This window comes from Lolium perenne, chromosome 7 (assembly GCF_019359855.2).
Source record: "Lolium perenne isolate Kyuss_39 chromosome 7, Kyuss_2.0, whole genome shotgun sequence".
In the NCBI taxonomy this organism is placed as follows: domain Eukaryota; kingdom Viridiplantae; phylum Streptophyta; class Magnoliopsida; order Poales; family Poaceae; genus Lolium; species Lolium perenne.
In genome coordinates, this window is record NC_067250.2 from 67,027,456 (window position 1) to 67,099,544 (window position 72,089).

Below are 72,089 nucleotides of genomic sequence, written 5' to 3' on the forward strand. Positions count from 1 at the left end.
TGTAGTGGGAGCAAATTCAACAAAGTAGCTATCATTATTATTCTCATCATCAAATATAGGAGGCATATTGTAATCATAATCAAATTTATCCTCCATAACAGGCGGTACTAAAAGACTACTATTATTATAATCATCATAAATAGGAGGCAAAGTATCATCAAAGTAAATTTTCTCCTCAATGCTTGGGGGACTAAAAAGATCATGCTCATCAGAACCAGCTTCCCCAAGCTTAGAACTTTCTATATCATTAGCAACAATGGTATTCAAAGTGTTCATACTAATATGTTCCATGGGTTTTTTAATTTTCGCATCAAACCATCCATGTCTTAAATCAGGAAATAGAATAAGAAGCTCACTGTTGTCCATTTTGCCAAACTAGTGTAAACAAGAAACAAAAAGATGCAATTGCAGGATCTAAAGGAAATAGCTTCGAGCGCACACACAACGGCAACAGAAAAGTACTTTACCTGGGACCGGAGTATGAGTGCCTTTTACCTTTCCTCCCCGGCAATGGCGCCAGAAAATAGCTTGATGTCTACGGGTGCTTCTATTCTTGTAGACAGTGTTGGGCCTCCAAGAGCAGAGGTTTGTAGAACAGCAGCAAGTTTCCCTTAAGTGGATCACCCAAGGTTTATCGAACTCAGGGAGGAAGAGGTCAAAGATATCCCTCTCATGCAACCCTGCAACCACAAAGCAAGAAGTCTCTTGTGTCCCCAACACACCTAATAGGTGCACTAGTTCGGCGAAGAGATAGTGAAATACAAGTGGTATGAATGAATATGAGCAGTAGTACGGCACCAGAAAAGTGCTTGCTGGCGTGCAGTTGATGGTAGTAATATTGCAGGAAGTAAAGATGCAGTAAAACAGTAAACAAGCAGCGATAGCAGTATTTAGGAACAAGGCCTAGGGATCATACTTTCACTAGTGGACACTCTCAACATTGATCACATAACAGAATAAATAAATAGATGCTAGACTCTACACCCTCTTGTTGGATGATGAACACCACTAACTGTGTAGGATTACACGAACCCTCAATGCCGGAGTTAACAAGCTCCACAATATTCAATGTTCATATTTAAATAACCTTAGAGTGCATAACAGATCAACATAACCAAACCAAGTACTAACATAGCATGCACACTGTCACCTTCACACTACGAAAGGAGGAATATATCACATCAATACCATCATAGCAATAGTTAACTTCATAATCTACAAGAGATCACAATCATAGCCTACACCAAGTACTACACGATGCACACACTGTCACCATTACACCGTGCAGGAGGAATAAACTACTTTAATAACATCACTAGAGTAGCACACAGATAAATTGTGATACAAAACACATTGCAATCATAAAGGGATATAAATAAGCACTTCACTATGCCATTCATAACAGTGAATAAGTATTCTGTGAAATATAGCCTAAGAGACCCACACGGTGCACACACTGTCACCTTTACACACGTGGGACAAGGAGTCTCCGGAGATCACATAAGTAAAACCCACTTGACTAGCATAATGACATCTAGATTATAAGCATCATCATATGAATCTCAATCATGTAGGGCAGCTCATGAGATTATTGTATTGAAGCACATAGGAGAGAGATTAACCACATAGCTACCGGTACAGCCCCGAGCCTCGATGGAGAACTACTCCCTCCTCATGGGAGACAGCAGCGTTGATGAAGATGGCGGTGGTGTCGATGGAGAAGCCTTCCGGGGCACTTCCCCGTCCCGGCGGCGTGCCGGAACAGAGACTCCTGTCCCCCAGATCTTGGCTTCGCGATGGCGGCGGCTCTGGAAGGTTTCTCGTACCGTGGCTTTTCCGTATCGAGGTTTTAGGTCAGGGACCTTTATATAGGCGAAGAGGCGGAGTCGGAGGGTCGACGAGGCGGTGTCACAGTAGGGCGGCGCGGCCCACACCCTGGCCGCGCCAGCCTGGTGTGTGGTGGGCCTGTGGCCCCCCTCTGGCGACTCTCGGGTGTTCTGGAAGCTTCATGCAATCCTAAGACTCTGGGCGTTGATTTCGTCCGATTCCGAGAATATTTCCTTACTAGAATTTCTGAAACCAAAAACGGCAGAAAACAGCAACTGGCCCTTCGGCATCTCGTCAATAGGTTAGTTCCGGAAAACGCATAAATATGACATAAAGTATGCATAAAACATGTAGATATCATCAATAATGTGGCATGGAACATAAGAAATTATCGATACGTCGGAGACGTATCAACCTCCTTCTACTTGCGCTCTCTTGCTAAACCCGTTGAACTTTGGCTACGCTTTGATTGCTCCTTTGCTTTTCTTGTGCTATTGATAGGGCTTTTGACAAGTGAAGGGACATTCAAGCGTTGGTGTCATCTACCTCCTCTACACGTTCACAAAGACTCATCGTCGAGGACGACTCTTTTTCAAGTGGGGGGAGATGATGCAGCCCGACCTACGGTCTTCGCTTCATCATGTGCATCAACGACAAAAACCACACTCAAGGCCGAGGTCGCCATGGAGGAAGAAAGAGACGCGCAAGGAAGGCCGGCACTGCTGCTCAGGATGACCGGCACCGCCGCCCAGGTGCCGGCACTGCCGCCCATCTCCACCGGCACTATCGCCCTACTACTATGCCTGAGGACGACGATACTTATGCCCCACGGGTGCCGGCACGGCCGCCCCACTACAAAGCATCAAATCTGAACCCTTTATCCCTTTGTATGCCTAAACTGCCCCTCCTTAGTGGCTCCCTATATATAGGCTCCCACCTCCCCTTCATTAGGGTAGACATAACTTGAGTGAGAACTTGGCTTATGCCTCCACCATCCCTTTGGGATTAGGGAAACCCCCTCCTCTCTTAGACACAAATCTATGAGTTGTATCAAGGCACTACTTATATGATTTATCTTTCGCACTTGTGATTCTACCGCGGTCTCTCACACGTGTGACTCCATAGATCGTATATCGGTCTTTCTCTCGGGGATTCTACGTGTCTCTCCTTGAGGGATTCTATCGTGATAGTGGTTCGGGCTATCGAGAGTAAACCGGAATTGTATCGGGTTGGAGTGTGTTTTCGTGTGTTCATCGTGTTCATCGCCGTGTTCTTCGTGTTCTTCCTCTCCCCCGCCTTTCCCTCGGTCAATTCGTGAGATCGGGCAACCCACGTGGCCTTAGGCCCCATCAGTGGTGGTTGGGGACATCAAAACGCTAGCCGCGTCCTTGTCTTCGGTGACTTTTGTCATGTTAGCCGCCATCCGTCGTCGTAATAATTCAGCACATTGTTTAGCTCGTAGAGCTGAAAGCTTTGGTAGTATTTTCTTCCGTGGTTTGGTCCCGGAGTTTATCCGCGAGAAACTTTGTATTGACATTATTTGATCCATGAAGTGCTGAATTCTCAAAAAAAAAAAAAGTGAGAGTTGCCTCTTAAGAGATAATGAAGAATACTGCTGGTCATTCGTTTAACTTTTCCGAAACATGCCGTTCTAGCATGTTTCTCTTGCTCCGCGAGGATCCTTGCCGAACGGACAATAAAAATCTGAAAAACTTGCTACATGACAAGTAAATAAAAATAAATAAATAATGTGATGAATTCTGCAACTAGACTGGAAATGGACATAGGAACAATTAGAATTTTACCTCTGTAATATGTTAGATTCTGCATTTTTTTAAATAATAAAGTGCCCTTTATCGAGAAAATGAATTCTGCAACTAAACCGAGAATGGACATAAGAACAATTTGAATTTCCGTAATATGCTTGGCTGAATATATACTATTTAGACGTGCCTCATTTAATTGGGATATTACAACGTGTGCAAGGCAAGTACAAAAAGATGAGTGTGATTGACCCGGCAAATACTGCAAAATCAGGGATTTCAAATGTGAAGACGTACACAGTATGGAAAGAAGAAACAAATCAACCCAATCATCTGAACCTCCATTTCGAAATATAAGGTTTTTTTGGAACACTAATAAATGTGTATTGCTCCAATCACTCCTCCACCTTCCCATGCAGCAGCTGACCGTTGCGACTCAATCTTTTTCACCGTGATCGTGCTGAGGGAAATCCGGGCTCCACTCCGCCCGTCATGGCCACCTTCCTCCTCTTAAACCCCTCCTCCTCCGCCCCGATCACACACACGCCTCCTCTCTTCCAAGTTCAAACCCTTACGATCGACGAACGAGCAATGGTGCCGGCGCGAGCCTCCTCGTCCCGCAAGCCGAAGCCCCCGAAGAGGTTCGCAGACGAGGCGCTTGCCGTCGTGATCAGGCGCCCGCGCGGCAAGGCCGCGTCGGCGTCCGGCAAGAAGACGACCAAGGCGAATGCTGTGCGCAAGGCGAGGAGGATCACGGCGCCTACCAGTAGGAAGAAGAAGAACGCGGCGGCGGCGGCGGAGGACGACGACGATCAGTGCGCCGACGAGCCAGACCAGGACACGCTCGCGGAAGACGAGGCGGAGGAGCTCGCCGCCCTCCTCGCGGACGAGGAACCAGGCCAGCGTAAGCGGAGGAATAGGGTGGCGCCGCAGCGCGCCGCCGAGGCCTGGGAGGAAGGCGACCCCGAGTTCGTCGGGGACCCCGTCCCCTCTGACGAGGCGCGGGCCGCGTTTCCCGAGCGCTACATGCCGGTCGCCGCCGCGGCAGCCAAGAGGTACGTACGGTGTCGCGCGCCCATGCATATCATCTATTCTACTCCCGAGTACGTCCATCTCCCGTACGTCTTTGCGTGGAAATCTTGCGCTGAATGTTGCTGTGCAGGAAGGGCAAGGAGGAGGAGGAGGAGGAGATCAAGGCGAGGCGCCATTACAGTGCAGCCAAGGTGGAAGAGATCGTGTACAGCATCGGTGATGATGTCTACGTAACGGTAAATGCACCGGCCTCTGGTTGTCAACATGCCTTAATTACTTGCCGCTGTCAAACCTGTGATCATCTGTTTGTTATTTGCATGTTTGTTTTCATTGCTCACTGGAATATGTTATTGATGCTGTCAGATCCTGGCCATATCTTAGACATTTAGACATTTACTTGGCCATATCTAGCTAGTTTTCTCTACAGATTGAATTCGATCCCACCCCTGTCTGGGTTGCACAATCGCTTTTCTAGTACCAAAATTGGATCCATGTGACACCCCTCATTGTAAACATGGTTGCTCATTTCCAGTAGATGTTTGCAGTTATACTTGCTGCTACAGAATGACTTCTGAATGTTATTTAAGCCTCCATGGTATTATTACTCCGTCTCTACACCTCATGTTATTCAGATCCGATTCTAATGTGATGTTAACTGAACCATAATTGTAATCCTCTGTTTGGGCACCTGATTTTATTGCCATTATGCTTCCTGCTTCTGGAAATGGTTATTAATTGTGCCTCAACCATATAAAATTCTAGTTCGCTGTACAAGATTTTTTTTCCAGCTGCTTCTGTGAATATGGCTGCTGATGTAAACAATTATCTCTGTCTGTCAGATGTTGGCATATATACGTATTGTCATTCCTCATTCCCTTTTCTTCATTCCTGTATGTAGGCTGAGGAAAAAAAACCTCATTACATCGGCAGAATCACGGAACTTTTCGAGGGAACCGACCATGGCCGATACTTTGCGTGCCGCTGGTTTTTCCGGCCTGAAGACACAATGATCTCAACCACGAAGTTGGTGGATGATCACAGTCATGACCCAAAGCGGGTATTCCTCTCTGACGAGAGGAATGATAACCCGCTTGACTGCATCGTGTCAAAAGTCAAGATATTGCAAGTGGATCCGAAGGTCAGTGCTGTTGTTTAGAACTGCGCTTGCTTTCTTCATGTAGTTGCTTCTAAACTTTCTCAACTCCTTGTTCCAGCTTGATCAGGAAACAAAATCCCAACTATCGGCTGATTGGGACCTTTATTATGACATGTCGTATGTTGGGGCTTACTCGACGTTTGCAAACATCAGAAATGGTAATTGCTGTTGTGACCTGGGAACAATGTTCACTTTTGCAAATTAATTGTTGACCTACTTAATACTTTGAATATCTCCAGTGCCGTTAAGTTGTTAAATTTTCTTGTAACTCTATTAGTTGTTTGAATTAACTCGTGATAGTTGAAGATCTTAGAGAATATATATGAAATTATTTTCCATCTGTCCATGTTTATCATAACTTGGTCTAAGTTAAAATCGAAGAAGATTGTCCTATTTCCATCCCTTTTGTTGTTCTGGATCATAATTGTGCAGATTGGTTCAGTAGAAATTACGATGGCATTATTTTCTCTGCATGTGACTTGTGTTCATTCAAACAGTCGAGAATATTTTTTGTTGAAAGAGATATAATTAGGTTAGGGGTAGCCAGTGCCTAGGAACTTTTATCTATTAGTTAAACTTATCTTTGTTTTAGTCAACTATAATATTTTCTTACTTCTTAGGGAATGAGTACATGTAATTCATAATCTCTCAGCGTATTAGTAATTTGGATCATTTGTTGAATATACTTTCCAGTTTGGGATTATAACTCTTGTTTTGCATGTAGATATTAATGAAAGTTCAGGGATTTCATCTGATACGGAGGCTAATACCTCCGTGACAACAGCAGCTTTGCTTGATCTTTATTCTGGTTGTGGTGGCATGTCCACGGGGTTATGCATGGGTGCAGCACTAGCTGGCCTGAAACTTGAGACAGTATTGTTCCACCCTATTTTTTTCTAAATAATAACTTGTTTATCACCCTATGTTATGTCTATACTAATTTCCTTTCCTATTATATATCAGCGATGGGCGGTTGACTTTAACAGCCACGCATGCAAAAGCTTGAAATCTAACCATCCACAAACCGAGGTTGACTCATGAATCTTTAATTCTCTTCTAGTGGTACTAATCCTCCTCTTTTAACTCAGATTTTTTTCTTGTGATTTCTGACTATAGGTTTGGAACATGAAAGCGGATGATTTTCTCTGTCTCCTCAAGGAATGGGCCCTTCTATGTGACAAATATGTCCACGGTAACAATGTTTATGCAGATCCTCCCATGGAGGATGAGGAGGAAAATGGTGACCTCGAGAAGGATGAGTTTGTCGTAGACAAGCTCACTGAAATCTGCTATGGCGGTGCCAATAGGAAAAGTTGCATTTATTTCAAAGTACTATACTGTCCATCTGATTCCTTTCTATTTCTGGTACTTTTGCTGTTCAGGTTGTTGTAATAATACCGTCTTTGAACAGGTCCAATGGAAGGGATTTGGTCGGGAAGAAGATACATGGGAACCTATTGACAACTGGTTTGTACCTACTTTGCCAGATTCCTATTCCAAAATAATGTTTATTTCCATGCAATTATAGAAAGTATCTATATGTAGTGCACTGATTCTTGTGTTTTATTCAGTGACTGCCCATTAAAAATAATGGAGTTTGTTCAAGAAGGCCACATGCGAAAAATCTTACCTTTGCCTGTGAGTGCTCGCTAGTCTGTCTCCTTAATTTTGAACTTGAACGTCAGATTGGTTGATGATGCTTACTTGTTCCCTTACATTTTAAAGGGTGATGTAGATGTCTTATGTGGGGGGCCGCCTTGTCAAGGGATAAGCGGTTTTAATCGGTTTAGAAACAGTGATGCCCCACTAAAAGATGACAAGAACATGCAGATGGTCACTTTTATGAATGTTGTTTCCTATCTGCGGCCGAAATACGTTTTGATGGAAAACGTGCTGGATATTCTTAAGTTTTCTAAAGGATATCTAGGTAAGTATGCCTTGAGCCGTTTGGTTGCCATGAAATACCAGTCTCGGCTAGGTATTATGGTTGCTGGCTGTTACGGGCTTCCACAGTTCCGCATGCGCGTGTTCCTATGGGGTGCCCTGTCTACAATGGTTTGTTTTTATTCCTAATCAGCACAAAATTTTGCTAATAATTTATTGATGAGATGATTGACCCAGTGAATTTGGATATGTAGGTTGTGCCAGCATTTCCTCTCCCCACGCATCATGTCGTTGTACGAGGTGGGGCGCCAAAGGCATTCGCTGTAAGTAAAATCATAGTGTAAATGAGATCATAATGAAGTCCATTGAGAAGTGTAAATATGTTGAGCATCTTTTTTTTTGTTGCAGCAAAGCATTGTAGCATACAATGAAGCTCAAATGCCAATCTTGAATAAGGCTTTGGTTCTTCACGATGCGATCTCAGATTTGCCTGAGGCATGTATCACTTGACTTTTTTATGTCATTATCTACATCTAATCTCACATCTTCTATGCAGGTTGGTAACGATCAATATGATGACATAATCGACTATCTCGAAAAACCAAAGACGGAATTTCAGAGATACATCCGTCTTACTCGTAGAGGTGCTTATATAGCACTGTTGACAAGACGAATATATGCCTATTTTTTGTGTGCAACGTTTTACATATGCATTTCAATTTAGTTTTATAGCTGTCATGTGATTTTTTAAACATTGTTCAAATGTTGTAGAAATGTTGGACTTCTCGTTTGGTGATCAAGCTGGTCCTGGAGAAGGAAAGCTATTGGATCACCGTCCTTTGAAGCTCAACACAGATGATTATGAACGGGTTAAGAAAATACCGTACAAGAAGGTTGGTGGCTGATTCTTTCCATTGTTTGTTGTGTGATGACCAATCCTTTTCCTTTCGATGACTATTTTGAATTATGTGTTTTAGGGTGCCAACTTCCGTGACCTGGAAGGTGTAAAAGTAGGGCCAAACAATGTCGTCGAGTTTGACCCTAACGTTCCACGAGTTTACCTTGAGTCCGGCAAACCATTAGTATGTGTTCTATTGTCCAGTGTCTTATCTTGTTTCCTCATCTAGTCACAATTGCTGAAGATTACTTGTCTAGGTTCCCAATTACGCCATGAAGTTCGTGGGGGGAAAGTCTCTCAAGTGAGTGCCCTATACTCACTGCTTTTATTCTGTAACTATACTGGTTTGTTGATGTTGTTTGTAAAATACATGATGAAATGCTTTTGTAGGCCATTTGGACGACTGTGGGGGGATGATACGGTTTCGACAGTGGTGACCAGAGCAGAGCCACATAACCAGGTCAGCTTTGTCATAGGCTGCCTCATTTTTCTGATATGACCATTTAGGAAGCACATAAACTTTTGTTCAGTTTCGAAGGTCTCAGGTTTAGAGTCTCTAATTGTGTTTCATGTTGCTGCTGGCAGGCTGTATTACACCCGAGTCAGGCCCGTGTTCTGACTGTCCGTGAGAATGCAAGGCTGCAGGGTTTTCCCGATTACTATCGCATGGATGGTCCCATCAAACAACGGTAAGTTCATGAGCTTTTCCTCTGGTTGTATGTAAAACGAAACTGGAAGCTGAAACTGAACTTCAATTTTTCTCCCTGTATTACCTTCATACTTGGCCCTTGAAACATTGCAGCTTGGAGCCATATCTTCTAATTCTGTAACTTGGATGGTTATGTTGGATTTTAGTTCTTGCTTTGTTATGTTTGAGATTGGTAAAAATGGAATATAGAAAGAAAACATCATTGCAACACAGATGTTGTATGATAACCCCAACTGAGAATATGCTTGAATCAATATATATTTCGTGATTATAAATTCCCTGTATTATAATGATACGTGCAGGTACATGCAAGTCGGCAATGCGGTGGCGGTGCCTGTCGCCCGAGCTCTCGGTTACTCTTTGGGCCTGGCGTACTTGGGCAAGCACGATGGGAGCAGCGACCCTTTGTTCAAGCTGCCCGCCAACTTCTTCAGCCCGGGGCAGACTGAGGGTGTTGTGAGGGCTTCATCGGTTGAGTTGCCTGTAGGCAAGGTTGCGGAGCAGTAGGATTCAGAGAGCTTCCTTTTCTGCTGGTCTCTAGAATTCGAAGCAATTTTGAAACTGGACTAGCTTGTTGATAGTGGTTTTAGGATTGGTGATTGGTTACGAGGGCACAGCTGATTGAGTGCTTTTTTCTGAACATTCTTTTTTTTTGAGACATGATATTTGATCCTGATTGATGATTTTCATCAATAAATTGGTGAATCATCCTATCTTTGTATGAACAATCAAATATTTCCTCCAGCTGTGGCACATCATGGCTGTTGCTTGCTTGTTTGTCTGTTTACGTTCGGGTATGTTCAGGTTCTGTGTAGTGTTGAATCATCTGCTTGCTGAACTGAGTTGACGTCAGTTAAACTGAAATGACAGAACTACAGGTTTTATTTAATTTGAAGTGTTATATGTGTCTACTCTATGTGCATGTTGTTCTCTTTGGATACCTTGAAAATGAGTACCAATGGCAGGAACATCGGGCAGTGATCTCCACCAGACAAAAGGGAACAGGAAAGATGCAAGTAAGTACACGTCCTCAATGTTCCTTGATTAATAGTTTTCTTTGATTGCTTCCCTTGATATAATTTCATGGATTTTGGATGATATTAGCTGCTGTGAGATTTAGTTGCAAACAACCTGGTCTGTCCATGTGCTGGCTGAGCTAGCAAATGGGTGATGACGATTCTTGCACGTTTGTGTGTCCTCTAGATGTCACCACGATGAAATAAGTCATTGTAGCTCAGCCAAGTAAGATTTGCAAAGCTGAGAGTAGGATATGCATGAAAATTTAAGAAGCACTGTTCCTATGCTGCTACCACATGAATATTTCATTGCATGAATGATTGATCTTAGTTGTGCAACTAGTTTCACTTGCTAAAGAGTAATACACAATGATGCTCGTCGGGGGCAGGCCTTACATTTACTGCTTTCCTTGCTGGAACCAGAGCATAGCAACTCAACGAGGTCATCTTAATCATAAGCTGCCTTATGTTATCAGACTTCAGTTCATTTTTCTTATAAAGAGCTGTGATGTTTTTGCAGGCCGTTGGATGAGACGGTTCTGACAGTCGTTACCAGAGCATAGCAACTCGACGAGGTCATAAAAATCATAAGCTGCCTTATGTTATCAGACTTCAGTTTCTAAATGTAGGCTATTCTGCACCTGAAGCAGGCCCTCGGTTCTGACTGTTTGTGAAATGCGAGGTTGCAAGGTCCCTGTGGTTTGCTGTGGTTTTATGTAACACGGAACTGAAACTGAACATCTGCTCTTGCTGATCTTTGATATGCTGCCAGTTACATGCAAGTCTGGAGCACCATGACTAGCTTTGTGCAAGCACAAAGAGGACAATGACGCACTCTTCGTGCTGCCCGGCAGGTTCGCAAGGGCTCCCTGCAGGACTGTAAGCAGACTCCTTTGTTGCTGGGAACTCACATTTGAGTCCGTCTGGGAAACGAATGAAGCAGCATGCTTTGAGTGGTTACGATGGCACTGCGGCTGATTCAGCTACAGTCTTATTTTTCCAAACTGTTGTTGTTGTCAGTTAAGCTGACAAGTTAGAGTTTGATCCGGACATGTAACTGCACCCGCGACACGAGGTCGCCCGGGGCAGCAGCCTTGGGTATGACGGTGGAGGTGGCCCTCTTCTTCGCCGGAGAGGGTCGATCTGCGGTTGGTGGTGGTGGATCTATCGATCTATCAACGCGTTCCGGCGGCGAGATGGAGATGCATGGAAGCCGACGACGGAGTCACCGGTGGAGGGTTGGAGTGGCCAGCCCGGGATGGTCGCCGACGTGGGGGTCCGACCTGAATAAAGGCGGTAGTCCTAGGGTCTCTCTTGCGTGAAGAGGAAGACCTACCGGAGCCCTGGACTCGTGATCTAGCCGGAGTGTTGAGTTTCGGAAGGCTCCGCCGGCGAATGTAACAGTGCTTTTTGCCTGGAGTTTGCTGGATCGGTGGTATTCGGTCGTGCGCACCCATGCTTTTATTCCAACCGTTTGGTTCTGGAGGGAGCGGCGCGAAGCTCTTTTTCTGTGTTGACATCAAGTGACTATGGATCCATGATGAAAGTCGGAAAAAGAGAAGTTCATGAAGGCCGGAGGGGAGGACTAGCTAAGGGAGGTTCAAGTCTCCGCGCTGTTGAGGGACTTGCTTGGTGTTCCGGACTTCACAGCAGCGGTATGAAAGTGGGGGCGACAACACAGGTGAAGTTCAGAGTCCTACCTTTCAAGGTGAAAACCCAAGGTCTGGCTTTAACTGGTTGTGCCTGGCAATGACCTTGTTGGAGGCATTGTTTTGAGAGCGGAGACTATCTTCAGGGTGAAAACCTAAGATCGTTGATCGGGCGACGACGGTGTTAGAGCACTGTTCCCTTCTTGAAGGCGTCGTTTTTGGAGAGTCTGTATTTCAGGTGTTGTCTTGGCGGTGGATGTATTGCTGTTTTTAGGCCCGAGATACTGTAGCGGGACTTTTGTTTCTTAGTTTTCTTTTCTTTTTTTGGCTGTGTGCATCCGTAGTGCCATTAGGGTGATGCGTTGTTGCAGAGGCTGGGTGTAATTGGTATCTTTTTGATATTAATATATTCCCTTTATCGAAAAAAATGTAACTGCAATTGTTACCTACTTGAGATTTGTGATGTACTTGACTTGTACACTTTCTTTCCAGGGCTGCCTACCGCGGCCTGCTGCTCGCGGCGCCGGTGACCTGCATCGTCGCCATTCCCGTTGATGTCGCCTAGGAGCTCGGTGTCCCGGCGGCCGCAGCTGGAGCGCTGCTGAACTACAGAAGTATTTCTTTGAGCCTCTCTTGATTATTTGTTTTTGGTTTGAATGAAGATCTATTAATATCCAGATCCGTTCCTGAGGAAATTTATGCTGGAATCCATCCCCCAGATCCGTCCGTGCATACGTATGGCTGCAGAATATGTTGATTTATAGTTTTTCTGTACTAAAAACTAAGTGATTTATCGCACCTAAATTAACAGCTAGCTGTTTTTCAATTCGCGCACATACACTTTTTCAGCCAGTTGAATGTTGCCACGTATCTAGGTTGATTTAGTACTCACATGAACTCCCGTGCGGGAAATGAAACTGGCCCAGAAGCGTGGATAATGGGACATCACTGTAAGTCTAAATGGGTGTCGAATAGTGAGTCCATCCAAACAAAAGGCATCTCTCTTCCCTTCATTGTCTTTGGGCTGTAGCTGCAATCGGCCTGTGTTGTTTTTAGTGTAGAGTGTGTCCGACTTAATTTCCAAAAAAGAGGAAAACACACACGCCTCTGTGTGTAGCAGATGGAGAGATCGAGATCGACGAACGCGAGCAGAGAACACATAAAAATCCAGTTGAGCAAAAGAGAGGCAGGGCAGGGTGACATGAGATATGATGAAGACGAACACAAATAGATGATCCGCTTGGATGCTGACCTGAATCAGAATTTACAACCTCCATATCTACAGGTCAGTGAGAAAAATAATTCAGAAATCTTCTCACGTGCTGCCTCTGGGATTTACTCGGTTCCGCTCAAGTTAATCAGGCAGTAGAACTCGCCTAGTGAATGTGCATCAAGAAATGGCTGGGGAAATTGAAAATTATCATCGAAATAAACCTGTGTATCAAGAGATGACTGTCACATGAAAAGGAAAGATGCAAGATGTTTCATAACAAGTTTTAAATTGACTGAAAAGGGCAGTTGTTCACAACAGAACACATCATAACATTTGTTTTGCCAAACAACAGAAAAAGATGTCTGACATAATACATAATTTTAACACACACTTTGAAACACCAACAGAAAAGGATATCTGACATTGTACATAATTAAGAAACGCACTTTGAAACACCAACATATACATAGATAGATAGAGAACATTTTCTGAAATCCTGCCTCGAAGTCTACAAGACATCAAATCAGATGTTCACAAAGCCTCCATCCATGTGAACAAAAATCAGAACATCAGGACAAAACAACAGATCATTTTTGAGGGCAAACTCTTCCCACCTAGACCTGAACCGAATCCTCCCGTCAGTGGACGGTTAGCATGTTGCTTCCTTGTGGTTGTCATCTACGCCCATCATGAGAATCACCAAGCCCTTTTGGTTGATGTTAAGTGCTGACGCAATTTCCTTTGGGATGCACTGTAGACAGTAAGAAACAAAGAAAACTTCAAAGAGAAAGAAACACAGAGATGCAAAGCCCTTGAGCTTTATAACATCTACATGTCCATGAAGTCATGTCATAAGGATTCAAGTCAAGCCCTACCTAGTGTTCTGGCGACGAATTACCCATGTAAAAGAGCACAAAACAAGGAATTATGTGGTCCAAGTAAGTTGTTGATGGGGACCAACAGCAAAGAAAGCGTATCTCCGCAAAGGCCCCAACAGAAATGTCACAACTCAAGGATAGTGCTTGAAAAAAATAAGGAGATGGCGTGAACAAAAATGCTGAAACAGAAAGCATGCAAAGCATCTTCACTCATTGTAGATGCAGACAGGAAAAGAAGAAACAAAAAAAGCATGATTGCAAACAAATAGGCAGAAAAATCATGTGTAGAACAATATGATTTGCCATGTGTTGATTTTTGTTGAAAACGGAATATTGTTAACTGTAGAACAATATTTTTCCGGATTACTAAGAAAAGAAATAGGAAAGACATGTAACACTGAGATGGACGAAATATAGACTGACCAATCTGAATCAACTATGATCTTGGACTAGGAAAGACTGACTAAACCGAAACTTAAAACCGACGACTAAAACTTATGATTGAAGACTAAGAATGACTTATAATAAATTACTGTAGAAAGGTTATTGGAGATTGCACAGCACCAATAGGGCCGGCTGCTCATATATATATAGGCGGACACATGTACAATTACAGGTACAACCCTGAGAAAACACGGGGACCTATGTCTATACAATATGTTACTCAACACCCCCCCGCAGTCGAAGGGTCGGCACCGACACACAGACTGGAGCGAAACTCAGGAAAAGTCGTGGATGGCAATCCCTTCGTCATGATGTCGGCAAATTGCTGAGACGTCGGTACGTGAAGAACTCGAACGCGACCGAGGGCAACTTGCTCACGAACGAAGTGGATGTCCAACTCGATGTGCTTGGTGCGCCGATGATGAACAGGGTTGGCGGAGAGGTAGACAGCCGATACGTTGTCGCAGAAAACCACCGTAGCCTTGTCAACAGGACAAGAGAGCTCGGACAGAAGCTGGCGAAGCCATGTGCACTCAGCCACAGCGTTAGCCACGGCGCGGTACTCGGCCTCAGCGCTGGAGCGGGACACGGTGGGCTGCCTCTTGGAGGACCAAGAGACAAGCGACGAGCCGAGGTAGACGCAGTAGCCGCTGGTGGAGCGGCGCGTATCCGGGCAACCCGCCCAGTCCGCGTCGGAGTAGGCGACAAGGTCAGTCGACGTCGAGGGCGAAGCATGCAACGTCAAGCCGTAGCCCATGGTACCACAGACATAGCGGAGAATCCGCTTCACCGCGGCCCAATGAGCATCCCGAGGAGCATGCATATGCAAGCACACCTGCTGCACGACGTACTGGAGCTCCGGTCGCGTCAGCGTCAAGTATTGAAGAGCACCGACGATGGAGCGATAGAGCGGCGCGTCGGACGCCAGCGACCCATCACTGGCGGAGAGCTTGGCCTTCGTGTCGACAGGAGTAGGCGCAGGGTTGCAGTTAAGCATCCCTGCACGCTCGAGAAGCTCGTGGGCATACTTCCGCTGATGGAGGAAGAATCCGTCCGCACGTCGGACAACCTCGATGCCGAGGAAGTAGTGGAGCGGGCCAAGATCCTTCAACGCGAACTCAGCGCGAAGGCGGTCGGTGAGCTGTCGTAGAAGACCAGCGGTGGAGGCCGTCAGGATGATGTCGTCAACGTACAGCAGCAGGTATGCCATGTCGTTGCCGGTCCGGTAGACAAACAGTGAAGCATCGGAGCGCATGGAGCGGAAACCCAGCTGATGCAGGAAGCCGGCGATGCGCTGGTACCAGGCGCGGGGCGCCTGCTTCAGTCCATACAGAGACCGAGAGAGCAAGCACACGTCATCGGGGCGCTCGGTGTCGACGAAGCCGATGGGTTGCTGACAGTACACCTGTTCCTGCAGATGGCCATGAAGGAAGGCGTTGGAGACGTCCATCTGATGTACGGGCCACGCACGAGACGCGGCGAGGTGCAACACTGTGCGGATCGTGCCCGGTTTGACCACCGGGGCAAACGTATCCGTGAAGTCGACGCCAGCGCGCTGCCGAAAACCGCGCACCACCCAGCGCGCCTTGTAGCGCTCGAGAGTACCGTCGGAGCCGAGCTTGTGCTTGAAGACCCATTTGCCGGAGATGACGTTGGCGCGAGGGGGCCGGGGAACGAGCTCCCAGGTCCTATTACTCTGCAGCGCGTCGTACTCCTCCTGCATGGCGGCGCGCCAATGCGGGTCGCGCAAGGCAGCGCGAGCCGAGGTGGGCACCGGCGAAGGAGCGGTCGCCGGGCCGGTGGCAGAACCGGTCGGACCGGGCGGCAGGCCGGGTGGGCCTGCCGGAGGGCCGGTCTGACCGGGCGCTTGGCCGGGTCGGCTGGTGAAGGGGCGCCGCCGTCGTGCGGCAATATGCTGTTGCCGCTGGCCCCGAAAGGCGACGCGGTAGACGGAGACGCCGCGCGCAGACATGCGGTCGGCGGGGTAGCGTGTAGACGGCCGCCGCACGCCTGCGCGGGCGCGGGTGAGCATGGGCTCGGGAGCCGCAGCGACGGGTGGCGAGGCGTACGACGAAGGGCGGCCGCCGCGGCGATGGCGCCTCGAACGCCGGCGCGGTCGAAGGGGACGCCGCGGGCGATGCGGGCGACGGGGGTGCCGCGGGCGCCGCGGGCGTCGCGGGTACGGGCGACGGGGCGCCGCGGCCACCGCGGGCGACGGGGGCGCCGAGGACCAGGCGGGGCCGGCACCGGAGGGGCCACCGCGGTCAGTCGTCGGCGCGCGGCCGCAGGAGGGCTAGCGGGCGCCGGGGGCGTCGTCGGAGGTGTCGCCATGAGTCCCTGCTGAAACGGAAAAACCAACTCGTCAAAGTACACGTGCCGGGAAGTGAGGACACGATGGGAGACCGGGTCGTAACAGCGGTAGCCCTTGGTGTTGGCGGGGTAGCCGAGAAACACACAAGGGAGGGAGCGCGGCGCAAGCTTATGCGCGGCGGTGGCAGCAGTGTTAGGATAACACCGGCAGCCGAAGATGCGGAGGTCATCATAGGTGGGCGGCGCACCGTAAAGGAGATGATGCGGCGTATAGGACCAACGCACACGACACGGGCGGATGTTGACGAGGAGAGTCGCCGTGGCAAGGGCATCCGGCCAGAATCGCGGGGGCATGGAACAGAAGGGTGCGGACGCAGTCGTTGAGGGTACGAAGCATCCGTTCGGCACGGCCATTCTGTGAAGAAGTGTATGGACACGTGAGGCGGAAGATGGCGCCGTGGGTGGCTAGAAGTGAGCGAATGGTGATGTTGTCGAACTCCTTGCCGTTGTCGGTTTGTAAGGCGTGAATGGGGCGACCAAACTGAGTGGAGACGAAGGCGAAGAAGGCGGTGAGGGTGGTGGCAACATCTGACTTACGGCGAAGTGGAAAAGTCCATACAAAATGCGAGTAATCATCAAGAATCACAAGATAATAATTATAACCAGAGTTACTCGGAACCGGCGAGGTCCAAACATCACTATGAATAAGTTGAAAAGGAAAAGACGCGACTGTGGAGGACGAGCTAAACGGAAGGCGAACATGTTTGCCTAGACGACATGCTTCACAAGAGTGGGCATCCGTTTTATTACAAGTAAAGGAGAAGCCTTGCATTATTTGACGCAGAGTGGCGGAGCTAGGATGACCAAGACGGGCGTGCCAAAGGTCGACACCGGCGGAGAGGGCGAGCGGGCGGCCGGTGGTGGTGGAGGCCGCGCCAACGGGGTAGAGATCGCCGGGGCTGTCACATCGGTGGAGGAGCATCCGGGTACGACCATCCTTGACAGAGAAACCAAAAGCGTCAAATTCCACAGTCACAGGGTTATCACGACAAAAAGACTTAACAGAAACAAGATTTTTAATCAAGTCAGGAGAAACAAGGACGTTATGAAGAGAGAGAGTGGAGGTGGAAGGAAAAGAGACAGAACCAGTGTGAGTAATAGGAAGAGCATGACCGTTGCCAACGATGATGCGAGAAGAAGTGGAAGCGGGTGTGGAGAAGGAGAGGTTACCGGGATGCGCAGCCATATGCGCGGAGGCGCCGGTGTCCATGAACCAGTCGCCACCGCCACCATACGCCCCAGCAGAGGGGGCGCTCTGGAGGGCGGTCAGGAGCGCGGGATCCCATGGGGTCGCACCCGGAGGGGCGGCGTAGGCCGGGGCAGGCTGGGGCGCCGCGTAGAACGCCTGGTGGGAGGCTGGACGCGGCCCCATAATGCCCGGGTAGGGGGCGCGCGGCACGGGCATGGAGTAGGCGTGAACAACCCCGGTCCACGGGTTGTGACCGGCAGTCCATGGCGGAGGGGCGGTGTACTGCGGGGGACGAGGCGCGGGGGCGGCGGCATTGGCGCCACCGTTGCTACCACCGTTGCCACCGCCACGGCGACGACGGCCACGGCGGCTACCGCCAGGAGGAGCCGGCTGCCTGGTCCAGGGACCGGTCTGGCCGGCCGGGGCGCCAGCGTGCCCGGTCCAGGGCCGGTCGGCCGGCCTGGTGACCGGACTGGCCGGTCCACGGTCCGGTCTGACCGGGCGGCGGGGCGGCGGCGGGGAAACCCGGTGGCGGACCCATGGGGCGAGGCGCAGGGGCGCGGGAGTCTGGGCGCCGCGGGAGAAGCCAGCGGCGAAGGCGGTGTGGGCCGCCCGAGCCCGGAGGTGCTTGAGGCGGCGCTCCTCGAGGCGCAGGTACGCCACGGCCTGCTCGAAGGTGGGCGTGGTGAGGAGCGTGAGGTTGGAGGCGGCGTTGCTGAGATCCTCGCCGAGACCCGCCGACAGGGTGGAGAGCATGATCTTGTCATCGATCGGGAACTCCAAGTCGCGGAGCTCATCGGAGAGACTCTTCAGCTTGAGGGCGTAGTCATCGAGAGACAAGTCGTTCTGGTGGGTGCCGAAGAACTCCTGCTGGAGGAAGGTGACCCGCTGGATTTTGTTGTCGGTGAAGAGGCCGGTGATCTTAGCCCAGACCGTGTGGGCGGAGTCGCCGTCGCGGACGACGGTGCGAAAGATGTCGTTGGAGACGGTCTGGTAGAACCAGCGGATGATGGTGGCGTCGATGGCGAGCCACTCGGGGTCGTGCGGCATGGCGAGGAGGTCGATGGTGCCGTCGACGTGATCAAGGAGATCATACTCGCCGAAGAGCAGCCCAAAGTACGTCTTCCACGGGAAGAAGTTGGCAGCGGTGGTGGAGAGCTTCAGCGGCACGCGCTCGGCGATGGGGATGTCGCGGATGATGGCGACGGAGGGGCCGGCGAAGGGGTTGCTGCTGCCGGAGCCAGAGGAGAAACCGGAGCCGGATGAGTCGAAGCGCTCCATGGCGGAAGCGGTGGTGGTGGTGAGGGCCGGCGGCGCCCTAGATGAGAAGGGCGGCGGCTAGGGTTGGGAGTGGTGGAGGCCGGCAGCGCCCTAGAGAGGAGGGGGGCGGCGGCTAGGGTGGATGGAGGTGGTGGCCGGCGGCGCCCTAGGGAGGAGGAGGGACGGCGGCTAGGGTTGGAAGGGGGTGGCCGGCGGCGCCCCAAGGGAAGAGGAGGGCGGCGGCTAGGGCAGGACCCGAAGGGTCTCTGATACCATGTAGAAAGGTTATTGGAGATTGCACAGCACCAATAGGGCCTGCTGCTCATATATATATAGGCGGACACATGTACAATTACAGGTCACGGGGACCTATGTCTATACAATATGTTACTCAACAATTACGAAAGAGAATAACTACTGACAATATAATATGTAGAGAATGACGAAATAGAAACCAACTGACTGAACAAAGAAACAATGAATGACAAGTGGAAGAATGCAAGGGACTGAGAAAAAAACTGAAGAATGAAAGAAGAATGAAAGGGACCGAGAATCAGAACTGAAGGGAAACAATGAGAATGACGAGTAGAAGAATTAAGATTTGAAAAAAAAAAACAAAGGCTGATAAACCCCACAAAAGAATGAGTGAAGACTATCATAAACAAAAAAGATTGATAAAGAAAGTGAGGATCAAAGAAAGAAGAAAAGAAAATGAAGACATATAATGAAGATTCAAACTAAAGAAAGATACTTCAAAAAGAAGAATGAAACAAACAAATAGGCTAAATACCACTCGAAAAAAGGAAGGGACTGAAGAAAAAAATGACAAAGAGAGACTGAAAACAAGTAATGACAAAAAAAGAAGAATCAAAGAATGACTAAGTAAAGAGCTAATGGAAAGAGAAATTGAAGTGAATGATAATTGAAGAAAGAAGAAACCTAATTCAAAATGTTTGAATCAAATAAACTACATATAGTAAAAGACATGCCAAGATGATGTAGTAATTCAAAATTGTCAGGTTGTACACATATCTGGAGGAGATAGTTGCACTGCAGCATATTCTGAACTTTTCAGAAAGACAAGCACCAGAGCCTGCTAGTCCTTTGATACAGAACATCATGTGAGCTGCAAGCCTGCAAGCATGAAAAATATATATTACGGAGTAGATATGATGAAAATCAAAAGAAATGGACTGAGAAAACTCTTGCTTTGTGTAGAATGACAGATTCTCGCATTATAGATGTGACAACGATCCATTGGGGCAAAAACCTGTTTGAAGACCTGTACCTTGATGAGGTAAAAACTCTTTTAAAACCACTTGCCACATCACAAAATAATTCACCACAGTAAAAATAGTTTCCAAATTAAAAATGTGCAGGTATGTGTGCCCCAAGACAGCTCTCACAAGGATTTAGTTGATAAGCAGATCAACGTCGGAAGCATTTCATTCAGTCATACACACAAGTAGCACCACAATAATGCAAACTAACAAAAGTGACAGACAAACTGAAGAAGAGGATAGAAAATTTTGTGAGGACATAGAGAACTTTTTGGAGAATGACAAGGCAGCCGCGGAGGAGGAAAATGATTATACAATCGACAACAACGTAAAACCTGACATACGATGGAATTTAAAACACGAGAAGAGGCTCACAACTTCTTCAACTTGCAGGCATTTGCATCAGGTTTCTCTGTTGCTATAGTGCAGCTTACCGAACTACCAATAAGAAGAGGCTGGAAGGAAATAAGTAGAGTGACTGTTAACTGCAGCAAGTTTGGCAAGCATGGGACTGCATATATGTAGAAAATGAACTTTGAACATCTAATTTCATCTAAGCACAAAATCTGACAAACATAGGACTTCATATCATAAATGAGTAGTGTTCAGAACATGAACTCTAAACGCCTACGTTCATCTAAGTAGTCTGACAAGCATAGGACTGCATATCCGAACCGATAAAAACCTCCCAAAACAATCACAAGCCAACCTCTCCGACCAAAACTACTTATCATGTGAACTGTAAGCAAAAACTGAAAACATAATACTGTGCTGAACAAAAAAATAAACATCCATACCTTGTTACTTGTTGAAACATTCCTGCAGAAATCTGAGAAATTCCGCTTCAATGACTTAACAGCCTACAGAAAAATACTAGATATATAAAAACACAGATTGCAGAATAAAAACTTCTGCTCGTTGCAATAACTCTAAGTGATTGGAGGCTAAGCTTCCAAAAATCCTCTAACCACATATTACTCCACCCCCTGCTGTGGAGTACCATGTCTTCAAAAAGGGAATAAAACTAGCCCAGCTAATAAAGTGACATGTCCTAGTCTGAATTATGAAATAAGGAAGCTATAACTAAACCATAATATCTTTTTAGCAACATGTTTCAGCTAAACAGAGCAACTCATAATTCCCAAAAAGACCACAGAGAACTTAGATAATGTGTTTCAGTTTACCAATGACTTGATGTTCCAGTAAACCAGAAGAAACTATACAACTATCATGCCAAAAAAAGATACTAGAACATACTGATAGTACTACTGAAAAGCATACCTCTTCACTAAAGAACCCAAATAATGTATCATCTAATATTGTGTCTCTCTTTTCATATTCCAAACCCTGCACACAAAAGAAAAACATAACAAAACCTCAGACATGCACATTACACATAACAGGAAAAGGAAGGAAAATAATTGGTGCCAACTAAAAAATACACGAAAGCTCACATCACTTCGCTACACACACTATCTCCTTCACTGTCCCCATCACCAGAATAATCATTCCCATAATCAGCTATGTCATGGCAGAGGCTGCAAAAAGGTATTTTAGAACAGTACACAAAAATATCCTAAAAATGCAGAGATGTTGAGAGCTAAAACTAGAGCATTATAGTACTCTTATAGGGAGCATTTCCCCTCTGGAACACCCAGAAATGAGAAGAGCAAGATATAATGTTATAATTTGGGAATTGATTTCTTGTTGTACTGGACGCAACAACCATGCAATGCAGAGATTTGATTACAGCATGTTAAGAAAACGAGCAGAAAAACCACACATACCATTTAGAAAATACTACAACACTAGCTCACAAAAATGCCACAACCTCTAACACACATCATTCACAGGGTTACTTTGTCCTTTGATTTCTGGAGGAAGGACGTCGAACTAGTTTGGACGGCAGAAGAGGTCTGGGTCAGAGTTCATGGTTTCCCTCCTTTTGCTCTCGATGAAATTGTAGCTTTATGGGCTTTTGGCGATATTTTCGGTGAGACTACAGATATTGATATACCCTATACAAGGGCTAATAATGTTTTAAGAATCCGCATCAGTTGCTTGGATCCTACTCTTATTCCAACTAGCCTTGATGTCAAGATCCGCAATGATTTTTTCCGACTCAGTTTTGAAGTAGAGGGTTTAAGGGATCCAACAACACAGGTGGATAGTGTCTCTGAGGATATACATAAGGATGATGATATGGACCATGATGGTCCTACCAACAATCCTGGAGATGACACTGACAGAGAAGTCAAGAGGAAGAAGAATGAGGAGGAAAGTAAAGATACCAACTATGAACCTTCACACCCTGTTTCTTCGGATGGTACCTCTAATGCTTTATCTCCGATTCAGTTGGCCCAAGATAATGACATTATGGCTGTGGATGATACACCGAGGTATGATAATGCGTTTACATCTTCTGTATGTGACTTTGCTTTTTCGAAACCTAAATGTCTTGATCCGTTTTTTAGTGCCGCGGAGAATCTGGATTTGTGTACTGGGAGTCTCGCCTCTTTGAACCCGGCGGAAAGCAATCTTGATGGGCTGGGGCGTGAGGTTTCTTTGGCTGGGCAAATGAGCAGCGTGGTGCTACCTGTGCGAAGGGAGAAGGAAGCTGATGTGTATGTGCATGGCACACTGGTGGAAAAACAGGCTTCCGGGAAGCCCCATAAGTCGCGAAGGTAAAGGAGCCGCGACTAATGGCACCTTTAGTCGCGGTTCGGGAGGAGAACCGCGACCAAAGGCCTGGGCCCAGGGCGCTCGGTGGCCAGCCGGTGCACGTGGGGGGTCTTTAGTCGCGGTTGGCCAGGCCAACCGCGACTAAAGGTGCCCGAAGGCCTTTAGTCGCGGTTGGCCAGGCCAACCGGGACTAAAGCCCCTCCCCTATATATACCCACCCAGCAGCCAACACTTAGCCATTTGGTGCCATTCTCTTCACAAGCTTCACAAGTGGGTGTTAGGTTTGCTTTTGGTTCCTCTTATGCACATAAGGTGTTTGATGAAATGCCCCAAGAGCATGAAACAAACATGATATGAAGTGTTGGAGCCACACTTGAGCTTTCTCATTTATTTTTTCCTCCTCGATCGCGGTTAGCAACTTGAACCTTTGATGTGTCGTTGATAAAATGTGCATGTGTGTGTAGTTCATTGTTTAATTTATATTGTTTGTAGCTAGTTAGTTTAACAAATGCATGCTGGTTAATTATATATTTTATATTATAATAATGCAGATGAATCGACAATGGATGTACGGTAACCGACTCTCCGGCGAGTTCAGTGCGGGTTTGAAAGATTTCCTCGTAGTGGCCAATGCGAACAAGCAGGGGGGTTTTGTTATCTGTCCATGTGTTAAATGTAAGAATCAGAATGGTTACTCTTCCTCAAGAGATGTTCACATGCACCTGCTTCGGCACGGTTTCATGCCAAGCTATAATTGTTGGACCAAGCATGGAGAAAGAGGGGTTATAATGGAAGAAGATGAAGAAGGGGATGATTTCAATGATGAAAGCTATCTTGCTCATTTCGGTGATACTTTCATGGAGGATGCTGAAGGTGAAGGGGAAGGTGAAGGGGAAGGTGAAGAAGAGGCACGTGATGATCCCGTTGATGATCTTGGTCGGACCATTGCTGATGCACGGAGACGCTGCGAAACTGAAAAAGAGAGGGAGAATTTGGATCGCATGTTAGAGGATCACAGGAAGGCGCTGTACCCCGGATGCGATGATGGTCTGAAAAAGCTGGGCTGCACACTGGATTTGCTGAGATGGAAGGCACGGGCAGGTGTAGCTGACTCGGCATTTGAAAACTTGCTGAAAATGTTGAAGAATATGTTTCCAAAGAATAACGAGTTGCCCGCCACTACGTACGAAGCAAAGAAGGTTGTCTGCCCTCTAGGTTTAGAGGTTCGAAGATACATGCATGCATCAACGATCGCATCCTCTACCGCGGTGAATACGAGAATTTGAATGAATGCCCAAAGATGCACTGCATTGCGTTATAAGATCGAGGCGATGACCCTGGTGACGATGTTGAGGGCCAGAAACCCAGGAAGAGGGTTCCCGCCAAGGTGATGTGGTATGCTCCTATAATACCACGGTTGAAACGTCTGTTCAGGAACAAAGAGCATGCCAAGTTGTTGCGATGGCACAAAGAGGACTGTAAGTCGGACGGGGAGTTGAGACACCCCGCAGATGGAACGCAATGGAGAAAGATCGACAGAGAGTTCAAAGATTTTGCAGCTGACGCAAGGAACATAAGATTTGGTCTAAGTACGGATGGCATGAATCCTTTTGGCGAGCAGAGCTCCAGCCATAGTACCTGGCCCGTGACTCTATGCATCTACAACCTTCCTCCTTGGTTGTGCATGAAGCGGAAGTTCATTATGATGCCAGTGCTCATCCAAGGTCCGAAGCAACCCGGCAACGACATCGATGTGTACCTAAGGCCATTAGTTGATGAACTTTTACAGCTGTGGGGCAGACCTGGTGTCCGTGTGTGGGATGAGCACAAAGAAGAGGAATTTGACCTACGAGCGTTGCTTTTCGTAACCATCAACGATTGGCCTGCTCTTAGTAACCTTTCGGGACTGTCAAATAAGGGATACAATGCATGCACGCACTGCTTACATGAGACTGAAAGTGTACATTTGCCAAATTGTAAGAAGAACGTGTACCTTGGGCATCGTCGATTTCTTCCGAAAGGTCATCCAGGAAGAAAGAAAGGCAAGCATTACAACGGCAAGGCAGCTCACCGGCGAAGCCTGCGGAACACACTGGTGCTGAGGTATTTGATATGGTCAAGGGTTTGAAAGTCATCTTTGGAAAGGGTCCTGGCGGACAATCAGTTCCGAAGGGAGCTGACGGGCACGTAGCCATGTGGAAGAAGAAATCTATATTCTGGGAGCTAGAATATTGGAAAGTCCTAGAAGTCCGCTCTGCAATCGACGTGATGCACGTTACGAAGAATATTTGCGTGAACATCCTAAGCTTCTTGGGCGTGTATGGGAAGTCAAATGATACAAAGGAAGCACGGCAGGACCAGCAAAGTTTGAAAGACCCTGATGACCGGCATCCGGAATGGTTTCAAGGTCGTGCCAGCTACGCTCTGACCAAAGAAGAGAAGGTCATCTTTTTTGAATGCCTGAGCAGTATGAAGGTCCCGTCAGGATTCTCGTCCAATATAAAGGGAATAATAAACATGGCGGAGAAAAAGTTCCAAAACCTGAAGTCTCACGACTGCCATGTGATTATGACGCAATTGCTTCCGATTGCTTTGAGGGGGCTCCTGCCGGAAAATGTTCGACTGCCCATTGTGAAGCTATGTGCATGCCTCAATGCAATCTCTCAGAAGGTAATCAATCCAGAAGTTCTACCACGGTTACAGAACGATGTGATCCAATGTCTTGTCAGTTTCGAGTTGGTGTTCCCGCCATCCTTCTTCAATATTATGACGCACCTCCTGGTTCACCTAGTCAATGAGATTTCCATTCTCGGTCCTGTATTTCTACACAATATGTTCCCCTTCGAGAGGTTCATGGGAATATTAAAGAAATATGTTCGTAACCGTGCTAGGCCAGAAGGAAGCATCGCCAAGGGCTATGGAAATGAGGAGGTAATTGAGTTTTGTGTTGACTTTGTTCCTGACCTTAAGCCGATTGGTCTTCCTCAATCGCGGCACGAGGGGAGACTAAGTGGAAAAGGCACGATCGGAAGGAAATCAATGATATGTATGGACGGCCATTCTCTGAATGAAGCACTCCACACAGTTCTGAACTATTCCAGCTTGGTGGCTCCGTACTTTGAGAAACACAAGAATATTTTACGCTCGGACAACCCTGGGAAGCCTGAATCCTGGATTAGGAAGGCCCACATGGAGACTTTCGGCAGTTGGTTGAGAAAACATTTAATGAGTGACAATAAGGTTGTAGATCAGCTGTACATGTTGGCCAAGACACCATCTTCGACTATAACGACTTTCCAAGGGTACGAGATAAATGGGAATACATTTTACACGATCGCCCAAGATAAAAAGAGCACCAACCAAAACAGTGGTGTCCGCTTTGATGCAGCAACCGAGAATGGGCAAAAGGTCACATATTATGGTTACATAGAGGAGATATGGGAACTTGACTATGGACCCTCCTTTAGGGTCCCTTTGTTCCGGTGCAAATGGTTCAAGCTAACAGGAGGTGGGGTAAAGGTGGACCAGCAATACGGAATGACAATGGTGGATTTCAACAATCTTGGTTACCTTGACGAACCATTCGTCCTAGCGAAAGATGTCGCTCAGGTTTTCTATGTGAAGGACATGAGTAGCAAACCGAGGAAACGGAAAGATAAGAAAACGATCAGTACATCATGCGATGATCCAAAGCGCCACATTGTTCTTTCAGGGAAAAGAAACATCGTGGGAGTGGAGGACAAGACAGACATGTCAGAAGATTATAATATGTTTACTGAAATTCCGCCCTTCAAAGTGAACACCGACCCAAGCATTAAGTTAAATGATGAGGATGCTCCATGGATACGGCACAATCGTAAGCAAGCGGGGACACAAGGGAAGAAATGATGTGTAATAATTTATTGTACCAAACTTTGTTGAATGAATCATGTGAATTATATTACCCGTGATGTGTTTGGTGTCCATTTTCGAATGATTCAATTGACTCGAGATAGCACTGATGATACATGAAATTTGGAGTGACTAAGTCATACTCCTGCATACATGAAATTTGGAGTGACTAAGTCATACTCCTGCATATAGGAAATTTGGAGTGACTAAGTCATACTCCTGCATACATGAAATTTGGAGTGATTTAGTCATACTCCTGCCTAGGCGTATAATATGCATACTCGTAGTCTTCATAGCCGCCGCCGTTGTACTGGTAGTCGTCGCCTTCTAAGTTGCCGGCGTCGTCCGCTGCTTGTCGTCGTCGTCGGGGCGGCGCTCGTGGCTCGAATCGAGGGTAGCGCAGGCGGGGATATCGCCGGCCGTGATGTAGTCCAAGACGCTCAGCCGAGTCCGGCCCCACCACCAAAGCCGACGGCCGGCCTCGTGGAAGTTTCCGGAGGCAGACCGTCCTCCTCATACCTGGCGAGCGCCCTCTCACGCCGATTGATGAAGAAGGCGTCCCAAGTATGCTGGTTATCGGGATGCCAGCGGGGATTCATCCGCTGCTCCGGCGTGAGGTCGAGGTAGTAGTGGTTCGTGATGGCCGCCCGGCGCGCAGCACTCGAGGACGGGAGGGACCGGCACGCCGCCGGCGCTTAGGCTCCAGCCGGCAGGGACGCGGTAGCCCGGAGGGCAAGGGTAGTTCGAGGCGCAAAGCTCCTCCACCTGCTGGTAGGTTAGAGTGGGTGCGGTGGAAGCCATGAGAGAGTGATGAGAGATTGTAGAGATGTGATCTTTGGCCAAGCCGGGCTACCTATATGTAGTGACAAATGGCGGGAAAAATGGGAGCGGGAAGACAGGAGGCGGGAAGAAAGAGGCGGGGAGAAAGTGGCGGGAAGAAATTGGCGGGAAAAAATTTGGCGGGAAGAAAGAGGCCGGAAGAAATTGGCGGGAAACAATTGGCGGGAAGAAAGAGGCGGGAAGACAGGGAAGAAATGGCGGGAAGACGAGGAGGGAAGAGGGGGTCGGCGGAAAGAGGCGGGAAGAGGGGGCCAACGAACTTTTGAATTGAATTAGTTTTATTTTTATGAATTTTTGATAATTTGTATTTTTAAATTTTTGAATTGAATTAGTTTTATTTTTATGAATTTTTTGATATATTATTTGTATTTTTAAGATTTTGAATTGAATTAGTTTTATTTTTATGAATTTTTTGATATATTATTTGTATTTTTAAGATTTTGAATTGAATTAGTTTTATTTTTATGAATTTTTTGATATATTATATGTATTTTTAACATTTTGAATTGAATTAGTTTTATTTTTATGAATTTTTTGATATATAATTTGTATTTTTAACATATTGAATTGAATTAGTTTTATTTTTCTTAATTTTTTGATATATAATTTGTATTTTTAACATATTGAAATGAATTAGTTTTATTTTTCTGATTTTTTGATATATAATTTGTATTTTTAACATATTGAATTGAATTAGTTTTATTTTTCTTAATTTTTTGATATATAATTTGTATTTTTAACATATTGAAATGAATTAGTTTTATTTTTCTGATTTTTTTGATATATAATTTGTATTTTTAAAATTTTGAATTGAATTAGTTTTATTTTTCTGATTTTTTTGATATATTATTTGTATTTTATGATTTTGAAAAAGAAAAGCAATTTGAAAAAAGACCTTTAGTCGCGGTTGGCGAGCAATTTGAAAAAAGACCTTTAGTCGCGGTTGGCCTCGCCAACCGCGACTAAAGGTCTCTGCATGAGGAACGGAAAAACCCGCCGAAATACCTTTAGTCGCGGTTGGCGAGGCCAACCGCGACTAAGGGTACCCTTTAGTCGCGGGTCGCCTCCCCAGCCGCGACTAAAGGGGGGACTATAAATGTCAGCGCCGAACCGCCGCCGCGCCATCTTCTTCTCCGCGCGACGCACGATCGAACTCCTCGCCGAAGCCCTGCCGCCGTCGCCTCCTTCTCCGCTGCCCGAAGCCCTGCCGTCGCCTCGCCGCCGTCGCCGTCGTCGTCACGCCGCCGCCGCGCGCCGAGCCGCCGCCGTACGTCGTCGATCTCGCCGTCCCCGGCCCGTCGCGCCGATCCACAACCGCGCCGCCGCGCTCCGCCGGTCTTCGCGCGCGTGCTCATTGCCGGCGCCACCGCGCGCCGCCCCCACTCGCAGCGCCGCCGGCCGCTGTTGCCCGCCGCTTGCCCGCCGCCGCCGCCCGCTGCGCCCGGCCGGGAGAGAGAGAGATCGAGGGCGCGGGGAGAGAGAGAGAGAGACGGCCGGCGCCCCCTGCCTCTCTTTTTTTTTGTTTTTTTTTTGTTTTTTTAACTTAACTAAAAATTTAACTTAACTTAACAATTGTTAACAATCGTAAACTTTAACAAAGTTAACAAAATTTAACAAATTTAACAATTTTCAAATTTAACAAATTTAACAAATTTAACAATCGTAAACTTTGTTAAATTTTGTTAATTTTGTTTTTTTAACTTAACTAAAAATTTAACTTAACTTAACAAAATTGTTTTTGTTGCTAATTAATACAAAAAAACTAATGTTGTAAACTTATAAATTTTACATTGTTAACATTGTTATTTTTACTTACAGTAGTTCTCTTGCATACACAACAACATCATATGTAGTATTTTTTCCAAAATGTAGAACAAATTAATGTTGTAAACTTATTGATTTTACATTATATTGTTAACATTGTTAATTTACTCACAGTTATCTTGCATACACAACAATTAATCTCATACACAACAATTACACACATCATCTGTAGTGAATTTCGTCCAAAATGTAGAACAACACCGGTCTCTCGGTCACCGCCACACCGGTCTCTGCGTCCCCCTTTCGCCACCGCCACCGGTCTCTCGGTCACGCGGTCACTGCGTCCCCCCTTTCGCCACCACCACCGTTCTCTCGGTCACGCGATCACTGCGTCCCCCCTCTCGCCTCCCTTGTCGCCCTCTCTCTTTATATGTAGAAGAGATATGATAATGCTGGCATATACACAATTAATTTGTTTTGACTACATGTTTTCAGGACTGACATATGGCGGACGATAGAGCTGACCCGATTCTGGACAACTATGATCCGGACGCTGAAGACCATATGTTCGGCATCATAAAAGGCGATATTCCATTTGTGCCGACCGGAGAAGAAGAAGATGATATCTCTTCTTATCTGAACCTTGAGTGTGAAGATGAAGGGCGCCGTCAGCAAGCAGATGATGCCGAAGGAACGACGATAAACGACGATCTTCAATTGGAAGTAGCAACCACCTCCGGCGCCGAGGTATATATATATACATATTGAGCTAGCGTCTGGTGATACAAACTAACTGATTTGAATAAATGTGTGTGTACTAACGCGCGCGACTCTCTTTCTTATTTTAGCCCTCGGCCGGATCGTCGAAAAAATCGAGTACGTCGTCGAAGCGTGGCGCAACCAAGACGATGAAACCAGGAGAAACATGCACCATCGATGTTGTCGACGAAGCAACCGGCAGGCCGCTGGAGCCCAGCAAGAACGCCACCAAGTTTGTCAGCCAATGCGGAGCCGTTGTTAGAGACAACGTCTCGATCACCCGCCAGGAGTGGAATGAGCCAAAGAAGGCACGTGTTGGTTTCACTTTTGTCGATAAGAGAACAAAAAAAGATTGCTTCAACAAGCTTATGGAACATTTCGTTCTACCTCCGGAATACCGCAAATACGATGAGGAGGGTAACAAGATTGCGGAAAACAAGGAGAGGCGCAAGCTAGTCAAACAGTTCGCTCTTTCTAGGATGGCCAACGCATTCCGGAAATACAAGCAAAATCTAGCCCATGACTTTGTCAACCAGGGCAAGACTCCGGATTTCAAAGGACAATATGAGAAACTGCAACATGATTGGCCAGAATTTGTGAAGCAAAAGAAATCGGAGCAGTTCCTTGAACTATCGAAAAAAAATAAGGAAAATGCGGCCAAGAAGGAGTACAATCATAAAATGGGGCCAGGAGGGTATCGCTTTTGGCAGCCTAAGTGGGAGAAGATGGAGAACGAGCTGAGGGCGCGAGGAATCCGTCCAGGTACGGAGGGATGGGACCCAAGGGCCAAAAGCTGGTGGTACGGGCATGGGGGATCGCTGAACCCGGAGACAGGGGAGTGTGTTTACCAGGGCAAAATAATTACACCCACCAAAAAGCTTATTGAGGCAATGAGGGAGGCTCAAGAGGGGAGGATCAGGTTCAACAGAGAGAACGACGCCCTGACAAAAGCCCTCGGGAATCCTGAACACGGAGGACGTATACGAGGCATGGGGCCCATTCCGTGGAAAGTAGGGTTCCCCCAGAACGATGACCCGTACGGTTACAGAAGCCGTAAGAGAAAGATGGATCGGGATGCAGATGTTGTGGCGAAGTTGGTAACGGAAATGGATGTGATGAAGAAAACCGTGAGTGTACTAGTCGCCGAAAGAGATGCAGCTCGGGCGCAGCATGCTGAAGATCATCCAATGGATCTCGGAAGCCAGCAGCGGAGAAGAAGCAGCGTGGCTTCCACGGAGGCCTCACCGGCTGGTGCACCGACGATAGAAATTACTGCACCGGAGCCTCTGGTGGTCGAAATTACTGCACCGGAGCCTCCTCGCTACCCCGTGGACGATATAAAGGAGATGAAAGCATGTCATCTGTATTATCCTATCGGGAACATGTCCATGAAGGTAGCCATCGGCAGTGCTTTACCACCTGGAGCACTCCACCACAACAACCCCATTCAAGATGGCTATGCTCGTGTGACGGTGGAGGAGATAGTCCAAGGGTTTGAGGACCTGGACATTGACATTGCTACACCTGAAGGGGTGAAAAGACTTGGAGATGTCAAGCGCCAGTTCATTCTATGGCAGAAGAAATTTATCAAGTTTCCAGGCGAGGCGCCAACAAGTCCACCCCCGTACGGTGGTGGTGGTGGCGGTGGCGGTGACGGTGGCGGTGGCGGTGACGGTGGCGGTGGCGGTGACGGTGGCGGTGGCGGTGACGGTGGCGGTGGCGGTGACGGTGGCGGTGGTGCTTCACCTAATACACCTCATTCACGTCAGCCGACGACGCCGCCCCCCAGTCCTTGTCCGGCGGGTGATCAGACACCGGTACCGCCCCCCAATCCACCTCCGGCGAAGAAGCAGAAGCAGTCCTGGGTTATTAACCCGGACCCTTATGTACCTAAGAAAACAAAGATACCAGAGCCATCACTGAAGCCTCTCATCCCGAGGCCTTGGGAACTTAGTGTCGAGGAAAATGCAGCGGCCGTGGCTGCTCAGCATGAGAAATGGAAGGAGGAGTGCAAGAAGAAAAGAGAGGGCGAGCCCAAGCCAGTATATTCTGACAAGCAAAAGCAGTGGGCTAAGTCATTTTTGAACACACCGTCCCAAGCCGCGAAGAATCTGCCTGACGACTATTTACGTGAACTTCGTAGGCAAGCACTCGCGTTCAAGAGGAACCAAGAGTTGGCGGAGAAGAAAGCCTTGGAGGAGGAGGCCGAGTCAAAATTAGAAAAGGGGAAAGAAGTTGCCCAGCTCGGGGAACAAAGTAAACAATCGATCGCCCCGCTCATAGTGAAAGCCGCCGATCCGGATGACCCCGATATCATAGCAGCTGCGGCAGCACAGGGATTGACTGTAACGAGTGCCAGAGAACAAGCGGCCGAGTTAGGTATCACTCTTCGTGCACTGCTAGGCCTTGATGAGGCGCCAATGAAGGACGTAGTATTTACATATGTGAAGAATGGCCCTCTCGTCGAGCCTGCGCAGGAAGAGGATCTACCTCGACAAATGAAAGGTCTGCTAATTTGGTACAAGGGTTACATAAAACATAAAAACGCCAAAGACTATATCTATGCGGAAGTTAGATACGAGCATCACTTCAAACATTACTGGGTACAAATTCATCTGAGTGAATTGTTCCAGCTGTTCAATCTGCGCGACCTCGACAAATCTATCATCAGTTGCTACGTTCTGTAAGTGATTTATTAGTTTCTACCCCATCTCGTTCATTGCCTGCACTGTCCTAACTATCTTGTTGTGTACGCTATTATGCAGAATGAAGAAGCGGGAAATGCGAATAAGGAACATCCATGATGTTGGGTTCATTGACCCACACATCGTTAATTCACATGTGTTAGAACACCACCCCGCCGACGTGGAGGATGACCTGTGGCGGTTTATTAGAAAACAGCAACAGAAAAGTGATATTCTATTTCCTTACCATTTTGGGTGAGTGTTTCTGTCTTGAGCACATTCTCTTTTGTTTACTCCATGCATGGTATGTGGCTAATCGATGAGTTATGCATGACTGTGCATGTATCGTGTCCGCAGGTTCCACTGGATTCTTATGGTAATTAAAGTTCAGACCTCCTCAGTTCTCGTCCACGACTCTCTGAATATGGATCCGGCGCTTTGGGGCGACATGAGAAAAATGATGCAAAAGTAATTATTTTCATTCATTTGCGCTCTATATCGATCGGCCTATTTCGTTCATCATTTCCTAATATCAAGTAACTAATTAATAACTCTCTTGTTTATTTAATTTTCTTTGCCTCGTAGGGTTTGGAGACAGTTCGTAGATACCAAGGTCGGTGAATTCAAAAAAGAGCTACATTTTAAAATGGCAGTGCGGACGACTGGGGATATTCAGCCACCGGGGACCAATCTATGTGGATACTATGTTTGTGAGAGGATCCGGAGATACTGCAATGAGCGGGACCAGACGTGTGAGAACAACATCCTGAGGAATAACCTCCGGAAGACGCTTAGTCCAGAAGCTCGCTTCCGACCACTTCAAGAGGAACTAGCTAGATGGTTGGCGAGGGAAGTCATCGATCCTAGAGGAGAACACTATTACGATGACGTAGAACTTTATATGCACCAGAATTTGTAACTAACTTGTTCAAAATTGTATATGGTCATCCGATATTGAATATATATTGTATATGGTCATCCGATATTGAATATATATTGTATATTCCTCTTGAATTCTTTTTGGTTCTAATTTCAAATTTGTTTGAAATTGTGCATTCATATGCATGTATGTATACAGTACCGTAGAATATGTGAAACTCCTTCAAAATTAAAACCCAAAAGAAATAAAACAATACAAATTAAAAAGAAACCAGATTTAGGGGGAGGGGGGCTAAAACCCTAAACCCTGCGGAGGCCTTTAGTCGCGGTTGGCCAGAAGAACCGCGACTAAAGGTCCTCCGCCCTGGCGCTCGCCTGCGGCCCACGTGGACGGGCCTTTAGTCGCGGTTCGTAAGGAACCGCGACTAAAGGGGGGGGCCTTTAGTCGCGCTGCTTTGGTCGCGGTTGCGCCACCGCGACTAATGGCAGTTGCCAACCGCGACCAAAGCCTGTTTTTCCACCAGTGGCACATGCACACAGCGAACCCCCCTGGCGCCTGAGGCTGCTGTGTGTGTGCCTGTCACATGCACACAGCGGACAACGACATGGTCACCAGGCGAGGAGTTGCATGGCGCATGTACTGGCGCCGCAGCCACGACGATCGGGGCGCCGACCAGCTTGCTGCATGGCGCATGCAGCCTGGGCTCGTTGCCTCCACCACGCTCGGTTAGCTCGCCGACCTCTGTACCATCACAGGATCATGCATCAAAGGGCCATACACCAAAACGCACTTATGTGCATACGGTAACACCAAAACGGAATGCTACGAACAAGACATTTGTATCTCCAATGCCAACGACGGCTACGGATTTGGTTAGTCATAAGAATGATGTCTCTGCTGTCCTACTTGATAATGTTTCTGCTACAACATGTTCAAATTATTTTGTATCACAGGCAGATTTGGCTACCAAGAAGAGCACAACACCAGGTTTAATGACCACGCCGGTATCTCCAGCTTTATTCTCTGATGAAGTGATTGCGTTTGGAGGCGTTAAATCACAGACGGCAAAAGGTATAAGGTCTAGTGGAAGACTTCGAGCGCAACCAAATGCTGATGCAACTCAGCTTGAAAAAGCTATGCTTCTGGCACAAAGGCGTAATGAAAGTTTTGCGCAAGGTATTTCTCAGCCACACTCGCTACTTAATTTTTCAGATGCACAAATTATCCATAATGCTACTGTTTTGGGGGTATCAATGGGTAGTTCACTTTCAGACCAAATTAATGCGGCACATATAATTAAAGAGAATGAATTTCAAAGGACACTAACTATCCTGAAAAAGAATGAGTCCATGTTGGAAAAAAGTGCGGAACATTTGCCTTGTCTTACTGTCTCACATGCGTCTGAATTAGTTGGGGATCTAGATGATGATTTTCCATCAGATAATGATTTGCTTTGTGCATCACCTGTAACACATAAGACAAGACGGAATAAAAAGAAAAAGTCTTATGATAGGACTAAGGTTAGACGAAGTAACAGGATTCGGAATAAAATTTATAATTAGATGGCTTTGAACTCTTTGTGTGGATTGACTTGGAATAGTGAGGGTTTTGGTGATCCGGGAAAACACCTTTTTGTCAAAGAAGCTATTAGAGAACATCGGCTAGACTATATAGCACTTTTGGAAACAGGAAGATCAAATTTTACTGTTCCTTTCCTTAGGGATCTATCTTGCGGGAAGGAGTTTAGTTGGTTTTGTTTGCCACCTCAGGGGCGTTCGGGGGGTATTTTGGTTGGCATTAATAATAACACTTTAAAAGTTAATAAGGTAGTTAATGGTGATTTCTGTGTCAAATTATCTTTAAAATCAAAAATTGATGGGTTTGAGTGGGTCTTGGTACCAGTGTATGGAGCTGCTCAGGATTCTCTTAAACACGTGTTCTTGTCCGAGTTGGTGCGTCTCGGTGAGGTTGAATCTCTACCTTTGCTCCTTGCCGGAGATTTTAATATACTTCGAAAACCTGAGGATAAAAGTAATGATAATTATAATCCTCGGTGGCCCTTTATCTTCAATGCTATTATTGAAAGTTTAAATTTGAAAGAAATTGCACTATCGGGGCGTCAATATACTTGGGCTAGTAGGCGAGTGACTCCTACCTATGAAAAGCTGGATCGTGTGCTTGCTAGTGTGGAGTGGGAACAAAAATTCCCATTAGTGTCGGTAAGGGCTTTATCTAGGTCGGGGTCTGATCACACACCTCTTCTTATTGATTCGGGAAACCATGCACACTTAGGAAACAAAGCCCGTTTCTCATTTGAGCTGTCTTGGCTGCAACAGGACGGTTTCTATGATTTGGTGGCAGCTGAGTGGGCTGCAGCTCCAATGGGGGTCTCACCAATCGATACTTGGCAAAAAAAGATAGACATTTACGCAGATTTTTAAGGGATGGGCGAAAAATCTTAGTGGAAAATATAAACTAGAAAAGGAGAGGTTACTACAAATTATTGATTTCCTGGATATTAAGGCGGAGACTTGTCCTTTATCTAATGTTGAGAGGGATGAGTTAAAAATGGCTAATGATAAGTTGAATAAGCTTAGAAGGTCGGAAGAAACCAAATGGGCACAGAGAGCCAAGGTTAAGTATATACAGGAAGGGGGAGATAATACAAAATATTTTCACCTAATTGCTAATGGGAAGCATAGGAAGAAGAAAATTTTCCAACTCGAACAAGAGGAGGGGACGATTGTTGGGGACGAGAACCTAAAAACTTATATTACTGAATACTACAAAACATTGTTTGGTGAACCGCAACATAGTCCAGTATTAATGATGGAGGATAGAGTTGATGATATTCCTCAAGTTTCGGCGGCTGAGAATGAGCTTCTCATCAAAGACTACTCTTTTGAGGAAGTTTATGAGGCGATCTCACAGATGAAACATAATAAAGCGCCGGGGCCAGATGGGTTTCCGGCAGAGTTTTATCAGACCTTTTGGGAAGTAATAAAAGTGGATTTAATGGCGCTTTTTATTTCCTTCCAAAGAGGAGAGTTACCTTTACATAGGCTAAATTTTGGGGTTATTACTCTTATTCCAAAAAAAGATAATGCGACACAAATACAACAGTACCGCCCGATTTGTTTACTTAATGTGATATTTAAAATCTTTACTAAAGTGGCTACTATTCGTATTTCGGAGGTTGCTCATAATGTAATCAAACCTACCCAAACTGCATTTATGCCAGGCAGACACATTTTAGAGGGAGTGGTTGTGCTTCACGAATCCATTCATGAACTGCATAGGAGAAAGTTAGATGGTGTTCTTTTCAAAATTGACTTTGAGAAGGCGTATGATAAAGTTAAATGGCCGTTTTTACAACAAGTACTGCGTATGAAGGGTTTTGATGAGATATGGTGTGATCGAATTAAACAGTATGTTCAAGGAGGGAGTGTGGGGATTAGGGTTAATGATATTGGTCATAATTTCCAAACTAGGAAAGGTTTGAGACAGGGTGATCCTTTATCTCCGATTCTATTTAATATTGTCGTGGATATGCTAGCTATTATTATTGCACGAGCTAAGGAGGAGGGTCAGATTGGGGGTCTTCTACCTCACCTAGTCGAGGGGGGAATTTCTATCCTACAATATGCTGATGATACAATTTTATTTTTGGAACATGATATTGTTAAAGCACTGAATATGAAATTAATTCTATGTATATTTGAGCAGCTCTCTGGTCTGAAAATTAATTTTCATAAAAGTGAGATATTTTGTTTTGGTAAAGCAAAGGATAATGAACAACAATATATGCAGATTTTTGGTTGTGAAGCGGGTGCTTTACCTTTTAAATATTTGGGTATACCGATCCATCACCGAATCTTGAGAAATGCTGAATGGAATCCGGTTGAAAACCGTTTTGCTTCAAAATTAGGGTGCTGGCGTAGTAAGATGCTTTCTTATGGCGATAGATTGGTTCTCATTAATTCGGTGTTAACAAGTCTATCAATGTTTATGTTATCATTCATGGAGATACCTGTGGGGGTTAGAAAGAGACTAGATTATTATAGATCTAACTTCTTTTGGCAATCGGATGAAAAAAAGAAAAGATATAGGCTCTCTAAATGGAACATAATCTGTAGACCGAAAGACCAGGGGGGTTTGGGTATTGAAGTTCTGGAATTAAAAAACAAATGCTTACTGAGTAAGTGGCTATATAAACTTCTTACTGAAGAGGGTATGTGGCAACAAATTTTGCACAACAAGTATCTGCACTCTAAGACTTTACCGCAAGTTGAGGCAAAGCCTACTGATTCGCCGTTTTGGAAAGGTCTTATGAGAGTAAAATCTGACTTCTTTAGTAAAGGTTTTTTCAAAGTTGGAGATGGTACTTCGGTACGCTTTTGGGAAGATGTCTGGTTAGGGGATGTTCCTCTATCACGACAATATCCCTCTCTTTACAATATTGTACAACATAGAGATGTTTTGGTTTCCACAGTTTTGGCACAAAATCCGTTGAATATTACTTTCAGGAGAGGTCTTAATGATCATAAATATACTGAATGGTTGCATTTGTGTCAACGACTCATAACTATTAATCTCACTAATGAACCTGATAAGTTTGTATGGAAGCTTACAGATTCGGGTGTGTTTACTGTTAAGTCTATGTATCATGATTATATGAATGGCCATACCAGATTCCTGCGCAAATATTTGTGGAAACTCAAGATCCCCTTAAAAATAAAAAATTTCATGTGGTTTCTTAATAATAAGGTCTTACTTACTAAAGACAATTTGGCGAAACGTAGATGGACGGGATCTCAAAAGTGTTGTTTCTGTAATACAAATGAAACTGTGCATCACTTGTTCCTTGCATGTCCTTTTGCTACTATTATTTGGCGGATGATTTACTTTGCCTATAATGTCCCGCCACCTACGAGCATTAATAATATGTTTGGGAACTGGTTGTATGGAGTTCCGAAGAAAGATAAACTGAAAATTAGGATTGGTATATCTGCTATATGTTGGACAATATGGAACACTAGAAATGACATGATTTTTAATAATCAAAAGGGTACTAACTTTTTGCAGGTTATTCTTCGAGCTGTGCACTGGATACGGTTATGGGCTTTCCTGCTACCGGAGGATCAGCGGAAGGATATGGATACTGGATGCAACAGACTGCTGGTGCTTACTCAGGATTTCTACTACCGGGCTACTGGGTGGCGACACATTAATAGGATAGAGTATGGCTAGCCTATTTAGATGTTTTGCTGTCCCGCTGGTTGATGTATGTGGCAACCAAGTCGGGCACATATTTATTTTTTACCCTATGCCTTTTGTACTTTGTACTTGATTTTTGATACTTTATACGTTCAATAAAAGGCCGTGTGCATCGATTGATGCAGAGGCCGGGGCTTGCTGCTCCTTTATCGAAAAAAACATCATTCACAGGGAATCTGCTATTCTTACCGGATAGTCCACCTAGCACAGCAAAATCGGGAGTCAGAGAACCTTACAGGGGGGAATCCCCATCCCGCACATACACACACACACACAGAGGAACGCTTCACAGACAGAAAACATGGGGATCTAGCGGGGGACGTGAAATTGCACGGAGACAAACACACCGCGTCCAAAACAAAGCCCCATCCTCAACTCCGGGACCCTATCGATTGCATCCGAGAACCTCAAACTAGCCTCAATTGGACATTAGATCCACAAAATCGCCCAACCACCAACACAAATCAAGAAACAATCAGGGACTCCCCGCGCGCCCCAAACAGCAAAATCACGACGAGGGCACGTACCCTCGGCGTCGAACCCGCCTGGATCCACCGTCTCTTCTTCTCGCTATACGACGAGGCTCTGGACGGCGACGGGAGACGCCGCTCCTCTCTTCCCCCGCATGTTCGTCTCGATGTTCTATTTGCCTCCCTCTGTGACCCCACACAGACAACCAACGGATAAGTAAGACACGGAACCAAGCCCAAAAAAAAATTCAAAATCAGAGAAGAAAACGGGTACCCAAATCACTAACGGCCTTGGGTCCAACTGCCTGACGGCCCGACAACCGTAAGCCCGCCAAAACAAACAGGTGCCTCGCGCACGAATCACAATGAAACATGAACGGTCAAAAAAAACGTGTGTAAACGAATTGTAAAACAGCTAGCTGCTGTTTAGCAGATATCAATTTATAATGTCAATTGAGAGATGTATATTTGTAGATATAAGAGCATCTCCATGGACACGTCCCAAATAGGCCACATGTGCGCTGACAGTGCTCTATTGAGTGCGCTGCCGTATGCTCCCCAATTTGGGGAGAGGATGCATACTGGGGATTCCGAACCGTAGACTACTAATAGATTTTACGGTTTGAATTTGCATAACAGATGTCAGATTCCGTTTGAATTTATACAAAGTTTGTAAAATAGATACTATTAGACGAAAAAACTAAATCTAGCGGTTGAAGGTGCTGAAGTTGAGGGCGACGTCGGCACCGTCGCTATGGGTGGATAAAGCTCAAGGCTCGAGGCTCGGTTCGGGCTCGACAAGGCTTGGCTCGGGCTCGACTCGGCTCGATGGAGTCAGACAAGCCAAGCCTAAACCTTCTGATCAAGGCTCGAGGCTCGATAAGCCCGCTCGACGAAGCTCGCAAGCCGGCTCGAAGGCTCGATGTAATAAAAATATAAACATAACATTTGCTAAATATATAATATTTTATAGTTAACTAACGATCTAGCATGAATACATCCATAACATTGTCTAACAAGCCAAGCATAGAAAGGAGCCGTTGATCAATGCCTCAATCAAACAAGTCTTTGCTGCAAAGCAATGTCTCGTCTTGGTGCAACGCTAACCATATTGTCAAAGCAAGTACAATAATCAGGGTACTGATTACTGAACTGTTTTTAGGCCTGATTTATGTTCTGTTGAGACGGATTAGACCACGGAGAGGACAGGTGTGTATCTCTCTCTCAAATCTCACATGAACAATTTGATAGCTAGCGAGCGAGGCACAACAGCGTTGGAGAAGCAACGACCAGCGGAAGAGGCGCAACCTGCTAGCTAGCGACGGAGCCGCGGATGCACTGCCTGCTAGCACGACGGCAACGGCAACATGCGGCACGACGACGACGAACTACGGCAGGGCGGCGGCGGGCACCACGGCGACGATGAACTGTGGCAGGGCGGCGACGGGCACGACGGCAGCGACGAACTGCGGCAGTGCGGCGGCGGACAGCTAAGCCAGCATCAGCGTGAGGGAGATGGGATTTGGGACAGCGAGTCAATGAGATAGAGATAGAAACGAGGGGAATCGAGCTACACACTTGAATGGCTCTGCCGCGGTGGCAAGGCTCGCAAGCCTTCCGAGCCGAGCTCGAGCCAACACCGAGCCGAGCCCGAGCCTTCGTTTCAGGATTCTATATGCAGCAAGCCGAGCTAGGTTTGGCTCGAAAATCTAGGAGTTTGCTCGAGCCGAGCCTCGAGCCGGCTCGGCTCGGCTCGATTCCACCCCTTCGTCGTTGTCGTCATCGTCCGAGCAGAAATCGAAGTCCTCGGAAGAGTCCTCCTCCTTCTTTACCGCCAGGGTTGGTGTCGGAGCAGGACCAGGCCCATCAAGGTCAAGGACGTTGTTGCTGTCGATCGCCGACCACCACTCCGCCAGTCTATCGCTCACCGCCGGCATGTCCTCTTGAACGACCGGTGCAACAACTGTTGGAGATATGCCCAAGAGGCAATGATAAATTAGTTATTGTTATATCTTAGTGTTCATGATAAATGTTTACATCCCATGCTATAATTGTATTAACCGAAACATTGATACATGTGTGTTATGTAAACAACAAGGAGTCCCTAGTAAGTCTCTTGTATAACTAGCTTGTTGATTAATGGATGATCATGGTTTCGTGATCATGAACATTGGATGTTATTAATAACAAGGTTATGTCATTAGGTGAATGATATAATGGACACACACCCAAATGAGCGTAGCATAAGATCAAGTCATTAAGTTCAATTTGCTATAAGCTTTTGATACATAGTTGCCTAAGTCCTTCGATCATGAGATCATGTAAATCACTTACACCGGAAAGGTACTTTGATTACATCAAACGCCATTGCGTAAATGGGTGGTTATAAAGATGGGATTAAGTATTCGGAAAGTGTGAGTTGAAGCATATGGATCAATAGTGGGATTTGTCCATCCTGATGACGGATAGATATACTCTGGGCCATCTCGGTGGAATGTCGTCTGATTAGCTTGCAAGCATATGATTGGATCATAAGAGATGCCATACCACGGTACGAGTAAAGAGTACTTGTCGGTAACGAGGTTGAACAAGGCATGGAGATACCGATGATCGAACCTCGGACAAGTAAAATATCGCGTGATAAAGGGAATTGGCATCGTATGTAAATGGTTCAATCGATCACTAAGTCATCGTTGAATATGTGGGAGCCATTATGGATCTCTAGATCCCACTATTGGTTATTGCTCGGAGAGGAGTCTCGACCATGTCTGCATAGTTCGCGAACCGTAGGGTGACACGCTTAAGGTTCGATGTCGCATAAGTAGATTTGAATATGGTATGGAGACGAAGTTTGTTCGGAGTCTCGGATAGGATCCAGGACATCACGAGGAGATCCGGAATAGTCCGGAGAATAAGATTCATATAAGGAAAGTTGATTTCTAGGTTTCGGAAAAGATCGGGATTTTCCGGTGGATGACCAGGAAGGTTCTAGAAGGTTCCGGGGGTCCCCCCCAGTGGGCCCACGACCCTAGGAGGCCTAGCATGGGCCGAGGGGATGCTCCCTAGCCTAATGGGCCAGGGGCACATGCCCCCCAAGGCCCAGCCGGCCAAACCCCTAGGGTTTCCCCAAAACCCTAGGGGGGATCAACTTGGGAGGGAAGAATTCCCTCTACCCCCCCACTTGGCCGCCGCCCCCCCTAACCCTAGATAGGAAAGGGGGCCACCCCACCGACCTGCCCCCCTATATAAAGAGGGGAGGGGGTGGCCGGCCACTTGTACCTTCACCAGAACCCTGGCCGCCCTCTCTCTTCCTCCACCATACGTTGTTCCGGCTTGGCGAAGCCCTGCAGCTTTTCTTCCTCCACCACCACCACCACGCCGTCATGCTGCTGGAACTTGGAGGAGATCTACCACACCTCCGCTGCCCGCTGGAACTGGGAGAGGACGGGCTTCATCGACACCGTACGCGCGACCGAGTACGGAAGTGCTGCCGAATTGCAGCACTGGGGACGATCGTCTACACCAACAACGAGATTAATCTCGTAGGCTTTGGAATCTTCGAGGGTTAGTCTCATCTCCATCTCGTTTCTCCGATCTTGTAGATTGGATCTTGGCTTTTCCATAGATTAGATCTTGGATTTATTCATCTTTGCGGTAGGAAAATTTTTGTTTTCCATGCAACAAACCCATCAGTGGTATCAGAGCCATGTCTATGCATAGATCTGTTGCACGAGTAGAACACAATGGTTTTGTGGGCATTGATGCTTTTGTTGCTTTAGTTTGTGTACTTTTCATCTTGCGGGATGGTGGGATGAAGCGGCACGGGCTAACTTTACATGACCGCGTCTCATGAGACTTGCTCCACGCTTGACATGCAACTTGTATTGCATAAGTGGCTTTGCGGGTGTCTGTCTCTCCCACCATAGTGAAGATTCCAATTTGCACTTCCTATTGTCAACACTAGTATCACCGTTGTGGTTCATGTTCGTAGGTAGATTGGATCTTACTCGAAAACCCTAAACCACGTAAAATATGCAAACCAAATTAGAGGCGTCTAACTTGTTTTTGCAGGGTTTGGTGATGTGATATGGCCATGTGATGATGATTATATTTGATGTATGAGATGTTTATTATTGTATTATGGCAACCGGCAGGAGCCTAATGGTTGTCTTTAAATTTGTTAAGACCTGCGTGTCTATTCATCATGTAATAGCTTTATTTCAAGTAGTTGTTATAGTAACTATAAGTGATGGACAACCATGAAGCGGCGCCATGGACCTTGGTGCAATGCTGATAATGATGGAGATCATGCTCATGTGCTTTGGAGATGGAGATCAAAAGCACAAGAAGAAAGGCCATATCATATCACATATTATGAATTGCATGTGATGTTAATCATTTATGCATCTTATCTTGCTTAGATCGCGACGGTAGCATTATAAGATGATCCCTCACATTAATATCAAGATAATAAAGTGTTCTCCCCTCGTATGCACCGTTGCTACAGTTCGTCGTCTCGAAGCATCTCGTGATGATCGGATGTGATAGATTCTACGTTCACATACAACGGGTGTAAGCCATGTTGCACACGCGGAAATACTTGGGTTTGCTTGAAGAGCCTAGCATGTACAGACATGTCATCGGAACAACGGAAACCGAAAGGTTGAACACGAGTCATATGGATGATATGATCAACATGTTGATGTTCACCATTGAAGCTACATCATCTCACGTGATGATCGGTTTTGGTGTAGTGGATGTGGATCGTGTACCACTTAACAACTATGAGGGATGTTGTATTAAGTGGGAGTTCATTAGTAATTAGATTAAAACATGAACTTATTATCATGAACATAGTATGAATAGTATTTTGAATTAAATTTGTAGAATTGGCATCCGTTTTCTACCATGCGCTAGTCTTGTAATTGAGATAGAAATATTGTTAAGTCTGATAAGTAACTTTACGGACTGGTACCGTATTGTCAAAGAATCAAGAAATGATTAAGTCCTATTGTAAACTTTTAGTAAACCTCACATTGATGATTCAAAAAACAATGGTTTCAATTAGTACCTAGAATCATCTTGTCTCCGTGAAACTTGAAGTTCAAATCTGTTTGAAAAGTGAGGAGCTGAAAATTTAGTTTTCAGAAATAAGCAAGGTATGAGATATATATGATATCTAAGACCTTATGGCAAGATGATTGAATATAATCTAGTGAGACTACATAAACTCATAAGTTTTATGGGAATGTACGAAGGTTGAAGACGCCTGGCGTCCCAATCCTCCAACTATTGGGGCACTAACGATATTCGCATATCCATGGAGTGATCGTCCTTAGTATGCACCGTTGCTAAGACTCGTCGTTTCGAAGCATCACGTGATGATCGGGTGTTATAGATTCTACGTGTGCATAAAACGGGTGCAAGCCAAATTTGCACATGCGAATACTGATGTTAAACTTTACGAGCCTAGCATGTACAGACATGGTCTCGGAAAGTCGTCATGATGGATAAAGTTATGAGTGAAATTGTTCATCATATTACAAAGTTACTAATAGTGAAATCTGAAACACTTGTCATATGATGATCAACTTCAAAGTAAGAACCTCAAGGTTATTGGTATTTGACCAACAAACCTAGAAGTTATTGAAGATGAAGTGTTTTCTGAGAATGAGGAAAGCTAAAAGAGAAACTACAAAAGATATTTTGGCAGAAAGAAAGAAAAAGACTAGAAAGTCTAGCTCAGGTGTATATAGATGATATACATATTATGGATGTACTCCTTGTTTGGTCACATAATGAAATTCTTGGGTATTTGTACCAGATTGGTTGGTATGAGATGTCATATAGTACAACGCAATACAAGAATGTGATGGCATAAGTGACTGATAAGGAATAGGGTAATAATGCACGTCTAGAACATAATAAAGTGTTATAATGTTTGTCGTTGGCATTCTACCTAGCCCTTAGAATTTATAATAAAGAACTTAATAAATTATTATTTTGCTCTGGTTAAATGAAAACAATGAGTTGTTCAAATTATGACATTACTCCATGTACGATGAATAAGTTATTATAAATCTTAATGGTGAAATACACATACATAACAGTGACGCTAAAATGCCATAAGGCAAATGATTTGAATTTCACTTATTTGTGGAACCGCCATTTAGGTCATGTTAGAGAGGAACGCATGAAGGAACTCCATGCAGATTGATTTTTGGAGTCATTTGATTTTTTAAATCGTTTGGCGCTTGCAAATCTTTTCTAAAATAGAATGACTGAAATACCGTTCATAGGCCAAGAGTTGAACGGGCAACTAACTTAGTGGAAACATACGTGATGATGTATGTGGTTCACTAGGCATAGTTGTGTGCGGGAGATTCTTCTACTTCATGAAAACTTCCAACAATAAATTGAGTATATATATGTGGATATATTCGATAAGAAAGAAGTTTGAAACATTTGAATGGATTCAAATAAATTTCAGCATGAAGTGGAAATTATATATCGTAATAGAAAAGTCAAATATCTATGATTGGATCATAGTGGAAATATTTGAATTACGAGTTTTTAGCGAACATCTAAGAGAGTTATGAAGTTGTTCTACAACTCACGTTTCTTGGAGTATCATAGTGATGATGAAGTATCCGAGAGACGTATCCAAACCTTGTTGGATTAATGATGAGATAAAATGAAGCCATTATATTTTTGTGGATTATGCATTAGAGACTACCACTTTTACACTGAATAGAGCATCATCATGATCCGTGGAAATGACACCATACAAGTTATGGCATGGGTAGGAACCCTAATGTCCTTTCTTAAATTTTGGTATAAGTAAATAAGTTTACAACCAAAACCGGATGAATGTCTTTGTTGTTATCCCAAAGGACAAATTGGGAGTTCTTTCCACTGTGAAGTAAAAGACAAAAGTGTTTGTTAATGTTACTTGCTTATTTCCAAGAAATTGTTTTCTAGTGAAGTATTTGAGTGGGAGGACAATAGAACTTGATAAGGTTTATGAACCTGAGCATAATGATCAGAGTAGCGCATCATCGGAAATGGTTCCGGAAGCGGCCACGATGATCATGGCTCCCATGACTACAAAGTGTTTTAGCCATGGAGATCGAAGTACATATTGAACCTTGTAGGTATGGTTTACTTTGTTATCAAATAAATGATTTGTGGACAAAGGATTGATTTTGAACAATCATAAACCAACTACAAACAAAGAAGTTATAATGGGCCCTGACTCCGTTAAAATGGCTATACGCCATGAAATCCAAGATAGATGAATACTTTTTGAAAGTAAATAGATCTATAAAATTGATGGACTTGGATGGAATATCCTTGAATAAGCTCGACTTGTCGAAAAATTGTTTACGACAAAGTTCAAAGAGTTGACTACGATAAGATTAGATCTTCCGTAGCGATGCTTATAGTCTATGTGGATTATCCTAATAATCGCTACATATTTCTTTTATGAGATATGATAGTAGGATGGCAGAAATACATTCCTTACCAGAAGTATGTATGAAGGATATATACTAGATACAAACCAAGAGTTTTGCTAGTCCGTGGAATACTAGATAGGTATACGAACTTCAATTGGATAAAGTGAGTATCACGGAGTTGGAATCTTCACCGGATGAAATAGTCAAAGAGTTTTTGATTTCATCAGAAACGATGAAGATGCTTGCATTTGCAATAAATTATGTGGGAGCGTTGAGACATATTTATAATACTTTATGTAGATGACATATCGTTGATTATAAATGATGTAATTATATACTTGATGTGAATACAAGGTTTCATTGAGAATTAACTTCAATGAAAGGATATAGACTGAAACATATTTAGTGTCAAGATCTATGAAGATAGATTGAAACACATAATAAGTTTAAGTCAAAGTACATAAAATGGATATTGAAGTAGTTCAATATAGAAATATTAAGAAGGTGTTCTTTTCATGTGAAAGTTTAACAAGACTTGAGTGTATTTAATACTCGATGAGTAAAAACACATGAGTGATTTTAGATCACGAATAATATGTACAAAATCAGATGTCCTGTGCTCTAAAATGTTAGGAGCATATACCAGAATGATTCATATGATGATCATTGGAAAACAGTAAGAATATCACTGATTGCTTAAGAAGAACCAAGGATATATATAGTTTTATATGGGGTGATGACAAAAAAATCGCTATAAGGTGTTGCACCGATATTAGTTTGGTCACATATAAAAATGAATTTCAAATCTCAATTAGGCTAAGTGTTGTTTAAAAGGTAGCACAATGAGCTAGAAGAAGTCTATGCTAGATTTAGATCAGTTCTAAATATTGTGACGGATTCTACAAATGAAGGCAGAGTATGTAATTGTTTTGACAATGACTGAGGATGTTAAGTCGAGGAGTTCTTTGAGAACTTAGTGTAGTTCCGATAGTGTCAGAACTTTGAAGCTATATTGTGTATGATAATATTAGTGACTTATTTTCAGACCGCGGAATTAAGGTTCCACCAGAGGACTAAGCATATACATTTAATGCCGACTCATTTGGAAAATGAGTGATGCGTAGAGACGCAAATGAATTGCAAAATACATACGTTTCTGAACAGTCAGATCCGTTGACTACAAACCTCTCCCGTGAGCAAAACATGATAAGCACCAGAAGGCCAAGGTGTTATATCTTTTCAAATGTAAACTAGATTATTGACTCTAGTGCAAGTGGGAGACTGTTGGAGATATGCCCAAGAGGCAATGATAAATTATTTATTGTTATATCTTAGTATTCATGATAAATGTTTACATCCCATGCTATAATTGTATTAACTGAAACATTGATACATGTGTGTTATGTAAACAACAAGGAGTCCCTAGTAAGCCTCTTGTATAACTAGCTTGTTGATTAATGGATGATCATGGTTTCGTGATCATGAACATTGGATGTTATTAATAACAAGGTTATGTCATTAGGTGAATGATATAATGGACACAGACCCAAATGAGCGTAGCATAAGATCAAGTCATTAAGTTCAATTTGCTATAATCTTTCGATACATAGTTGCCTAAGTCCTTCGACCATGAGATCATGTAAATCACTTACACCGGAAGGGTACTTTGATTACATTAAACGCCATTGCGTAAATGGGTGGTTATAAAGATGGGATTAAGTATTCGGAAAGTGTGAGTTGAAGCATATGGATCAATAGTGGGATTTGTCCATCCTGATGACGGATAGATATACTCTGGGCCCTCTCGGTGGAATGTCGTCTGATTAGCTTGCAAGCATATGATTGGATCATAAGAGATGCCATACCACGGTACGAGTAAAGAGTACTTGTCGGTAACGAGGTTGAACAAGGTATGGAGATACCGATGATCGAACCTCGGACAAGTAAAATATCGCGTGACAAAGGGAATTGGCATCGTATGTAAATGGTTCAATCGATCACTAAGTCATCGTTGAATATGTGGGAGCCATTATGAATCTCCAGATCCCACTATTGGTTATTGCTCGGAGAGGAGTCTCGACCATGTCTGCATAGTTCGCGAACCGTAGGGTGACGCGCTTAAGGTTCGATGTCGCATAAGTAGATTTGAATATGGTATGGAGACGAAGTTTGTTCGGAGTCTCGGATAGGATCCAGGACATCACGAGGAGGTCCGGAATAGTCCGGAGAATAAGATTCATATAAGGGAAGTTGATTTCTAGGTTTCGGAAAAGTTCGGGATTTTTCCGGTGGATGACCGGGAAGGTTCTAGAAGGTTCCGGGGTCCCACCAGTGGGCCTCAGGGTGGGCATTCGGTTTTAACCGAAATTTCGGTTCGGTTTTTGCGGTTTTTGAACAAATTCGGTTTTCAAAAATGGTAACCGAAATTGGCATGAAAATTTAGGAAACCGAAGATTCGGTTAACCGACAAATTCGGTTTGGTTTTCGGTTAAAACCGAATGAACCTACTCACTTGAACAAATAGTAGGCATCACCGAAGAAAGCAAATAGTGATTGACATATCAACAGAAAAAGCATCAACTGCGCAAGAAATCGACAAATGAGCACCAGTCGTGGAGGGATGCTATTTGGTAGGCTGCGGCACTCGTGGTACAGGTGCATCACTCATGAGCGATTAAAAGGGGTAGCTAAGACTTCGAGCGACGTGTTCTATTATGCAGGCTTCACGCTATATTTAGAAAAAGCTAGTACATCAAAGACCAAAGTCATACATTGAATGGACAATTTTTGTAACATCAAACGCAATTGGGCTTCTATGGAATGATCGGTTTATGCACAAATTGATGGTAGGTTACTCAATTCGGTCAATTCGGTCTTGTTCGGTTGATGGGGCTAAAAACCGAATTCTACCAAATTTAATTCGGTTAGTATAAATGGAAACCGAAAAAATAGCGGTTAATGAAAAAACCGAGATTTCGGTTAGTTCGGTTTCGGCTTCGGTTTGGTTTTCGGTTTCACGGTTTTTATGCCCACCCTGAAGTGGGCCCACGACCCTAGGAGGCCTAGCATGGGCCGAGGGGATGCTCCCTAGCCTAATGGGCCAGGGGCACATGCCCCCCAAGGCCCAGCCGGTCAAACCCCTAGGGTTTCCCCAAAACCCTAGGGGGATCAACTTGGGGGGAAGAATTCCCTCTTCCCCCCACTTGGCCGCCGCCCCCCTAACCCTAGATGGGAAAGGGGGCCACCCCACCGACCTGGCCCCCTATATAAAGAGGGGAGGGGGTGGCCGGCCACTTGTACCTTCACCAGAACCCTGGCCGCCCCCTCTCTTCCTCCACCATACGCTGTTCCGTCTTGGCGAAGCCCTGCAGCTTTTCTTCCTCCACCACCACCACCACCACGCCGTTGTGCTGCTGGAACTTGGAGGAGATCTACCACACCTCCGCTGCCCGCTGGAACGGGGAGAGGACGGGCTTCATCGACACCGTACGCGCGACCGAGTACGGAAGTGCTGCCGAATTGCAGCACCGGGGACGATCGTCTACACCAACAATGAGATTAATCTCGTAGGCTTTGGAATCTTCGAGGGTTAGTCTCATATCCATCTCGTTGCTCCGATCTTGTAGATTGGATCTTGGCTTTTCCATAGATTAGATCTTAGATTTATTCGTCTTTGCGGTAGGAAATTTTTTGTTTTCCATGCAACGAACCCATCAACAACAAATGCTGACCTGGCGCATCTTCTGCATCGTCGGTGTCGCAGGCAGCTACCTGCAACTCCAGCTTCGGTTCCCACAATTTCTTCAGCTGCCTGCAACAACAAATGTTGAAGGCACACATGCACACCCTTTTCCTATGTGCAGTAGGTCTTGAGATTAATGAAGTCACTATAGGTGACTCGCTATCAACGAAAACCTGGCCTTTCACTGAAAAATATTTCACCTTTGTAAGACACCAAAGTGTCAAACCTGAGGTTTAAACTCTGATGGGTTAGGGGTACCATTGTCCTCCTAATCACCCCTAATCAGCCAACCACAGATTGATTCTCATAATTTAGAACTCGATATTGTGTATTTCGAAGATCTACGATAAAAATAGAAAGTTATTTAGACTAGATGTTGAAAAGAGAGAATAGTTCATTTCTAAATTTTAAGGAAAATCTCGCTGATGTCTTCTCTTACTTAAGTGGTAGAGAAAAGAGAAGAACTGTCGCACGCCATGTTCGGCATGTGGCGACACTTGTAGTGCAGTCTTTTATTTATTTGCAACTCTTGCCAAACAATTGAAGCATAAATTTGGCTACATGCGCTTTTAGCATAGTTTGGGATTCTTTTTTTATATTCAACATAAGGACTGGCGTTCCAAATTAAATAGTGGTGTATTCTTAGTTGCGACAAGCCGATGGGAGAATGGATGGTCAGATCTTCCGATATTTCTTCGTTAGGAGGGGTAGGTAACTTACCAACTTCCCCCTTTAACTTTGTTGGTGGTGGTGTGGAAGGTGGGGGACACTGGAGCACACCTCGAGAAAAAAGTCCAATTAATTATGATCAAAATTTGAAAAACCAACAACGATCAAGTTTAAATAAAACCTAAACCTAAAGATCGAAGATAATTTGTAGGATGTCACTCCCTAGTAGGCGGGATAAGTGGGCTAGTGGGAAAAGTGGCGACTTGTCTTGAAGTCACATCATTTCATCGCATCATCCGGTGGCCCAACATATTATCTCCACTCTGTATGTCGATTGCTACGTTGTTCATGTTCCATATCAAGCATTAAAGCAATCAAGCTAGATTCGTCTCGGTACAAATCAAATACTACTAGCAGAGTGTGACTAGCTTGGGAGGTTGCTTACCACACAAAGTAGCTCCGGGAGTCTTGGGGCTATGCCGCAGAAATCTTGTGCGGCGGCCAAGGGTGGGGGTTCAGCACCTTTAAGTCGTTCGGCCGGCGAAAAAACGAGCTGAACTTATCCAAGGTGCACAGTCGGTAGGATGCGGATTTCCTTGCTCCAGAAGTGCGGATGGTGTCCCGCCAAGCGAAGAAGGAACACCACCCGCAAATGTTACATGTTCGTGCCCACGAGTCTGACGAGGTAACCATGGCTAGGTTATGTTGTGAACATCTAGAGCTCTTGCAAGCAGAGTATGAGTTCTTCGATGCTAGGGATGCATATGTGAAGAACATTGGATTAGAGGTCGTTGGCCCCTCCACTGTCAACAAGGTGAAGTCGGAGTCCTCCGATGGTGATAATTGGGATGAGATCTTCCCCCGCCGACCGATGATGATGTCTGGGAGTAATGTGCCGTAATAGAGGTAGTAGTATGTTGGATTCGAGCTTGAATATCCCGAAGCTCTCGTGTCCTAAGACTAGTCATAGTGGGGCATAAGTTACTCTATGTTACTGCCTTCATAGTGGGAAGTAACATATATGTAGTGTCATGCAAAGCCATATTAATTAGGTTGTAGACTCATCAAATCTTTAAAAATATGATGTTATGATAACATAGCTAGTTACTACAATACTCTCTTTCCTCAATTAATAATGTGTCATGTCATCAAAATACTTAGTTGACATTGCATGTAGCTATATGTTACTACCCAGATTACTTCCACTATTACATTGTACATCATCGATCTATATCGTGAAACAGACGGCAAGGCATCAGATACACACATAGACTCAGTCTCGCTTGTCTCTGTTCTCCATCGACCAACGGGCCCCAGGCTTGACCTGATGACTTGCCAACCTACCCTTGATTATTCTACTGTACGTACACTCATGATTCAGACAGACTAACAAATTTCGGAGACGAATAGCTAGTTGGAGCGCTGCCCGGCCGTACACGGAACGAGCTAGACAAGCTAGCTAAGTAGCTGCTGGTCGTATCTGGGCGAGCATGCAGCGCACGTCCTTGGCGGCGGGCCGCTCCTTGGCCTCGTCGGCGGTGCAGAACACGGCGATGCGCAGCACCAGCAGGATCTGCTCGTCGTGCCCGGCGCCGGCCAGCGCGGGGTCGATGGCCTCAGCGTAGTCGCCGCACTGCACCACCCGGCGCAGCCACTTGACGAGGCCGATCTCCTCCACCTCCGTCACGAAGAACTGGTCCGACGGATCCTTCCCCGTCGCCAGCACCGCCAGGATCACCCCGAAGCTGTACACGTCGCACTTGGCCGTGAACTTGAGCGTCTGGTGGTACTCCGGCGCGATGTACCCCCATGTGCCGGCCAGGTGCGAGGTGGACGCGTGCGTCTGCGCGTCGGGCATCGCCTTGGCCAGCCCGAAGTCCGCGATGCGCGCCTCCAGGTCGTCGTCCAGGAGGATGTTGGCCGGCTTCAGGTCCCGGTGGATGATCTGCGGGTGGTGCGACTCGTGCAGGTACTCGAGGCCGGACGCGATGCCCACCGCCACGCGCAGCCGCTCCGGCCAGGACAGCGTCACCTTGTTCTCCTCGTTGCTGCCGCCGCCGTCGACGGCGGCAACCTCCTCCTGCTTCTTGATGGCGTTGTAGAGGCTGCCGTTCTTCATGTACTCGTAGACGAGGTAGTGGCAGTCGGGGCGCGGCACGTGCGCCGCCAGCGGCAGCAGGTTGCGGTGCCGGATGTGGCCCACGGTGCGGATCTCCGACTGGATCTGCCGCGACCACCTGTCCAGCTGCCGGCTCTCCTCGTCGCTCAGGTTCTGGTTCGGCTTCCCGGGCCCGTAGCCCACCTGCTTCTTGATCTTCTTGATGGCGATGAACCGCGGCTCCTCGCCCTCCCGCGCCACGGGGAGCTGCGCCTTGAACACCTCCCCGCACCCGCCGCTCCCGATCACCTCCAGCGACGACAGCGAGTCCTCCTTCTCCAGGAACGCCAGCTGGTCCGCGCGCTTGATCAGCTTCGGCGTGTAGATCACCGTGCCGGACTTGCTCCGCCGGTGCCGGCCGCGGATGCAGTTCAGCGCCAGCCGGAACAGCACCGACAGGCCGAGGCCGGAGATCACGCCGGCCAGGGAGCCCACCACGAAGCCGATGATCCAGTTGCGCACCCGGTGCTTGTGGCTGCGGTGCCGCCTGCCGCCCTGCTGCTGCGGCGGCGGCGCCGTCGAAGGCGCGGTCGCGTTGGACGCCGGCGGCGAGGTTCTGTTCCTCTGGTTCGAGCCGGCGCCACCGGTCGTGTTGCTCTTCTCCGCGAGGATGTACCGGTGCGGCACGGTGTTCCGGCGGTGGTGCACCACGTTCCGGCTCCCCAGGCGGGACCGGCGAGCCATGGTGACGGCGTGGCGACCATCGTAGCACTGGACAGAAGAAACCAGCAGCAGGAGCGTGACGACGGAGACTGTACCGAACAGGGAAGGCGCCATTGCCGGTGAACGTTTATCTTGCTTTGGTTGTGTGGCGAGGAAGCTTCCCGCCCGGGGTGAGTGACCGGAGACTGGAGAGCGGAGCTATTAATAATCGCCGGCAGAGGATTACCGTGTGGAATTAATGCACGGCTGCGATGCGTTTGTGGACTGGATGGACGTATCAAATTTGTTAGAGAGGGACATATCCGGACCTGCCGACGCTGATTGGCGGCGACGACCGCTGACTCAGGGTAAGTCCGTCAAGAACCGGCCAGCACGGCGAGTGGAAAATCTTCGACAAATGGCTACTGGTGGGAGAACGGACTTTGGGATCCAGCGAGGTGGTCTTGTTTACTCCACATAGTGTTAACGAAATTTTAGGGTTTTTTGTGTGGAGGATTTAGGCTTCCAAATTCAAAATAAATTGGCGGAAATTTGTCAAAAAACAAAGGAGAAAATTGTTGACCAAAAAGAGGATACTTTGATTGTACTTTCTCCGCTCCAATAAATAAGTCTTATTGGGTAATTAGTGTATTGGGGTCAAAATTGCCAAAATTGGTTAACATAACATTATTGTATACGGATATATGCATTTCCATATCCACATTTGATTCAAAATTTAATACCGCATTTTGTATTTGTTTTTATAAAATGGATTTGAATATTTACCATATGCATTTCCACGGTGTTCGGATTCAGATACCACCACTTCCATTTTGAATTTCTCGAATACGAATGTAGAACAATATGAATTATCCAAGGCTAGTTTCCACCCTTACGTGGGATGACGACTTCCAAACGATATGAGAGAATGGCCGTGATGAGGAGGATCCCACCAACAATGACGGGTGCCCATGTGGTGGGTAGCCCTCCTCTGCCCTGATGATGGAGAGTTTAAAGGAAGCAAATGAATCCTTTACATCCGCCAATGTCAAAGGTTGCCAAGTGGTTTAACATGTAGCCATGTTGGGCAAATGTCACCTATACATCCTTTAATACGTAGCTTACGAATATTGCTATGTGGTTCGATACTTTAAAGAACTTGTTTAGGGTGAAAATGAAAACCCATCTAAGCAGCTCATTTGTGCTAGTTTTGCTCCCTCTGCTTTTGTAATTATTAGTTCATTCATTTTGTAGTTCTTGCCATAATTTTATTTCAATAATAATAGAACCGAGGAAGTAAAATCTTCCAAAATACCTACGAAATTTCCGCAATTTCATCACGGTGGGAAATACCATCCAATGATCTAGAAGGGGTCAGGATGCAGATTAATAAAGAGAAACAACTCATATCTCTTTAAAAAGGACACCGCTCATGTGCAAACATGCAAAGTCTAGCACCACGGCGCGATGTACACCCCGCTGGCCCATGATTTAGATCCCAAAAAAATCCGTGGAAGTTGCTAGGCCTAAAGGAAACATGACATAGTAATGAGGATATATTTATAGATTACGATGATTCTACGTGTATGAGTTGGAAAGAAATATTGAGTCAAATTGATGGTTATTCATCTAGAAGCAACAATAACTTGTATTATTCTATATTTTCTTATTCATATTTAAGTTTATTGTTCCATGCTACAATTGCACTGGTTCCATGTATGTGTGATATTGGAGGAAAAAAACCTAATTACATAAGTGGAATTATGAACACCAAACAGATATCACTAGTCTCGCCTCTAAGACTAGTTTGTATATTATTGATTGTATTGTTTTCCTCCCCATGGGAAATAGTAAAATGTTACGAGGTTGCCGGTATATATGAGAAAAACATTGTTGTTGTTGATGGGTTCATTGCATGGAAGACAAAAAAATTCTACCGCGAATAAGAACAAATCCAAGATCCAATCTAGGAGAAGGCAAGATCTAATCTATGAAGATTGAAGCAACGAGAAAGAATAGATACTAACCCTCATAGATCCAAAGCCTAAACGAGATCAGATCTCGTGGTTGATGTAGACAATCATTCCGGTGCTGCAATCCGGCAGCACTTCCGTACTCGGTCGCACGTACGGTGTCGATGTAGTCCTTCCTCTCCCCATTCCAGCGGGCAGCGGAGGTGTGGTAGATCTCCTCGGAATCCCAGCAGCACGACGGCATGGTGGTGCTGGTGGAGGAGAAAACCTGCAGGGATTCGCCAAGCCGGAGCAGGTGTATGGTGGAGGAGAAAGGGGGGTGGGCAGAGCTAGGGTTTCAGGGTGGGGTGCGCCCCTGCCCCTCCCCTCTTTATATAGGGGGGGAGGTCGGTTGGGGTGCCCCCCCACGCCCATCTCCATATAGGGCCGGCGGCCAAAGAGGGGGACCCTAGTGGGTTGGCCGGCTGGGCCTTGAGGGGCATGGCCTCTGGCCCATTAGGGCTAGGCTGCACCCCCTCGGCCCATGTTGGCCCTCCTAGGGTCATGGGCCCACTGGTGGACCCCCAGAACCATCTAGAACCTTGCCGGTCTTGCACCGAAAAATCCCGAACTTTTCCGAACCCTAGAAATCAACTTCCCTTATATGAATCATATTCTCCGGACCATTCCGAACCTCCTCGTGATATCCTGGATCCCATCCGAGACTCCAAACAACATTCGGTCTCCATCTCATATTCCAAAGCTACTATACAACATCGAACCTTAAGCGTGTCACCCTACGGTTCGTGAACTATACGGACATGATCGAGACTCCTCTCCGATCAATAACCAATAGCGGGACCTGGAGATCCATATTGGCTCTCACACATTAAGTGATAACTCAGTGATCGATTGAACCATTAACATGCGATACCGATTCCCTTTGTCACGCGATACTTTACTTGTCCGAGGTTTGATCATCGGTATCTCCATACCTAGTTCAACCTCGTTACCGACAAGCACTCTTTACTCGTACCGTGGTATGTCATCTCTTGTGATGTTGTCACATGCTTGCAAGATAATTATATGACATTCCACTGAGAGGGCCCAGAGCATATCTATCCGTCATCAAGATGGATAAATCCCACTCTTGATCCATATGCCTCGACTCATACTTTCCGAATACTTAATCCCATCTTTATAACCACCCATTTACGCAGTGGTGTTTGATGTAATCAAAGTACCCATCCGTCATAAGTGATTTACATGATCTCATGGTCGAAGCACTAGGTAACTATGTATCGAAAGTCTATAGCAAGATGAACTTAATGACTTGATCTTATTCTACGCTTATTATGGGTGTGCCCATTATATCATTCACTCAATGACATAACCTTGTTATTAACAACATCCAATGTTCATGATCAGGAAACCATGATCATCTATTAATCAACAAGCTAGTTTAATAAGAGACATACTAGGGACCCTTTTCTATTTACATAACACACAAGTATTAATGTTTACGGTTAATACAATTATAGCATGGGATGCAAACATTTATAATTAACACAAAGATATAATAATAGGGATTTCTAGTTTCGTGCCCCTGGTTCGTTAGTTGTACTCAGTTTTCCCCAGCCTCTTAACTTTTCCTCAGTTTTCCCCTCCCTCTAGTTTGAAACCCCTTTCAGAGGCTCGGACGGGAGGGTTGCCGTCTGTTCAGAGGCCTTCCGTTACCGGTGACGGCTAGGGAGCCGCGGTGGTTTTGACTTGACCGTTGCTTTCGAAATGTGTTGACTATTGACTGGAAGAGCTGACCCAAAGCTTTCCCCTCCGTCCGAGACTGGAGGAGCTCACACACCGCCCCTCCGCCGCCACGCCATCCTGCCCACCTACCTTATGGCGTCGTCCGCCGCCGAGCCGGCCCCGCCCCCACCACCACCCCCGGGCTCCGCCTCCACCAGATTTGGATCTACCCCTGTCCTCTTTGTAATTCCGTCTGGTGTGCAGACTATTCCCGCCAGCCGTGGAGAAGATTGGGAATCGGAGGGATCTAACGCATGGATTCCATCTGGGTAAGCATCGTCTGCCTATCCCATGTGAATTAACAGTAGGCAGTTTTTGAGCGCCAATCGTTGTTGCTCAACTAACTGCGTTGCTTTTCGAATAGGATGGATCCAGCGCTGGCTTTTCGGCTGGTGGTTAGGCTGGATTCTAGCTTTACGCGTGATTCTAAACGCTGTAAGACTGGGTTTTACTTCCCAGCGTTGGTTGAACCCACCATCTCGATAAGGGATTACAAAGCTAAGATCGTCGATAACTACTCCTGGAGCTCTCTCGATGCAGTTCATTTCGAATATTTCAACAGCTCGGAGGGAAGATTTGTTCCACTAATTTCCGAAGACGATCTGGGATTTCTTTTTGCTTTGAATGCTTCTTGCCGGTTCGGTAAAATTCGTATCCATGTGGACAGGGGCCAGGCATCATCTGGTGCTGGGGCATCATCAGGTGGTCGGGCATCATGTCTCTCTACTGCTGCTGCCTCTGCTAATAGTGTGCGCCGTGGCGCTCCTTGTAGGTCCACAGCAGCACCATCTGTCCCCAGTGCTAGTGGTAGCCAGATCGTTCGTACGGTCGATGTGGAGGACGATGCAGACATTGAGGATCAGCCTCCTCAAGATGATGAGGATGAGTTGATGTTTCCTGAATTGGTAGATCGATGCAAGAAGGCGAGGCAATGGAGGATCAATACATGGAAGATATGGCTTTTGATGCCAGATTTGATGACACTGATGATGAAGAGAAGAATGAGAATGATGACAGCCTCGTTTTAGCCGATTACGAAGGTGAAGACTTGCCAACAATTGAGTGGAACAGGGAGAATCCCCAGCTTGTAGAAGGCACCGTGTTTCAAACGATGATGGACTGCCGTAATGCAATTACTACATATCACATTCTCACTAAGAATAATTTTGAGGTTATTAAAAGTGAGCCAGGTAGGTTCACAATTAAATGCCCATACCCAAGGTGTAGGTTTAGGCTGCATGCATCCACAATGCGCAGAAGCAGCTTGGTTCAGGTACTACGCCAACCAGTTGTGTATTTAGATCACGGTGTAAACTTTGTTATCTATTACCGACATCCCTTATCATTATGTTTCAGATAAAGAAGAATAAGGAGATCCATAGGTGTCCACCTCTAGGGGGAGAGCCAGAGCTGAAAACAAAGCTAGCGAAGACTAGGTGGTTGGCAGATATAATCCTAGATTGGCTGAGAGAAGATCCTTCACTTGGTCCAACAGCACTCGTAAAAAAGGTGGTTGAGAAGTATAAAATGGAAGTACCTTACATGAGGATGTTCTATGCAAAGGAAATGGCTCTTGACAAGATCAATGGTCCATGGAATGAAAGCTTTCAGTTGCTTTACACTTTCAAAGCTGAAGTGGAGATGGCTAGTCCAGGCAGTGTTGTAGCGATAGACAAGCATACAGTTCCCTACAAATTGAAAAGCGGGAAGGTAATGCACAAGGAATGTTTTAGAAGGGCTTTTGTTTGTTTCAAAGCGTGCTGGAAAGGCTTTTTGGACGGTTGCAGGCCTTATTTGGCCGTGGATGCATCAGCTCTTCATGGCAGGTTTAAAGGACAGCTAGTTGCTGCTACTGCAGTTGATGGACATAATTGGATGTTCCCTGTTGCTTATGGGGTTTTGGAGGTTGAGTCACAGGAAAGTTGGACTTGGTTTCTGCAGAATTTGCGCGACCTTATAGGTCATCCACCAGGACTTGTTATCCACACAGACGCTTGCAAAGGTTTGGAGACTGCGGTAGAAGCAGTATTCCCTGGAGTGGAGCATAGGGAATGTATGCGACACTTGGTACAGAATTTTACAAAGAAATTCAAGGGTAAAGTTTTCTTGACAACCTATGGCCAGCTTCATACACATGCAGCTCTAGGAAGCATCTGTTTCATTTGGATGTGTTGTATAAACAAAAACCTGGGGTGAAGGAGTACTTGGATGAACATCATGGTAGGGTGTGGTCAAGAAGCCAATTCAATGAAATTTGCAAGGTAGACTATGTAACAAGTAACCTTGCGGAGAGTTTCAATTCAAAGGTCAAGTCATTGAAAGGGCTTTTGCTGTGGCAAATATTTGATAAGATTAGGCAGATGATCATGATAAAGATCGATCCGCGTCAAAGAATTGCATCCACAAATTATGTTGGCCATCTCATGCTCCCATCTTTGATTAAGTCTTTGCATGCCAGGGGGTGCACCGATTCGAAAACGTAAGTGCAAACGTTGTGGAATCCCTGGACACATTGCTAGGCTTTGTAAAAATGGAGTTGACCCAGCTTTTGGAATGGAAGATCAGGCGGGAGCAGAAAATGCAGAGGAGAATGAAGCAGCAATTCAACTTGAGATTGAAGCAGCAGTTCAACATGAGGTGATTGAAGCAGCAAATGCAGAGGAGATTGAAGCAGCAGTTCAACATGAGGAGATTGAAGCAGCAAATGCAGAGGAGATTGAAGCAGCAGTTCAACATGAGGAGATTGAAGCAGCAAATGCAGAGGAGATTGAAGCAGCAGTTCAACATGAGGAGATTGAAGCAGCAAATGCAGAGGAGATTGAAGCAGCAATTGAACATGAGGAGATTGAACCGATGGATCGAGAGCAGAGGGAACAGATGGATGTAGAATGGCTTCAACCGATGAGTCTAGAGGAGAGGGAACAGTATAGTCGAGAATGCCTCGAAAGTAGTAAGGCCATGATAGAAGCTAACTTCGAAGAGTACATGGCAGAAGAAAAAGCACAAGCTTTGCAGAAGAAGAAGAACAAGAAAGAGGGCAAAAGGAAGGTAGACACCGGTAATATCCCTGGTAGGGTTACCCGGAGTAAGGTGGTGGCCCCGGCGAGTCACACCAGGAGCAAGAGAAAGATTTTATTCTGAACAACTAATTTGAATTTGTATGAACAATTTGTATTGTGGTTCCCTTTGTATTGGGGATCCCTTTGTGTTGAACAATTTGTATTGGGGATGCCTTTGTGTTGAACAATTTGAATTTGTATGAACAATTTGTATTGTGGTTCCCTTTGTATTGGGGATCCCTTTGTGTTGAACAATTTGAATTTGTATGAACAATTTGTATGCCACATTTAAGCCACATTTATCATTTTAGGGTTTTAGGGTTTTAGGGTTCAATTCAAAATAATTCAAAACATGGTGGAACCTTCCCATGGAGCCTTGTTATGTTACCTACAACCTAGAGAAATAATAATGGAAAAGGAAATATAGAGATATGAAGTTTTTATGCCAAAAGCTTCAAAACCACTTCCTAGTCCATGAGCTACTAGATATGAAGATGCAGGGCTTTCTGCTCAATACACCTCCCAAATACCCACTATGCTTACAAACTTTGTCCAAATGAGTCCAAATTCGTCACACTTGTGTATCTTTGAGTTGCAAACAATATCTAGTCGGCCAAAATGTAATATATTGTTCAAATAACACAATTTTACAATTTTTATGCCAAAAGCTTCAATTTCCCTTAGTCCGTTTATTATTTGGGTGCCCCTGTTTTACTTAGTGTTACTCAGTTTTCCCCCTCCGGGCCCACTTGTTTTACTCAGTCATACTCAGTTTTGCCCTTCCGATAAACATTTCCTCACTTTTCTCCCTCTTAGTTCTACTCAGTTTTCCTAACTTGTACTCACTGGCTGATCTCTGATTGGTCGAGATGTATGTCACACGGATCTTGGTTAGTTGAAAGCTCAACGAACGCTTGCACCGTTCGATCATTTATGATCGGACGGCCTGTATCTCTCTCTCTACCACGATGGACGCATACGGAGACAAGAGCAGAGCACATACCTACCAACCCTGGCGATCGCATATTCCGATCGCATCCTCCTCTCTCGTATTTCCTCTCTTACTACGGCGGTCGCGCGGCGCGGATCTAACCGTGCAGGCGGCGGCGCTGGATCTAACCGTGCGCGGCGGCGTGCGGCGCGGCGCGATCTAACTGGGCGGCGGCGGCGTGCGGCGGCGCGGGATCTAACCGTGCGTGCGGCGGCGCGGCGCGCGTGGATCTAACCGTGCGGCGGGCGGCGCGGCGGGCGCGGATCTAACCGTGCGTGCGGCGGCGTGCGGCGGCGCGGATCTAACCGTGCGTGCGGCGGCGTGCGGCGGCGCGGATCTAACCGTGTGTGCGCCGTGGATCTAAGAGTGTCGGTGAGGATCTAACCGTCAGAAATAGTTGAAATGTCTCTCTCTGTCTCTCTCTGTCTCTAACCGGTGAGGATTCTATTCTCAGATCTGTTGAATGATGAAGAACACCAAGACGGCGGCCGTGCCGACAGTGGTCATCGATGCCACGAACATTGAAGCCATCGCCTACAACATCGCTTCGACGGCGCAGACCCAGCCTTCAATGTCGGAGCCTGTTGATGTCTCACTTCCGGTGCCGAGAGTGCGAATAGATGCCAAGACGATTGAAGCCATCGTCTACAACCGCGCTGCAATGCCGCCGATCCAGCCCTCCGTAGATCCGTCGCTGATGAAGTACACCAAGACAGCGGCGGTTCCGACACTGGTCATCGATGCCACGAACATTGAAGCCATCGCCGATAACATCGCTTCAACGTTTGATGGCGCAGATGACCGTGTTCAACGCCGCAAATTGGGATAAATCATGATAAATTTGTATTTGTCAATTTCCAAATGGGATAAAATTGTTCGAACTACTACCTCCATCTCAAAAAAAGCTTCTCCACGTTCTTGATGTGTCCATGTACATCCGTATGTATGATTTGAATTCTATCCCAACTTGATTGGGAAGATATTGATATGTATTTGATCCGGAGGCTGGTACATGCTTTCACTTTTGGGATCCCTTCACTTTTATAAAATGTTCATGCATTCTAAAATTATCGTGCGCATTACTTAGCACAAGTAGGAAATTGTACACCAAAATACAGTGCTTAGAGCCACAACAAAATACAGTGGTTAGAGCCATCTACTGAATAACAATTCTATACTAAATCGTCTACCAGAACCACATAACTGCTAGGACAGGGATGACACCTAATAAAACTGCACAGATGAATCTACTTTTCTCCTCTCCCATCACTTTAAGTTCATGTTCTAGATTTTCTACCACTTGATCAAATACGGCAAGATCTGTCTCAACTCTCAACTTCTCCTTGCGAATAAGCTCTGAATTCTTCTTTTCTTCCTCCACAATACGCTTCAGCTCGAATATCATCAGGTTTTTATGGGCCAATTCATCACCTAAATTGGCCACCTTCTCCTCCAAATCCATCCTCTGGCTACACCACTGGGTTGATTCATCTTGGTATGCAATGTACCATGGATCATTGGCTTGCGTGGCTAACTGTAACAATAATGGAAAAAAGAACAACTGAAATCACCCCAACAGGCCATGGCGGAACTTCAAATTCAACGGTAGTACAGAGAGCTGAAGCTAGATACCTGCACTTCCGACGAGGTAGGAGAAGTAGAACGTGGCCACGACATGATCGAATCCCCACCCTCGCCGGTGTACCCGCTACGACCAGACATTGAGGACTATTTCGTACCTGCAAACTCCAATAAATTACGGGAACCGAATCGATTAGGGGGGCGGGGGAGGCAGAAGCGGAGGTCTTACCAAGCTATACCAATTGGTGCGCGGAACAAATCCCGGTCGTCGTGGGCGGCGGATCTGCTTGCGGCGGACTTTCCTGCGGTGGGTACAATGCGTGCGGACGAAACAAGTGCTGGAGCCGTGGTTGACGTGCAGCGCCGCAGTTCGTCCGACGCCGCCGGGGGACAGAGCCGGCGGCGCGACGAGGCGCCGGCGATGGCAGCTCCGTCCGACGGTGGGGAACGAGCTGCCAGCGGTTCTCCGGTCTAGCTTAAGAATAATTAATTAGCGAACTTGTTGCTTCTCTCTATGATATTCTCTAAAGACATATATGAGAGCGGCAATATGTGAGTTTTCCTGAAAAATAGACGACCCACTGGTCATTGGCTGCGCAGGCCCCACAGAGCGGCAATATATGATTTTTTCTCTCTAAATAAGTAGACGATCCCACTGGTCATTGGCTGCGGAAGCCACACAGAGCGACAATATGTGTCTTTTCCTGAAAAATAGACGACCCCACTGGTCATTGGCTGCGGCAGCCCCACAGAGCGGCAATATATGTCTTTTCCTGAAAAATAGATGACCCCACTGGTCATTGGCTGCGGCAGCCCCACAGAGCGGCAATATATGTCTTTTCCTGAAAAATAGACGACCCCACTGGTCATTGGCTGCGGCAGCCCCACAGAGCGGCAATATATGTCTTTTCCTGAAAAATAGACGACCCCACTGGTCATTGGCTGCGGCAGCCCTATAGAGCGGCCCCATTTGTCATTGGCAGCACCGCGTATAAAATCATGAAATAAAACGGCCCACACGTCAGCGATAGATGGATGGCTGCTCCGACGTGTCTCCTGACCCTACCCGTCAGCACGAGACGGTCAGGGAGGAGCTGCCCCTGTGCGGCCCCACCCGGTCAGACTAACGGTCAAGGCCTCTGACCTGACGGCTACCGGCCGTTCCAGCACTTGTGCGTGTTTCAAACTAGAGGAGGGGAAAACTGAGGAAAAACTAAGGGACCGGGGAAAACTGAGTACAACTAACGAACCAGGGGCACGAAAATAGAAATCCCATAATAATAACCACTTTATTATTGCCTCTTGGGCATATCTCCAACAGTCTCCCACTTGCACTACAGTCAATAATCTTGATTACAAATGTACCTAACACCCATGGCGTTCTGGTATAGGTCATGGTTTGCTCTAGGGAGAGCTTTAGTCAACGGATCCGCCACATTTAGATCTGTGTGTACTTTGCAAATATTTATGTCACCATCTTCGACATACTCGCGAATCACATGAAAACGCAGCTTGATATGCTTCAGCTTCTTGTGTGACCTTGGCTCTTGTGCATTGGCTATGGCACCCATGTTATCACAATAGATGGTCAATGGGTCCAATGCACTAGGAACCACACCAAGCTCACTAATGAACCACTTCATCCATATCACTTCCGATGAAGCCTCCGAAGCCGCTATGTATTCAGATTCAGTTGAAGACTTCGTCACCACGCTCTGCTTAGCACACATCCAGCTTACTGCAGCACCATTCAAAATAAACACGTACCCAGATTGAGACTTAGAGTCATCTGGATCATTGTTTCAACTAGCATCGGTGTAACTGGTTACAGCGAGCTCTTGGTCACCTCCATAACAAAGAAACATATCCTTAGTCCTTTTCAAGTACTTCAGGATATTCTTGACCGTTGTCCAGTGTTCCATTCCTGGATCACTTTGATATCTGCTGGTCAAACTAACAGCATGAACGATATCCGGTATAATACACAACATGGCTTACATGATAGAGCCTACTACCGAAGCATAGGGGATCTTGTTCATCCTTTCTCTTTCTTCTGCCGTAGCCGGACCTTGAGTTTTACTCAAGACCTTACCTGGTAACATGGGCAGGAACTCTTTCTAACTTTCATCCATTCTAAACTTCTTTAGAATCTTTTCCAGGTATGTACTCTGTGAAAGCCCTATTAGGCGTCTTGATCTATCTCTATAAATCTTGATGCCTAAAATATATGCTGCTTCTTCAAGGTCTTTCATTGAAAAACACTTATTCAAATAATATTTAATACTGCTTAGAAGTTCTACATCATTCCCAATCAACAATATGTCACCTACATATAATATTAGGAATGCTACAGAGCTCCCACTCACTTTCTTGTAAATACAAGTCTCACCATGAGTCTGTATAAATCCAAAGTCTTTGATCACCTTATCAAAGCGTCGGTTCCAACTGCGGGATGCTTTCTTCAGTCCATAAATGGAACGCTGAAGTTTGCATACCTTGTCAGCATTTTTAGGATCGGCAAAACCTTTCGGCTGTACCATATACAACTCTTCCTCAATGTCACCATTAAGAAACGTTGTTTTGACATCCATCTGCCAAATTTCATAATCGAAAAATGCAGCTATTGCTATCAAAATCCTCACAGACTTTAGCTTCACTACAGGTGAGAAAGTCTCATCGTAGTCAACTCCTTGAATTTGTCGGAACCCTTTTGCGACAAGTCGAGCTTTATAGATAGTAATATTACCATCAGCATCTGTTTTTATTTTGAAGATCCATTTATTCTTGACAGCCTTGCGGCTATCAGGTAAGTCTACCAAAGTCCATACTTGGTTATCATACATGGATCCCATTTCGGACTTCATGGCCTCTTGCCAATTGTTGGAATCCGGGCTCATCATTGCTTCATCATACGATTGCAGGGTCTTCATCATTGTTATCCACAATCATGACATTTAGACAGGGGTCATACCAATCAGGAGTGGTAGTTACCCTTGTCGACCTACGAGGTTCATTAGCAACTTCGTTCGAAGTTTCATGATCATCATCATTTGCTTCCTCTCTTATCGGTGCAGGCAGCACATGAACATCTTTCGGTGTTGCGCTACTCTCAAGTTCGAGAGAAGGTTCAATAACCTCGTCGAGTTCTACTTTCCTTCCAGTCACTTCTTTCGAGAGAAACTCCTTCTCAAGAAAGGATCCATTCTTGGCAACGAAAACTTTTCCTTTGGATCTGTGATGGAAGGTATACCCAATAGTTTCCTTAGGGTATCCTACAAAGACGCATTTCTCCGCTTTGGGTTCAAGCTAGTCAGGTTGTAACTTCTTTACATAAGCCTCACAGCTCCAAACCTTTAAGGAACGACAACATAGGTTTCTTACCAAACCATAGATCATACGGTGTCGTTTCAACGGATTTATATGGTGCCCTATTTAAAGTGAATGTGGCTGTCTCTAATGCATAACCCTAAAACGACAACGGCAAATCGGTAAGAGACATCATAGACCGAACCATATCTAAGAGAGTTCGATCACGACGTTCGAACACACCATTGCGTTGTGGTGTTCCCGGCGGTGTCAACTGCGAAAGTATTCCGCATTTCTTTAAATGCATGCCAAACTCATAACTCAGATATTCACCTCCACGATCAGAACGCAGAAATTTAGTCTTCTTGTTACGGTGGGTTTCTACTTCACTTTGGAATTCCTTAAACTTCTCAAAAGTTTCGGACTTATATTTCATAAAGTAAATATACCCGTATCTACTCAGATCATCCGTGAAGGTTAGAATATAACGATAACCACCGCGCGATGCTACACTCATTGGTCCGCACACATCAGTATGTATGATTTCCAATAAGTTTGTAGCTCGCTCCATTATACCAGAGAATGGAGTCTTAGTCATTTTACCCATTAGACATGCTTCGCATCTATCAAGTGATTCAAAATCAAGTGATTCAAGAAGTCCATCGGAATGGAGTTTCTTCATGCGCTTCACTCCAATATGACCAAGACGATAGTGCCACATATAAGTAGAATTACCATTCAATTTAATTCATTTAGCATCAATGTTATGAACATGTGTGTCACTACTATCGAGATTTAACAAGAATAAACCATTCATCTCAGGTGCATGACCATAAAAGATATTACGCATATAAATAGAACAACCATTATTATATGATTTAAACGAATAACCGTCTGGCAATAAACAAGATCCAGATATAATGTTCATGCTTAACATATGACCAAATAACAATTATTTAGATTTAAAACTAATCCCGAAGGTACATGTAGAGGGAGCGTGCCGATGGCGATCACATCGACCTTGGATCCATTTCCAACGCGCATCATCACCTCGTCCCTTGCTAGTCTCTGTTTATTCCGCAGCTCCTGTTTCGAGTTACAAATGTGAGCAACCGAACCGGTATCAAATACCCAGGCACTACTACGATTACTAGTAAGATAAACATCAATAACATGTACATCATATATACCTTTATTTTTTATTTGGCCGCTCTTCAGATCAGATGGGTACTTGGGGCAATTGCGCTTCTAGTGCCCTTCTTCCTTGCAGTAATAGCACACAGTATCAGGCTTAGGCCCAGCCATGGGCTTCTTAGGAGGCGCATCAGCTTTCTTGCCGCCCTTCTTGAAGTTGCCCTTCCTGTTAGGCTTGCCCTACTTCTTGAAATTGGTGGTCTTGTTGACCATCAACACTTGGTGCTCTTTCTGTATTTCCACCTCAGCAGATTTCAGCATCGAGAAGAGTTCAGGTAACTCTTTGTTCATGTTCTGCATGTTGTAGTTCATCACGAAGTTCTTATAACTAGGTGGCAGTGATTGGAGGACACGATGAATACCCAGCTGGTCAGGAATCACAACTCCCAAGTCACCGAGCTTCTTCGCGTGCCCAGACATTTTGAGCACGTGCTCGCTAACGGAGCTACCCTCTTCCATCATGCAGCCAAAGAATTGTTTCGAGGCTTCATAGCTTTCCACGGCCGCATGAGTTTTAAAGATAGCTTTGAGCTGACGGACTATATCACAGGGGTCGTGGGTTTCAAAACGCTTTTGAAGCTCTGCCTCTAGGCTGTACAGGATGGCGCACTGAACTTGGGAGTAGTGAATCTTCCGAGTCTGGTAAACACTCTTTACCTCCTCGGTAGCAGTCAAGGAAGGTGGGGGACCTAGCGGTGTATCGAGCACATATTGAAGTTGTCCAGCAGTGAGGACAATCCTCACATGACGGATCCAATCCGTGAAGTTGCTTCCATTGTTCTTAAGTTTCTCTTTCTCTAGGAACTGATTAAAATTGATGGTGGGGGCCGCCATGATCTACAACATATTTGCAAAAAGTTTAGACTAAGTTTATGATAAACTGAGTTCATTTTAATTCTTAAATTAACTAGGTGAACTCCCACCCAAAACAACATCCCTCGCATTGTCTTAGTACTTACACGAACCAAATCCACTACACCAAGTCCGATCTTCACGAGAGAAGATGTAGTTTCAAAGGCGAACATTCAAAATGTTCATCATATCATTCATTTGACTCATGCTTTACCTTTTGGTATTCCGTGTTTCGAGACCATGTCTGTACATGCTAGGCTCGTCAAGTCTAACCTTAGTTACCGCATGTGCAAATCTGGCTTGCACCCGTTGTATGCACATTTAGAATCTATAACACCCGATCATTACGAGATGCTTCGAAACGACAAGTCTTAGCAACGGTGCATACTATGGATGAACACTTTATTATCTTGATATTTATTGAGAGGGATCATCTTATAATGCTACCGTCGCGATCTAAGCAAAATAAGATGCATAAAGGATTAACATCAAATGCAATTCATAACATGTGATATGATATGGCCTTTCTTCTTGTGCTTTTGATCTCCATCTCCAAAGCACGGACATGATCTCCATCATTACCAGCATGGCATCAAGGTCAGTGGCACCGCTTCATGGTTGTCCATCACTAATAGCAATTATAACAACTACTTGAAATAAAGCTATTACATGATGAATAGACACGCATGTCTTAACAAAATTAATGACAACCATTAGGCTCCTGCTTGTTGCCATAACAATAGTGAACATCTCATACATCAAATATAGTCACCATCACATAGCCATATCACATCACATGCCCCTGCAAAAACAAGTTAGACACCTCTAAAAAGTGTTTGCATATTTTACGTGGTTTGGGGCTTTCGAGTAAGATCCAATCTACCTACGAACAAGAACCACAACGGTGACACTAGTGTTGTCGGTTGAAAGAGTAAATTGAATCTCAACTATGGAGGGAGAGACAGACACCCGCAAAGCCACTTATGCAATACAAGTTGCATGTATGGCGTGGAGCAAGTCTCATGAACGCGGTCATGTAATGTTAGCCCGGGCAGCTTCATCCCACCATCCCGCAAGACGCAAAGTACATATAACAAAAGACAACAAAATACCTCCCACAAACTCATTGTGTTCCACTCGTGCAACAGATCTATGCATAAACACGGCTCTGATACCACTGATGGGTTCGTTGCATGGAAAACAAAAAATTTCTACCGCGAATAAGAACAAATCCAAGATCCAATCTAGGAGAAGGCAAGATATAATCTATGAAGATCGAAGCAACGAGAAATAATATATACTAACCATCGTAGATCCAAAGCCTAAACGAGATCAGATCTCGTGGTTGATGTAGACGATCGTTCCGGTGCTGCAATCCGGCAGCACTTCCGTAATCGGTCGTACGTACGGTGTCGATGTAGTCCTTCCCCTCCCCGTTCCGGCGGGCAGAGGAGGTGTGGTAGATCTCCTCGGAATCCCAGCAGCACGACGGCGTGGTGGTGATGGTGGAGGAGAAAAGCTGCAGGGCTTCGCCAAGCCGGAGCAGGTGTATGGTGGAGGAGAGGGGGGCGACCAGAGCTAGGGTTTTAGGGTGGGGTGCACCCCCTGCCCCTCCCCTCTTTATATAGGGGGAGGTTGGTTGGGGTGGCCCCCATGCCCCATCTCCATCTAGGGCCGGCGGCCAAAGAGGGGGGAGATTCCCCCCCCCCAAGTTGATCCCCCTAGGGTTTTGGGGATACCCTAGTGGGTTGGCCGGCTGGGCCTTGAGGGGCATGTGCCTCTAGCCCATTAGGGCTAGGCTGCACCTGTGGTGACCCGGCATACCACTACATGGTGTAGTATGCAAGTCTGATATAACACCAATGAAACACCGTTCCATTGGTATTATATCGCTCAGAGTGGTACAACAGAAACATATGCGGGTCCAAGGCATGTCTATAGAATTACACACAAACTCTGTTACATAAGATCATCACAGCCTCTTACTTTACAATGAGGTAAAACTGCAATTAAACTCCAGAAGAACAACTCGTAGTCTAATCCTAACACGGACTCTATTTGTAGAGTATTTAACTAGCTACAGAGGCTACGAACAGATTCTAGCTAAATAGGAGCTAGGTTTAGGAAGCTAGTTCCCTTCTATGGCTAAACTAGGTTTTCTCCTTGTTGGATGTGGTATCTGACTCCTCTGACAGGGTCCTGTCTCTTGAAGTAGTTATTGACTCCTCGGCCTTCGAGTTGCACTGTAGATCCTCCTTCGATGCCTCCATATCTAAGCAGGGGATTTAAGAGTGGGATGAGTACGAGCGTACTCAACAAGTTCATTATAGGAAAGAGGTATTTAATGCACTAGCTACAGCATTATACCAGAAAGTCTAATACCAATGCAGGTTTTCATAACCATTTCTTCAAAAGGTTGCTTTTATTCAGAAGAACTATGTCCGTCAGCCTTCACCGGTTTACTAGAACTTCATGGAGTTCCTTTCTGACAGCGTTCGCAGTTCCATATCCCGGAACAGGGAGTGATAGGTCACGATTCATTACACTCTGCAGAGGTGTGTTGCTTTACCCATAAGAGATCTTAACCTTGGTGCCAACCGGGGGCGACCCGTCCACACTTCCTTTGGTGTGAGGCCCGGTATAAGGTCTAGCCAATCATACTCCTCCGCTACCTCGAACACCCACCCTTTGTTGCAATTCCAACCTTGGGTTCTCGCCGGCCAGCGTATCCATAGGATACCATCCGACCTCAACTATTACTAGGTCGCAACCATGGCCCTTCGCCGGTCGTTGCAACCCATCATAGACCGCATTACCGTGGGGAATTAGAATGGGATCCCCACTCTCCGGTTGTTCTCGCAGGAT

At 45.8% G+C, this 72,089-nt stretch overlaps 2 protein-coding genes and 1 long non-coding RNA gene across 3 annotated transcripts; 1 reads left to right on the forward strand and 2 right to left on the reverse strand.

Annotated features, from left to right (window-relative positions):
• Positions 1 to 4,181: 4,181 nt before the first annotated feature.
• LOC127315963 (DNA (cytosine-5)-methyltransferase 3-like) lies at positions 4,182 to 9,876 on the forward strand. Its single transcript, XM_071823925.1, has 19 exons — positions 4,182 to 4,645; positions 4,753 to 4,858; positions 5,521 to 5,760; positions 5,837 to 5,936; positions 6,503 to 6,651; positions 6,742 to 6,807; positions 6,895 to 7,107; positions 7,190 to 7,245; positions 7,350 to 7,416; positions 7,504 to 7,833; positions 7,917 to 7,985; positions 8,071 to 8,157; positions 8,219 to 8,306; positions 8,434 to 8,555; positions 8,640 to 8,744; positions 8,818 to 8,861; positions 8,951 to 9,020; positions 9,146 to 9,249; positions 9,572 to 9,876. Exons 1-19 carry the CDS (start codon positions 4,182 to 4,184, stop codon positions 9,774 to 9,776), a joined length of 2,685 nt encoding a protein of 894 aa, XP_071680026.1. The 3' UTR covers positions 9,777 to 9,876.
• An 11,488-nt stretch (positions 9,877 to 21,364) lies between these two features.
• Positions 21,365 to 40,002, reverse strand: LOC139833031 (uncharacterized). The gene is made up of 4 exons (XR_011748037.1): positions 39,873 to 40,002; positions 22,023 to 22,106; positions 21,850 to 21,915; positions 21,365 to 21,428 (listed from the first exon to the last, which is right to left on the reverse strand). It is a non-coding gene; the product is annotated as an uncharacterized lncRNA (long non-coding RNA).
• A 12,785-nt stretch (positions 40,003 to 52,787) lies between these two features.
• LOC127317203 (leucine-rich repeat receptor-like serine/threonine/tyrosine-protein kinase SOBIR1) lies at positions 52,788 to 54,666 on the reverse strand. The gene has a single exon (XM_051347725.2). It carries the CDS (start codon positions 54,616 to 54,618, stop codon positions 53,143 to 53,145), a length of 1,476 nt encoding a protein of 491 aa, XP_051203685.1. The 5' UTR covers positions 54,619 to 54,666; the 3' UTR covers positions 52,788 to 53,142.
• Between the last annotated feature and the right edge of the window lie 17,423 nt (positions 54,667 to 72,089).

Excerpts from the sequence above, each read along its gene's own strand:
- LOC127317203 (XM_051347725.2), bottom strand. The coding sequence starts at position 54,618 with ATGGCGCCTTCCCTGTTCGGTACAGTCTCCGTCGTCACGCTCCTGCTG.
- LOC127315963 (XM_071823925.1), top strand. The coding sequence starts at position 4,182 with ATGGTGCCGGCGCGAGCCTCCTCGTCCCGCAAGCCGAAGCCCCCGAAG. Across the intron at positions 7,246-7,349 it reads TGGGAACCTATTGACAACTG|TGACTGCCCATTAAAAATAA; the intron begins GTTTGTACCTAC and ends TGTTTTATTCAG. Across the intron at positions 7,986-8,070 it reads GGGCGCCAAAGGCATTCGCT|CAAAGCATTGTAGCATACAA; the intron begins GTAAGTAAAATC and ends TTTTTGTTGCAG.